Source organism: Ochotona princeps, chromosome 32 (genome assembly GCF_030435755.1).
Source record: "Ochotona princeps isolate mOchPri1 chromosome 32, mOchPri1.hap1, whole genome shotgun sequence".
Classification (NCBI taxonomy): domain Eukaryota; kingdom Metazoa; phylum Chordata; class Mammalia; order Lagomorpha; family Ochotonidae; genus Ochotona; species Ochotona princeps.
The window spans coordinates 15,450,807-15,522,895 of NC_080863.1; positions in this window are offsets into that span (position 1 = coordinate 15,450,807).

Consider the following 72,089-nt stretch of genomic DNA (forward strand, 5'->3'; position numbering starts at 1 on the left):
TGGTATAAAAGTAACATCTAATTCACTGTTAAAATTTTTTCAGGTATGGGATGCACCATGTACCTTTATCTGCTATTTAGATAAAGAATAAATTCAAGTATACAAATGTGTTCTTGATGAAAAAGGTTGTAGAGGAAAGTTCTTGGATAAAAGAAAAAGGGCATGGCTTGTAAAATATTCTGTCCTATAGGAAAATGGCTATGTTAGACTGCAGCACTGAAGAGGACAAAATATTGACAGGTTAAATTTTGTTGAAGAAAGGATGAGAAAGCCATGGAGTATGTGCAAGGAATACAACCTTTATGATTTATATGCAATATAATTAATTATATTCTTTACATATTGTTTGCAGCTTTTTCTAAAATGTTCATCCTTAATGCATGGAATCTGATCATCTGTTATAGCAACAAAGTTTTAAAATCACATGGTATTATAATATCTTCTCTTAAATATTTTTATCTACCTAATGATTACATTTTTCTAGTTAGCTCCAGTGAATTCCAGACCTGACTTTGCTGAAGTGTCTCAGAATATGATGAGATTATATATCGAGGTATCAAGGTGATATTTGTATTTTCTGCCTTACAGTATGTTCATATTGCTTAAGATTGATAAAAGTTATGTATTTATTTTATAGGTACTTAAGTGATCACTTAATGCCAATAATTAAACCTAATCTATATTGTGTTATATAAAGAGATCTTATTTTAACTAGATATTATAAGCCCTGGCATCTGAATAATTCAGAAATTTCATTTCATAGATACAATAACTGAGTAGGCTTTTGGATTGTATTAAAGATGCTGTCAGATGCCAAGTAGAGCAAAATTTTATCATATCAAAATGTTATTACAGAAAAAAAAATTTTCACAGAAGTTTAATTCAAATTTCTGTATTTCCAAAAGTTCTAGGACAGGGAATGCTTCACAACAATGTAAAGCAGGCCAAAAAGCAAGAAAAGGGTAAATGTTTATAGTTTTGTAAATATATCCAGGTTGTTAACTGCATATCTTTTAAGCTAATTTATAATGCTAGAATAATTGAATTAGGATTTTCAGTAATGACCAAATTTTTCTTGCAAGGTTTCTATTCAGACTGAATTATCGTTGTAGAGTTTTTACTTACTAAATATTAATGAGTATTGCTATCACCAAGCTTGGTTTGGAAAGACTCCTTATAAATCTTAAATTTATCTGATATGATCTCTCATGCACGTTATAACATTTTGGAGGCCTCAGAGGATAGTGGCCATCCTGAGTTCTGGAGCCTGGCTCGGTAGTCTGGGGAGGCCACTGTGATGATTAACATGGCCCCACTGCCAGTCCTGGCTTCCTGGCTCACAGGATCTACACTGACCTCTGTCAATAAACAGGTATCTCATCATCCAAATTTGCTTGTTTTGAGTACTCATCTGGGACTCAAGAGTGTTGGATATAACATGACTTCTTGAGTCAGGGTCCATACAAGACATCGTTATGGCCCATTAGATTTTTAAAATTGAGTGAGTGTGGTGGCCACCTATGTCTGTCTTTCTGTATGTCTTTTGTCAAAATTGTTTGAAATTTTACTTATAGTCCTCTATAGTATGTAAAAAAATGTGTGTGTGTGTGTGTGTTTGCTGTTTGGCTTCAATATTCCTTGATATCACATGAAATATAGATATACAGTAGATCTTAGTTTTATGCTGGTTTTTTTTGCAGCTAGAGTTTTTATAAAAAAAATTTTTAGTTGTTACCATATTGTTTGTGTTTACCGGTTAGGAAATGCTATACTTTTATTTGATTTTTGAAGTTTTTGTTATAGAAATATTATTTGAAAAAGCAGATGTACATGACTGAGATATTCCCTTGCCATCTTGGTAAGATCTTAATCATAATCCATTTTGTATTCTCCTCTATCTATACTTGTAAACCATCTGAACAACCATGGCAAACTCATGTTGCTACAAAAACAGTCATCTTCCAACATTTGAGCTCCATGATTCGAGCCACTCGCAGAGAACTGCGCATCCTTCAACTCAGTAATATAAAAAGGGGAGATGCTGGGGCCCATGCAGTAGGTGTGGATGACACAAAGGTGTGAAGAAAACAGCTCCCCTGTGTGACAAGGCCCGGTGAAAATCTCTCTCACCACCTTAGAAGAGGGCCTCCTTAATGTGCCACAGTGGGAACACTTGGGAGAAGACTTAAAGAGAGCCAATAACCAACGGCCTCTTCCCCTGGGGACAGGATAGTTCAATTGCTGATCTTACCCCGCTGCCATAATTTATTTCCAGTTTAAAGCCTTCAGAATGTCCCGCTTGGTTTTTGATCATGGTAACGAAAGCACAATGGAGCTTTATCTTTTTTGTTAGCAATGTTGGTTAGGTAGGGATTCACTTAACTTGTGGAACAGATTGCTCTTTTTCAGAAAATTGGAATACAACTGAGCACCCGCTGGCTGTAGTGATGTGCGTGCACACCTATTTTTCCAGACCAGCGGCGGTTAAAGAAGACCTGTCAGTCCTCCTGTGACCAGAGCACACCTTCGGGGTTACCACTGCCACTGTGACAGCAATAGCTACAGCTGCCGCTGCTGACGCCATGGCCATTGCGGCCCTAGTGACTGCTGTATTGGCGACTATGACTAAACAGACCTCTGTGGTTCTTCAGACACAGGAGCAGTTTAACCAACATGTTTGGACTGGCTTGCTAATTATGAACTTATGAGTAAACTTGATCGAAGAACAGGTGGACATATTATCTGAGGACCTCTCAGTTTCCAACTTGCAGCTAATTTATGGAGAAGCTTTTTGGTTTATTTGTATGGAACTTGGAATGTTCCGTTTGATAACTTATACACTGACTGCTTGGTTTGATAATTTATACACTGACTGCTTGAGAAAGATTGTAACCATCTATGCCACCCGGGTGTACAATCTGCGGTCCGCTGGGGCAGACATTAACTTGGGTTTCTATCCCTTGGAGGGTTATTGTGCCTCGTGATCTTCCTACATGTCTGGTTTATGTGCCTGAGACATCGGCAAGATAATGCCATTATGCGACAGGTCCTGATGGCACTGGGAGCAGGGGCTTCACCCCAGGATTGGTTAAGCATGCTAGACTAGTAGTCAAAGACGGGTAAGTATCCGATAAGGCTTTACCAACCTAAGACAGGGGCCTCGTTCACAGCTACGCGATTAGCCCATGACGGGTAAGGAGAGCCCTAACTCGGAACACCTAAGACAGGCACGGTCTCTTGCTTATTAAAGCAAAAAGGGGGAGATGTTGGGAGCACTGCACGAGTGCCCTGCTCTAAAATAATGACTGGTTCAAGGCCAGGAGGCAGCAGGAAGACAGGAGGTCACAGGTGAGGCGGATCTGCCTCCTTTCCAGGGCCTGGCCAGTCAGGTAGCACCCAGTGGACCCATGGGAATGCAAGTGATGGGAGTGAGAGCTGAAATTGCTATGGCAATAAGTATAGTTATTGTTATTTTACAGGCTAGCCTGTTTTTGCAATTTTTTGGAGCACAGAAAATGTAGCTGTTTTAGCCGCTTTTATAATTTTTAGCTAGAGGAATTAAGGATGCTTTTATTAAAGAAAAATGTTTTTGATTATTGTTTTATTTATGGGGTTGCAGGGTCTATAGTTGTAGAGGGATTTAATATTGGTAATTTTTGTTTTTAGAATTATATTTTTTCCCTTGTAAACTATTTTCCCATTGAATAATGGGCAAGTTGTAGAAATAGAAATGTGGTAGGAATGTACTACTGATTAGCAGGTAATCGCATGTGCCTTGGCCTTGGAGTCCTGGCTGCCGCTCCATGGCTACTGTTGAAGAATGAATAATGGCTTGCTTTGAAGAATATGAATACAGTGTTTTAAGGAATTATCTCTGGGGACACCTGCTTAGCCCTGAAGTGCATACGCAATGACCGAATGTCTGTACATGCCCCCTTAGTCATGAAGTAAAAAAATAGAACAATTAGTTGCTTGTGCAGAAGCTTGTGAGGTTTTGAGTAAATAAAAAGGACAGCTTTTTCTTGGGCTATGGTGAGAACGCACCAAGTGTCAGTGTCTGTGTCTTTCTTTATCGCAGACTCCACGCACCTTTCCCGAGCTCCGAACTCTCGGCTAGAGCTGGACTCCAGCACTTACCCTGCTTGATTCCATCACATTGGGCTCAATTGGGCATTGGACTGGAAGTGACCAAACAGGGATTCCTAGAACGCTGCTAGCACAGCTGATGGTATGTGAAGTTCATGAGGCAGGTGGAGTTGTTTTGGCACTGGAAGAGCTGTGCTGCTGCTTCGGGCAGTTGCCATTGACCACGGCCCTGAGTTCCCTAGGTGTCATATCCACTTTCAGACATATGTGGTGCCAGAGCACTTGGTTTCCATGGCAGTGGCAAAGGGCTTGTTCCTAAACTTGTGTTTGGCTGTGGAGTTTTGAGCGCTTTGAGAGAGGAGCTCCATGTCAGTTTAGTATGGATGCTCAACCTGCTTGATTCCATCACAATGGGCTCAATGGGCATTGGAACGGAAGTGACCAAACAGGGTTTTCTAGAACGCTGCTAGCACAGCTGATGTTATGTGAAGTTCATGAGGCAGGTGGAGTTGTTTTGGCACTGGAAGAGCTGTGCTGCTGCTTCGGGCAGTTGCCATTCAGCACCGCACTGAGTTCCCTATATGTCATATCCACTTTCAGACATATGTGCTGCCAGAACACTTGGTTTCCATGGCAGCGGGAAAGGGCTTGTTCGCAGAACTTCTGTTTGGTTGTGGAGTTTTGAGTGCCTTCATTGAGGAGCTCCATGTTAGTTTAGTGTGGGAGCTCACCCTGCTTGATTCCATCACACGGGGCTCAATGGGCATTGGACCGGAAGTGACCAAACAGGGTTTCCTAGAACGCTGCTAGCACAGCTGATGGTATGTGAAGTTCATGAGGTAGATGGAGTTGTTTTTTCACTGGAAGAGCTGTGCTGCTGCTTCTGGCAGTTGCCATTGACCACCGCCCTGAGTTTCCTACGTCTCATGTCCACTTTCAGACATACGTGTGATGCCAGAGCACTTGGTTCCCATGGCAGTGGGAAAAGGCTTGGACGCTGAATTTGTGTTTGGCTGTGGAGTGTTGAGCGACTTGAGTGAGGAGCTCCATGTTAGTTTAGTGTGGGTGCTCAACTTACTTGTTGACATCACTCTGGGCTCAATGGGCATTGGACCTGAAGTGACCAAACAGGGTTTCCTAGATAGCTGCTAGCACAGCTGATGGTATGTGAAGTTCATGAGGCAGGTGGAGTTGTTTTGGCACTGGAAGAGCTGTGATGCTGCTTCGGGCAGTTGCCATTGACCACCGCCCTGAGTTCCCTAGGTGTTCTATCCACTTTCAGACATATGTGGTGCCAGAGCACTTGGTTTCCATGGCAGCGGAAAATGGCTTGGGCACTGAACTTGTGTTTGGCTGTGGAGGTTTGAGCGGCTTGAGTGAGGAGCTCCATGTTAGTTTAGTGTGGCTGCTCAACCTGCTTGATTCCATCACACTGGGCTCAATGGGCATTGGACCAGAAGTGACCAAACGGGGATCCCTAGAACGGTACTAGCACAGCTGATGGTATGTGAAGTTCATGAGGCAGGTGGAGTTGTTTTGGCACTGGAAGAGCTGTGCTGCTGCTTCGGCAGTTGCCATTGACCACGGCCCTGAGTTCCCTAGGTGTCATATCCAGTTTCAGACATATGTGGTGCCAGAGCACTTGGTTTCCATGGCAGTGGGAAATGGCTTGGGCGTTGAACTTGTGTTTGGCTGTGGAGTTTTGAGTGCCTTGAGTGAGGAGCTCCATGTTAGTTTAATGTGGGGGATTACCGTGCTTGATTCCATCACAATGGGCTCAATGGGCATTGGACTGGAAGTGACCAAACAGGGATTCCTAGATAGCTGCTAGCACACTTGATGGTATGTGAAGTTCATGAGGCAGGTGGAGTTGTTTTGGCACTGGAAGAGCTGTGCTGCTGCTTCTGACAGTTGCCATTGAGCAGCGCCCTGTGTTCCCCACATATCATGTCCACTTTCAGACATATGTGGTGCCAGAGCACTTGGTTTCCATGGCAGCGGGAAAGGGTTTGTTCGCTGAACTTGTGCTTGGCTGTGTCGTTTTGAGTGGCTTGAGTGAGGAAATTCATGTTAGTTTAGTGTGGGTGCTCAAGCTGCTTGATTCCATCACACTGGGCTCAATGGGCATTGGACCAGAAGTTAACAAACATGGTTTCCTAGAACGCTGCTAGCACAGCTGATATTATGTGAAGTTCATGAGGCAGGTTGAGTTGTTTTTGCACTGGAAGAGCTGTGCTGCTGTTTCGGGCAGTTGCCATTCACCACCGCCCTGAGTTCCCTACATATCATGTCCACTTTCAGACATATGTGGTGCCAGAGCACTTGGTTTCCATGGCAGCGGGAAATGGCTTGGGCGCTGAACTTGTGTTTGGCTGTGGAGTGTTGAGCGGCTTGAGTGAGGAACTCGATGTTAGTTTAATGTGCATGCTTATCCTGCTTGATTCCATCACACTGGGCTCAATGGGCATTGGAGCGGAAGTGACCAAACAGGGATTCCTAGAACGCTGCTAGCACAGCTAATGGTATGTGAAGTTCATGAGGCAGGTGGAGTTGTTTTGGCACTGGAAGAGCTGTGCTGCTGCTTCGGGCAGTTGCCATTCAGCACCGCCCTGAGTTCCCTAGGTGTTCTATCCACTTTCAGACATATGTGGTGCCAGAGCACTTGGTTTCCATGGCAGCAGAAAATGGCTTGTTCGCTGAACTTGTGTTTGGCTGTGGCGTTTTGAGCGGCTTGAGTGAGGAGCTCCATGTTAGTTTAGTGTGGGTGCTCAACCTGGTGGATTCCATCACACTGGGCTCAAAGGGCATTGAACTGGAAGTGACCAAACAGGGACTGCTAGATAGCTGCTAGCACAGCTGATGGTATGTGAAGTTCATGAGGCAGGTGGAGTTGTTTTGGCACTGGAAGAGCTGTGCTGCTGCTTCGGGTAGTTGCCGTTCACCACCGCCCTGAGTTCCCGACATATCATGTCTACTTTCAGACATATGTGCTGCCAGAGCCATTGGTTTCCATGGCAGCGGGAAATGGCTTTTTCGCTGAACTTGTGCTTTTCTGTGGAGTTTTGAGTGGCTTGAGGGAGGAGTTCCATGTTAGTTTAGTATGGGTGCTCACCCTGCTTGATTCCATCACACTAGGCTCAATGGGCATTGGACCGGAAGTGACCAAACAGGGTTTCTAGATAGCTGCTAGCACAGCTGATGGTATGTGAAGTTCATGAGGCAGGTGGAGTTGTTTTGGCACTGGAAGAGCTGTGCTGCTGCTTCGGGCAGTTGCCATTCACCACCGACCTGAGTTCGTTAGGTGTCATATCCACTTTCAGACATATGTGGTGCCAGAGCACTTGGTTTCCATGGCAGCGGGAAATGGCTTGTTCGCTGAACTTGTGTTTGGCTGTGGAGTTTTGAGTGCCTTGAATGAGGAGCTCGATGTTAGTTTAGTGTGGGTGCTCAAACTGCATGATTCCTTCACACTGGGCTTAATGGGCATTGGACCAGAACTGACCAAACAGGATTTCCTAGAACGCTGCTATCACAGCTGATGGTATGTGAAGTTCATGAGGCAGGTGGAGTTGTTTTGGCACTGGAAGAGCTGTGCTGCTGCTTCGGGCAGTTGAAATACACTACCGCCCTGAGTTCGATATGTGTCATAGCCACTTTCAGACATATGTGGTGCCAGAGCACTTGGTTTCCATGTCAGTGGGAAATGGCTTGTTCACTGAACTTGTGTTTGGCTGTGGCGTTTTGAGTGCCTTGAGTGAGGAGCTAAATGTTAGTTTAGTGTGGGTGCTCACCCTGCATGATTCCATCACACTGGGCTCAATGGGCATTGGACCAAACAGGGATTCCTAGATAGCTGCTAGCACAGCTGATGGTATGTGAAGTTCATGAGGCAGGTGGAGTTGTTTTGGCACTGGAAGAGCTATGCTGCTGCTGCTTCGGGCAGTTGCCATTCACCACCTCACTGAGTTCCCTACATATCATGTCCACTTTCAGACATATGTGGTGCCAGAGCACTTGGTTTCCATGGCAGCGGGAAATGGCTTGGGCGCTGAACTTGTGTTTGGCTGTGGAGTTTTAGTGTGCCTTGAGTGAGGAGCTCCATGTTAGTTTAGCTTGGGTGCTTATCCTGCTTGATTCCATCACACTGGGCTCAATGGGCATTGGACCGGAAATGACCAAACAGGGTTTCATAGATACTTGCTAGCACAGCTGATGGTATGTGAAGTTCATGATTCAGGTGGAGTTGTTTTGGCACTGGAAGAGCTGTGCTGCTGCTTCGGGTAGTTGCCATTCACCACCGCCCTGAGTTCCATAGGTGTCATATCCACTTTCAGACATATGTGCTGCCAAAGCACTTGGTTTTCATGGCAGCAGGAAAAGGCTTGTTCGCTGAACTTGTGTTTGGCTGTGGAGTTTAGAGTGGCTTGAGTGAGGAGCTCCATGTTAGTTTAGTGTGGGTGCTCACCCTGGTGGATTCCATCACACTGGGCTCAATGGGCATTGGACCTGAAGTGACCAAACAGGGTTTCCTAGAACGCTGCTAGCACAACTGATGGTATGTGAAGTTCATGAGGCAGGTGGAGTTGTTTTGGCACTCCAAGAGCTGTGCTGCTGCTTCGGGCAGTTGCCATTCAGCACCGTCCTGAGTTCCCTACATATCATGTCCACTTTCAGACATATGTGGTGCCAGAGCACTTGGTTTCCACGGCAGTGGGAAATGGCTTGTTCGCTGAACTTGTGTTTGGCTGTGGAGTTTTGAGTGCCTTGAGTGAGGAGCTCCATGTTAGTTTAATGTGGGGGATTACCCTGCTTGATTCCATCACAATGGGCTCAATGGGCATTGGACCAGAAGTGACCAAACAGGGTTTCCTAGAACGCTGCTAGCACAGCTGATGGTATATGAAGTTCATGAGGCAGGTGGAGTTGTTTTGGCACTGGAAGAGCTGTGCTGCTGCTTCGGGCAGTTGCCATTCAGCACCGCCCTGAGTTCCCTAGGTGTCATATCAACTTTCAGACATATGTGGTGTCAGAGCACTTGGTTTCCATGGCAGTGGGAAATGGCTTGTTCGCTGAACTTGTGTTTGGCTGTGGAGTTTTGAGTGCCTTGAGTGAGGAACTCCATCTTAGTTTAGTGTGGGTGCTTACCCTGCTGTGTTCCATCACACTGGGCTCAATGGGCATTGGACTGGATGTGACCAAACAGGGATTCATAGATAGCTTTTAGCAGAGCTGATGGTATGTGAAGTTCATGAGGCAGGTGGAGTTGTTTTGGCACTGGAAGAGCTGTGCTGCTGCTTCGGGCAGTTGCCATTCACCACCGCCACGAGTTCGTTAGGTCTCATATCCACTTTCAGACATATGTGGTGCCAGAGCAGTTGGTTTCCATGGCAGCGGGAAATGGCTTGTGCGCTGATCTTGTGTTTTTCTGTGGAGTTTTGAGCGGCTTGAGTGAGGAGCTCCATGTTAGTTTAGTGTGGGTGCTGAAACTGCATGATTCCATCACACTGGGCTCAATGGGCATTGGAGCGGAAGTGACCAACAGGGATTCCTAGATACTGCTAGCACAGCTGATGGTATGTGAAGTTCGTGAGGCAGGTGGAGTTGTTTTGGCACTGGAAGAGTTGTGCTGCTGCTTGGGGTATTTGCCATTCACCACCGCCATGAGTTCCCTAGGTGTATATCCACTTTCAGACATATGTGGTGCCAAAGCACTTGGTTTCCATGGCAGCGGGAAAAGGCTTGTTCGCTGAACTTGTGTTTGGCTGTGGAGTTTTGAGTGGCTTGAGTGAGGAGCTCCATGTTAGTTTAGTGTGGGTGCTCAACCTGCTTGATTCCATCACACTGGGCTCAAAGGGCATTGGACCAGAAGTGACCAAACAGGGTTTCCTAGAACGCTGCTAGCACAGCTGATGGTATGTGAAGTTCATGAGGCAGGTGGAGTTGTTTTGGCACTGGAAGAGCTGTGCTGCTGCTTCGGGCAGTTGCCATTCAGCACCGAGCTGAGTTCCCTAGGTGTCATATCCACTTTCAGACATATGTGCTGCCAGAGCACTTGGTTTCCATGGCAGCAGGAAATGGCTTGTTCGCTGAACTTGTGTTTGACTGTGGAGTTTTGTGTACCTTGAGTGAGGAGCTCCATGTTTGTTTAGTGTGGGTGCTCACCCTGGTGGATTCCATCACACTGGGCTCAATGGGCATTGAACTGGAAGTGACCAAACAGGGTTTCCTAGAACGTAGCAAGAACAGCTGATGGTATGTGAAGTTCATGAGGCAGGTGGAGTTGTTTTGGCACTGGAAGAGCTGTGCTGCTGCTTCAGATAGTTGCCGTTAGCCACCGACCTGTGTCCCTAGGTGTCATATCCACTTTCAGACATATGTGCTGCCAGAGCACTTGGTTTCCATGTCAGTGGGAAATGGCTTTTTCGCGGAACTTGTGTTTGGGTGTGAAGTTTTGAGTGCCTTGAGTGAGGAGCTCCATGTTAGTTTAGGGTGGGTGCTTACCCTGCTGTGTTCCATCACACTGGGCTCAATGGGCATTGGACTGGAAGTGACCAAACAGGGATTCATAGATAGGTGCTAGCACAGCTGATGGTATGTGAAGTTCATGAGGCCGGTGGAGTTGTTTTGGCACTGGAAGAGCTGTGCTGCTGCTTCTGGCAGTTGCCATTGACCACCGCCCTGAGTTCGTTAGGTCTCATATCCACTTTCAGACATATGTTGTGCCAGAGCACTTCGTTTCCATGGCAGCGGGAAATGGCTTGGGCGCTGAACTTGTGTTTGGCTGTGGAGTTTTGAGCGGCTTGAGTGAGGAGCTCCATGTTAGTTTAGTGTGGGTGCTCACCCTGGTGGATGGATTCCATCACACTGGACTCAATGGGCATTGGACCGGAAGTGACCAAACAGGGATTCCTAGAACGCTGCTATCACAGCTGATGGTATGTGAAGTTCATGAGGCAGGTGGAGTTGTTTTGGCACTGGAAGAGCTGTGCTGCTGCTTCGGGCATTTGCCATTCACCACCGTCCTGAGTTCCCTATGTGTCATATCCACTTTCAGACATATGTGCTGCCACAGCACTTGGTTTCCATGGCAGCGGGAAATGGCTTGGGCGCTGAACTTGTGTTTGGCTGTGGAGTGTTGAGCGGCTTGCGTGAGGAGCTCCATGTTAGTTTAGTGTGGGTCCTGAAATTGCATAATTCCATCACACTGGGCTCAATGGGCTTTGGAACAGAACTGACCAAACAGGATTTCCTAGATAGCTCGTAACACAACTGATGGTATGTGAAGTTCATGAGGCAGGTGGAGTTGTTTTGGCACTGGAAGAGCTGTGCTGCTGCTTCGGGCAGTTGCCATTCACCACAGCCCTGTGTTTCCTAGGTGTCTTATCCACTTTCAGACATATGTGGTGCCAGAGCACTTGGTTTCCATGGCAGCGGGAAATGGCTTGATCGGTGAACTTGTGTTTGGCTGTGGCATTTTGAGTGCCTTGAGTGAGAAGCTCCATGTTAGTTTAGTGTGGGTGCTCACCATGCTGGATTCCATCACACTGGGCTCAATGGGCATTGGACGGGAAGTGACCAAACAGGATTTCCTAGATAGCTGCTAGCACAGCTGATGGTATGTGAAGTTCATGAGGCAGGTGGAGTTGTTTTGGCACTGGAAGAGCTGTGCTGCTGCTTCGGGCAGTTGCCATTCAGCACCGACCTGAGTTCCCTACATATCATGTCCACTTTCAGACATATGTGCTACCAGAGCACTTGGTTTCCATGGCAGTGGGAAATGGCTTGTTCGCTGAACTTGTGTTTGGCTGTGGAGTTTTGTGTGCCTTGAGAGAGAAGCTCCATGTTAGTTTAGTGTGGGTGCTTACCCTGCTTGATTCCATCACACTGGGCTCAATATCCATTGGACAGGAAGTGACCAAAGAGGGATTCATAAATAGCTGCTAGCACAGCTGATGGTATGTGAAGTTCATGAGGCAGGTGGAGTTGTTTTGGCCCAGGAAGAGCTGTGCTGCTGCTTCTGGCAGTTGCCATTGAGCAGCGCCCTGTGTTCCCCACATATCATGTCCACTTTCAGACATATGTGGTGCCAGAGCACTTGGTTTCCATGGCAGCGGGAAAGGGTTTGTTCGCTGAACTTGTGCTTGGCTGTGTCGTTTTGAGTGGCTTGAGTGAGGAAATTCATGTTAGTTTAGTGTGGGTGCTCAAGCTGCTTGATTCCATCACACTGGGCTCAATGGGCATTGGACCAGAAGTTAACAAACATGGTTTCCTAGAACGCTGCTAGCACAGCTGATATTATGTGAAGTTCATGAGGCAGGTTGAGTTGTTTTTGCACTGGAAGAGCTGTGCTGCTGTTTCGGGCAGTTGCCATTCACCACCGCCCTGAGTTCCCTACATATGATGTCCACTTTCAGACATATGTGGTGCCAGAGCACTTGGTTTCCATGGCAGCGGGAAATGGCTTGGGCGCTGAACTTGTGTTTGGCTGTGGAGTGTTGAGCGGCTTGAGTGAGGAGCTCCATGTTAGTTTAATGTGCATGCTTATCCTGCTTGATTCCATCACACTGGGCTCAATGGGCATTGGAGCGGAAGTGACCAAACAGGGATTCCTAGAACGCTGCTAGCACAGCTAATGGTATGTGAAGTTCATGAGGCAGGTGGAGTTGTTTTGGCACTGGAAGAGCTGTGCTGCTGCTTCGGGCAGTTGCCATTCAGCACCGCCCTGAGTTCCCTAGGTGTTCTATCCACTTTCAGACATATGTGGTGCCAGAGCACTTGGTTTCCATGGCAGCAGAAAATGGCTTGTTCGCTGAACTTGTGTTTGGCTGTGGCGTTTTGAGCGGCTTGAGTGAGGAGCTCCATGTTAGTTTAGTGTGGGTGCTCAACCTGGTGGATTCCATCACACTGGGCTCAAAGGGCATTGGACCAGAAGTGACCAAACAGGGTTTCCTAGAACGCTGCTAGCACAGCTGATGGTATGTGAAGTTCATGAGGCAGGTGGAGTTGTTTTGGCACTGGAAGAGCTGTGCTGCTGCTTCGGGCAGTTGCCATTCAGCACCGAGCTGAGTTCCCTAGGTGTCATATCCACTTTCAGACATATTTGCTGCCAGAGCACTTGGTTTCCATGGCAGCAGTAAATGGCTTGTTCGCTGAACTTGTGTTTGACTGTGGAGTTTTGTGTACCTTGAGTGAGGAGCTCCATGTTTGTTTAGTGTGGGTGCCCACCCTGGTGGATTCCATCACACTGGGCTCAATGGGCATTGAACTGGAAGTGACCAAACAGGGTTTCCTAGAACGTAGCAAGAACAGCTGATGGTATGTGAAGTTCATGAGGCCGGTGGAGTTGTTTTGGCACTGGAAGAGCTGTGCTGCTGCTTCTGGCAGTTGCCATTGACCTCCGCCCTGAGTTCGTTAGGTCTCATATCCACTTTCAGACATATGTTGTGCCAGAGCACTTCGTTTCCATGGCAGCGGGAAATGGCTTGGGCGCTGAACTTGTGTTTGGCTGTGGAGTTTTGAGCGGCTTGAGTGAGGAGCTCCATGTTAGTTTAGTGTGGGTGCTCACCCTGGTGGATGGATTCCATCACACTGGACTCAATGGGCATTGGACCGGAAGTGACCAAACAGGGATTCCTAGAACGCTGCTATCACAGCTGATGGTATGTGAAGTTCATGAGGCAGGTGGAGTTGTTTTGGCACTGGAAGAGCTGTGCTGCTGCTTCGGGCATTTGCCATTCACCACCGTCCTGAGTTCCCTAGGTGTCATATCCACTTTCAGACATATGTGCTGCCACAGCACTTGGTTTCCATGGCAGCGGGAAATGGCTTGGGCGCTGAACTTGTGTTTGGCTGTGGAGTGTTGAGCGGCTTGCGTGAGGAGCTCCATGTTAGTTTAGTGTGGGTCCTGAAATTGCATAATTCCATCACACTGGGCTCAATGGGCTTTGGAACAGAACTGACCAAACAGGATTTCCTAGATAGCTCGTAACACAGCTGATGGTATGTGAAGTTCATGAGGCAGGTGGAGTTGTTTTGGCACTGGAAGAGCTGTGCTGCTGCTTCGGGCAGTTGCCATTCACCACAGCCCTGTGTTTCCTAGGTGTCTTATCCACTTTCAGACATATGTGGTGCCAGAGCACTTGGTTTCCATGGCAGCGGGAAATGGCTTGATCGGTGAACTTGTGTTTGGCTGTGGCATTTTGAGTGCCTTGAGTGAGAAGCTCCATGTTAGTTTAGTGTGGGTGCTCACCATGCTGGATTCCATCACACTGGGCTCAATGGGCATTGGACGGGAAGTGACCAAACAGGGTTTCCTAGAACGCTGCTAGCACAGCTGATGGTATATGAAGTTCATGAGGCAGGTGGAGTTGTTTTGGCACTGGAAGAGCTGTGCTGCTGCTTCGGGCAGTTGCCATTCAGCACCGACCTGAGTTCCCTACATATCATGTCCACTTTCAGACATATGTGCTACCAGAGCACTTGGTTTCCATGGCAGTGGGAAATGGCTTGTTCGCTGAACTTGTGTTTGGCTGTGGAGTTTTGTGTGCCTTGAGAGAGGAGCTCCATGTTAGTTTAGTGTGGGTGCTTACCCTGCTTGATTCCATCACACTGGGCTCAATATCCATTGGACAGGAAGTGACCAAAGAGGGATTCATAAATAGCTGCTAGCACAGCTGATGGTATGTGAAGTTCATGAGGCAGGTGGAGTTGTTTTGGCACTGGAAGAGCTGTGCTGCTGCTTCGGGCAGTTGCCATTCAGCACCGCCCTGAGTTCCCTAGGTGTTCTATCCACTTTCAGACATATGTGGTGCCAGAGCACTTGGTTTCCATGGCAGCAGAAAATGGCTTGTTCGCTGAACTTGTGCTTGGCTGTGTCGTTTTGAGTGGCTTGAGTGAGGAAATTCATGTTAGTTTAGTGTGGGTGCTCAAGCTGCTTGATTCCATCACACTGGGCTCAATGGGCATTGGACCAGAAGTTAACAAACATGGTTTCCTAGAACGCTGCTAGCACAGCTGATATTATGTGAAGTTCATGAGGCAGGTTGAGTTGTTTTTGCACTGGAAGAGCTGTGCTGCTGTTTCGGGCAGTTGCCATTCACCACCGCCCTGAGTTCCCTACATATGATGTCCACTTTCAGACATATGTGGTGCCAGAGCACTTGGTTTCCATGGCAGCGGGAAATGGCTTGGGCGCTGAACTTGTGTTTGGCTGTGGAGTGTTGAGCGGCTTGAGTGAGGAGCTCCATGTTAGTTTAATGTGCATGCTTATCCTGCTTGATTCCATCACACTGGGCTCAATGGGCATTGGAGCGGAAGTGACCAAACAGGGATTCCTAGAACGCTGCTAGCACAGCTAATGGTATGTGAAGTTCATGAGGCAGGTGGAGTTGTTTTGGCACTGGAAGAGCTGTGCTGCTGCTTCGGGCAGTTGCCATTCAGCACCGCCCTGAGTTCCCTAGGTGTTCTATCCACTTTCAGACATATGTGGTGCCAGAGCACTTGGTTTCCATGGCAGCAGAAAATGGCTTGTTCGCTGAACTTGTGTTTGGCTGTGGAGTTTTGAGTGCCTTGAATGAGGAGCTCGATGTTAGTTTAGTGTGGGTGCTCAAACTGCATGATTCCTTCACACTGGGCTTAATGGGCATTGGACCAGGACTGACCAAACAGGATTTCCTAGAACACTGCTATCACAGCTGATGGTATGTGAAGTTCATGAGGCAGGTGGAGTTGTTTTGGCACTGGAAGAGCTGTGCTGCTGCTTCGGGCAGTTGAAATACACTACCGCCCTGAGTTCGATATGTGTCATAGCCACTTTCAGACATATGTGGTGCCAGAGCACTTGGTTTCCATGGCAGCGGGAAATGGCTTGTTCGCTGAACTTGTGTTTGGCTGTGGCGTTTTGAGTGCCTTGAGTGAGGAGCTAAATGTTAGTTTAGTGTGGGTGCTCTCCCTGGTGGATTCCATCACACTGGGCTCAAAGGGCATTGGACCAAACAGGGATTCCTAGATAGCTGCTAGCACAGCTGATGGTATGTGAATTTCATGAGGCAGGTGGAGTTGTTTTGGCACTGGAAGAGCTATGCTGCTGCTGCTTCGGGCAGTTGCCATTGACCACCTCACTGAGTTCCCTACATATCATGTCCACTTTCAGACATATGTGGTGCCAGAGCACTTGGTTTCCATGGTAGCGGGAAATGGCTTTTTCGCTGAACTTGTGTTTGGCTGTGGAGTTTTAGTGTGCCTTGAGTGAGGAGCTCCATGTTAGTTTAGCTTGGGTGCTTATCCTGCTTGATTCCATCACACTGGGCTCAATGGGCATTGGACCGGAAATGACCAAACAGGGTTTCATAGATACTTGCTAGCACAGCTGATGGTATGTGAAGTTCATGATTCAGGTGGAGTTGTTTTGGCACTGGAAGAGCTGTGCTGCCTGCTTCGGGTAGCTGCCATTCACCACCGCCCTGAGTTCCATAGGTGTCATATCCACTTTCAGACATATGTGCTGCCAAAGCACTTGGTTTTCATGGCAGCAGGAAAAGGCTTGATCGGTGAACTTGTGTTTGGCTGTGGAGTTTTGAGTGCCTTGAGTGAGGAGCTCCATGTTAGTTTAGTGTGGGTGCTCACCCTGGTGGATTCCATCACACTGGGCTCAATGGGCATTGGACCTGAAGTGACCAAACAGGGTTTCCTAGAATGCTGCTAGCACAACTGATGGTATGTGAAGTTCATGAGGCAGGTGGAGTTGTTTTGGCACTGGAAGAGCTGTGCTGCTGCTTCGGGCAGTTGCCATTCAGCACCGCCCTGAGTTCCCTAGGTGTCATATCCACTTTCAGACATATGTGGTGCCAGAGCTCTTGGTTTCCATGGCAGTGGGAAATGGCTTGTTCGCTGAACTTGTGTTTGGCTGTGGAGTTTTGAGTGCCTTGAGTGAGGAGCTCCATGTTAGTTTAATTTGGGGGATTACCCTGCTTGATTCCATCACAATGGGCTCAATGGGTATTGGACCAGAAGTGACCAAACAGGGTTTCCTAGAACGCTGCTAGCACAACTGATGGTATATGAAGTTCATGAGGCAGGTGGAGTTGTTTTGGCACTGGAAGAGCTGTGCTGCTGCTTCGGGCAGTTGCCATTCAGCACCGCCCTGAGTTCCCTAGGTGTCATATCCACTTTCAGACATATGTGGTGTCAGAGCACTTGGTTTCCATGGCAGTGGGAAATGGCTTGTTCGCTGAACTTGTGTTTGGCTGTGGAGTTTTGAGTGCCTTGAGTGAGGAGCTCCATGTTAGTTTAGTGTGGGTGCTCACCCTGGTGGATTCCATCACACTGGGCTCAATGGGCATTGGACCTGAAGTGACCAAACAGGGTTTCCTAGAATGCTGCTAGCACAACTGATGGTATGTGAAGTTCATGAGGCAGGTGGAGTTGTTTTGGCACTGGAAGAGCTGTGCTGCTGCTTCGGGCAGTTGCCATTCAGCACCGCCCTGAGTTCCCTAGGTGTCATATCCACTTTCAGACATATGTGGTGTCAGAGCACTTGGTTTCCATGGCAGTGGGAAATGGCTTGTTCGCTGAACTTGTGTTTGGCTGTGGAGTTTTGAGTTGCTTGAGTGAGGAGCTCCATGTTAGTTTAGTGTGGGTGCTCACCCTGGTGGATTCCATCACACTGGGCTCAATGGGCATTGGACCTGAAGTGACCAAACAGGGTTTCCTAGAATGCTGCTAGCACAACTGATGGTATGTGAAGTTCATGAGGCAGGTGGAGTTGTTTTGGCACTGGAAGAGCTGTGCTGCTGCTTCGGGCAGTTGCCATTCAGCACCGCCCTGAGTTCCCTAGGTGTCATATCCACTTTCAGACATATGTGGTGCCAGAGCTCTTGGTTTCCATGGCAGTGGGAAATGGCTTGTTCGCTGAACTTGTGTTTGGCTGTGGAGTTTTGAGTGCCTTGAGTGAGGAGCTCCATGTTAGTTTAATTTGGGGGATTACCCTGCTTGATTCCATCACAATGGGCTCAATGGGTATTGGACCAGAAGTGACCAAACAGGGTTTCCTAGAACGCTGCTAGCACAACTGATGGTATATGAAGTTCATGAGGCAGGTGGAGTTGTTTTGGCACTGGAAGAGCTGTGCTGCTGCTTCGGGCAGTTGCCATTCAGCACCGCCCTGAGTTCCCTAGGTGTCATATCCACTTTCAGACATATGTGGTGTCAGAGCACTTGGTTTCCATGGCAGTGGGAAATGGCTTGTTCGCTGAACTTGTGTTTGGCTGTGGAGTTTTGAGTGCCTTGAGTGAGGAGCTCCATGTTAGTTTAGTGTGGGTGCTTACCCTGCTGTGTTCCATCACACTGGGCTCAATGGGCATTGGACTGGATGTGACCAAACAGGGATTCATAGATAGCTTTTATCAGAGCTGATGGTATGTGAAGTTCATGAGGCAGGTGGAGTTGTTTTGGCACTGGAAGAGCTGTGCTGCTGCTTCGGGCAGTTGCCATTCACCACCGCCATGAGTTCGTTAGGTCTCATATCCACTTTCAGACATATGTGGTGCCAGAGCAGTTGGTTTCCATGGCAGCTGGAAATGGCTTGGGCGCTGAACTTGTGTTTGGCTGTGGAGTTTTGTGTGCCTTGAGTGAGGAGCTCCATGTTAGTTTAGTGTGGGTGCTGAAACTGCTTGATTCCATCACACTGGGCTCATTGGGCATTGGCCCAGAAGTGACCAAACAGGGTTTCCTAGAACGTTGCTAGCACAGCTGATGGTATGTGAAGTTCATGAGGCAGGTGGAGTTGTTTTGGCACTGGAAGAGCTGTGCTGCTGCTTCGGGCAGTTGCCATTCACCACCGCCCTGAGTTCGATTTGTGTCATAGCCACATTCAGACATATGTGGTGCCAGAGCACTTGGTTTCCATGGCAGCGGGAAATGGCTTGTGCGCTGAACTTGTGTTTTTCTGTGGAGTTTTGAGCGGCTTGAGTGAGGAGCTCCATGTTAGTTTAGTGTGGGTGCTGAAACTGCATGATTCCATCACACTGGGCTCAATGGGCATTGGACCAGAAGTGACCAAACAGGGATTCCTGGATACTGCTAGCACAGCTGATGGTATGTGAAGTTCATGAGGCAGGTGGAGTTGTTTTGGCACTGGAAGAGCTGTGCTGCTGCTTCGGGTAGTTGCCATTCACCACCGCCATGAGTTCCCTAGGTGTATATCCACTTTCAGACATATGTGGTGCCAAAGCACTTGGTTTCCATGGCAGCGGGAAAAGGCTTGTTCGCTGAACTTGTGTTTGGCTGTGGAGTTTTGAGTGGCTTGAGTGAGGAGCTCCATGTTAGTTTAGTGTGGGTGCTCACCCTGCTTGATTCCATCATACTGGGCTCAATGGGCATTGGACTGGAAGTGACCAAAGAGGGATTACTAGATAGCTGTTAGCACAGCTGATGGTATTTGAAGTTCATGATGCAGGTGGAGTTGTTTTGGCACTGGAAAAGCTGTGCTGCTGCTTCGACTGTTGCCATTGACCACCGCCCTGAGTTCCCTATATCTCATGTCCTCTTTCAGACGTATGTGGTGCCAGAACACTTGGTTTCCATGGCAGCGGGAAATGACTTGTTCGCTGAACTTGTGTTTGTCTGTGGAGTTTTGAGCAGCTTGAGTGAGGAGCTCCATGTTAGTTTAGTGTGGGTGCTCACCCTGCTTGATTCCATCACATTGGGCTCAATGGACATTGGACCGGAAGTGACCAAACAGGGTTTCATAGAACGTTGCTAGCAGAGCTGATGGTATGTGAAGTTCATGAGGCAGGTGGAGTTGTTTTGGCACTGAAAGAGCTGTGCTGCTGCTTCGGGCAGTTGCCATTGATCAACACACTTAGTTCCCTAGGTGTCATATCCACTTTCAGAGATATGTGCTGCCAGAGCACTTGGTTTCCATGGCAGCGGAAAATGGCTTGTTAGCTGAACTTGTGTTTGGCTGTGAAGTTTTTAGTGCCTTGAGTGAGGAGCTCCATATTAGTTTAGTATCCGTGCTCATCCTGCTTGGTTCCATCACCCTGGGCTCAATGGGCATTGAACCGGAAGTGACCAAACAGGGTTTCCTAGATAGCTGCTAGCACAGCTGATGGTATGTGAGTGAATGAGGCAGGTGGAGTTGTTTTGGCACTGGAAGAGCTATGCTGCTGCTTCGGGCAGTTGCCATTCACCACCGCCCTGAGTTCCCTAGGTGTCATAGCAACTTTCAGACATATGTGGTGCCAGAGCACTTGGTTTCCATCGCAGTGGGAAATGGCTTGGGTGCTGAAGTTGTGTTTGGCTGTGGAGTTTTGAGCAGCTTGAGTGAGGAGCTGCATGTCAGTTTAATGTGGGTGCTCACCCTGCTGGATTCTATCCCACTGAGCTCAATGGGCTTTGGACCTGAAGTGACGAAACAGGGTTTCCTAGAACGCTGCTAGCACAGCTGATGGTACGTGAAGTTCATGAGGCAGGTGGAGTTGTTTTGGCACTGGAAGAACTGTGCTGCTGCTTCGGGCAGTTGCCATTGACCATGACCCTGAGTTCCCTAGGTGTCATATCCACTTTCAGACATATGTGGTGCCAGAGCACTTGGTTTCCACTAAACCTAACCCTAATCATAACTCTAATATTAACCCAAAAGTACATGGAACCCTAACCCCAACCGTATTCCAAATGATTACACAAACCCTTACCCTAACCATAACCCTAGAGCTAATTCTTAGACCTACCCTAACCCTAACCCTAACGCTAACCATAACACAAACACTAACTCTAACCCCAACCCTAACATTTATGCTAAACCTACCTGGAACCCTAACCCCAAGTGTAATCCTAATGATTACATCAACCCTAACCTTAACTCTTACCCTACCAAAATCCCTAACTATAACCCTAACCCTAACCCTAATGCTTACACCAACCCTAATCCTAACCCTAACCAGAACATTACACAAACCCTAACCCGAACCCTAATCGTAACACAAACCCTAACACCATCCTACCCTAATGCTTACACCAACCCTAACCCTAACCCTCACCCTCACCCTACCCCTAAACCTAAACCTATCACAAGCACTAGCTCTAACCCTAACCCTAAGCCTAACACTCTCTAACTCTGACACTAACTCTAACCCTATCCCGAACACTAACAAAAACCCAAAACCTAACCCTAACACCAAACGTAACCCAAATGCTTACACCAACCCTAACCATAACCTTAACCCTCACCCGAACCCTAAACCTAACGCTAACCCTAACCATAACACAAACCCTAACTCTAACACTAACCCAACCCTAAACCGAACACTAACACAAACCCTAAGCCTAACCAAAGCCCCAACCGTAACCCAAATGGTTACACCAACACTAAGCCTAACCCTAAAACTCTCTAACCCTAACCCTAACCCTAAACCTAACACAAAGCAGAACCCTCTCCCTAACCTTAACACAAACCCTAAATGTAACCCTAAAGCTAATACAGCAACCCTAACCCTCACCATAAACCTCACCCTCACCCTAACCCTAACCGTAACCCTAACCCTAACACAAACCCTAACCCTATCCCTAAGCCCACCTTAAAACCTAGCCCCAACCGTAAGTCAAATGCTTACACAAAGAATAACCCTAACATTAGCACTGTCTTTTCCTAAGCCTAACCCTAAACCTAACACAATCCCTAACCCTAACCCTAAACCAAATGGTTACACCAACCCTAGCCCTAACTCTTCCTCTAACACTAAACCCTAATACTAACCCTAACCCTAATACTAATACTAACACCAACCCTAACCCTAGCCCCACCCTAACCCTAACACAAACCCTAACCCTAACGCTAACCAAAACACTAACCATAACCCTAAAATTACCGGAACCCTAACCCCAGCCATAACACAAATGCTTATACTAACCCTAACCCTTACCCAACCACTCCCTAACTCTAACACTAACCCTAACCCTAACACAAACCCTAACCCTAACACTAACCCTAACACTAACCCTAAACCTAACGCTCACCCAAACCCTAAACCTAACCATAATCTAAAACAAACACTAACCCTATTCCTAATCCTAACCCTAACAATAAACCCACCTGGAAACCTGACCTCAACCGTAACCCAAATGGTTACACAAGAAAAACCCAAACACTAACAGTCTCTAACCCTAAGCCTAACCCTAACTCTAAACAAACCCTAACCCTAACACTAAATCAAATGCTTACACCAACCCTAACACTAACCGTAACACTAACTCACACTCATCCTAAACATTACCTTAAACCTAACCATAACCCTAACCATTACACTAACACTGATGCTAGCACCAACCATAAGCTGAACCCTAATCCTCTCCCTCACCCTAACACAAACCCTAAACCTTACCCTAAACCAAATATTTACACTAACCGTAAAAATAACCCTAAACCTCACCAACAACCTAAGCCTAACCCTAACCCTAACAAAAAACCTAACCTTATTCCTAATCCTAACACAAACCCTAACATAAATGGTAAACCTAACCCTAATGATTACACGAACCCTAACCCTCACACTAGCCCTAATCCTAACACTAACCCTAAACCTACCTGGAATTCTAACCCCAAAGTAATCCAAATGATTACAACAACCCTATGCAAACCTTAACCCTAACACTCTCTAACCCTAAGTCTAACCCTAACCCTAACACTCTCGAACCCTAAGCCAAACCCTAACCCAGGACAAACCCTAACCCTAACCCTAAAATCTAATGCTTACACCAACCCTAAACCTAAACCTAAACCTCACCCTCACGCTAGCCCTAACCCTAACAGAAACCCTAACACTTACCATAACCCTAACCCTAATGGTTACACCAACCCTAACCCCAACCTAACCATAACCGTAACACAAACCCTAACTCTAACCATAACCCTAACCATCATGCTAACACCAACCACAACCCTAACCCACCTTAACCCTAATACACACCCTAACTCTAACCCTAACCCTAACCCAAATCCTAACCCTAACCCTAAACCTAATACTTACACCAACCGTAATCCTAAACCCTAACACTACACTAACACTAACCCTAATGCTTACACAAATCCTAACCATAACCATAACCCTAACCCTAAGCCTAACACAAACCCTAACCCTAACATAAAACCTAAACCTAATCCTACCTGGAACACTAACGCCAACTGTAACAAAAATGCTTACACCAAGCATAACCCTAACCGTAACACTCTCTAAACATAAGCCTATCCCTAACCCTAACACAAACCCTAACCCTAACCCTAAACCTAATGCTTACATCAACCCTAACCCCAACCCTAACCCTAATCCTAACATTAACCCTAAATCTAGCTGGAAACCTAACCCGACCGTAAACCAAATGACTACAGCAACCCTAACCCTAACCCTATCACTTTCTAACCCTATGCCCAACCCTAACTCTAACACTTTCTAAACCTAAGCCTAACCCTAACCCTAACACAAACCCTAAACCTAACCCTAAAAGAAATGCTTACACCAACCCTAATCCTAATGCTTATACCAACCCTAACCCAAACCATAACCCTAACCCTAACATTAACACTAAACCTATCTGGAAACCTAACCCCAAACGTAATCCAAATGATTACACCAACCCTAACACTCTCTAACCCTAAGCCTAAACCCTAACCTGGACACTCTAACCCTACCCCTAACCCTAACACTAACACAAACCCTAACTCTAACCATAAATCTAACGCTTACACCAACCCTAAAACTAACCCTAAACCTCACCCTCACCCTAACCCTAAACCTAACACAAACCCTAACCCTAACCATAACGCTAAACATAATGGTTACACCAACCCTAACCCTAAACTCACCCTAACCCTAACCCTACCAGAAACCCTAACCATAACGCTAACACTAATGCTAACAGCAACCATAACTATAACCTCAACCTAACGCTACCCTAACCCTAACACTATCCCTAAACATAATCCTAACCCAAACCGTAGTTCTAATCCAAAACCTACCTGTACCCTAACAAGAACCTTAACACAAATGCTTACACAAACCCTAACCCTAATCCAAACACTCCTTAAGTGTAACACAAACACTAACCCTAACCTTAAACCTCACCATCACCTTAAAGCTAACCCTAACCCTAACCCTAATCATAACAAAAACCCTAACTCTAAACCTAACCGTAACCCTAATGCTTACACAAACCCTAACCTTAACACTAACCCTAACACTAACACAAACCCTAACACTAACACTAAGCCTACCTGGAACCATAAACTCAACCGTAACCCAAATGCTTACACCAACTCTAACCCTAACCCTAACACTCTCGAACCCGAAGCCTAACCCTAACCCTAACACTCTCTAACCAAAAGCCTAAGCATAACCTTATACAAACCATAACCCTGACTCTAAACGTAATGCTTAAACCAAACCTAACCCTAATGCTTATACGAACCCTAACCCTCACCAAAACCCTAACCCTAACTTTAACCCTAAGCCTTCCTGGAACCCTAACCCCAAACGTAATCCAAATGATTACACCAACCCTAACACTAACCCTAACCCAAACACTCTCTAACCCTAAGCCTAACCCTAACACTCTAAAACCTTAACCCTAACAAAAACTTTAACCTTGAACCTAATGCTTACACCAACCATAACCCTAACCCTAACCTCACCCTCATTCTAAAACTAACCCTAACACAAACCCTAACACTAACCTTAACACCAACCGTAACCCAAATGCTTACACCAACACTAACGCTAATCCCAACACTCTCTAACCATAAACCACACTCTCTAACCCTAAACCTAACCCTAAACCTAATCCTATCCCTAACCCTAACTCAAACCCTACCCTAACCCTAAGCCTAATGCTTACACTAACCCTAACCCTAACCATAGCACTAACCCTAACACAAAACCGAACCCTAACCCTAACCCTAATGCTTACATCAACCCTTATCCTAAACATAATCCTAAAAGAAACCCTAACCCTCAACCTAATGCTTACCCCAACCCTAACCCTATCTCCAACCTAACCCTAACAGAAACTCTAAAGCTAACTGTAACCCTAAACCTTATGCTAACACCAAACCTAACCCTAACCTCACCTTCACTGTCACCTTATCCCTAGCACTAACACTAACACTAATGCTTAACCAACCCTAAACCTAAACCTTACCCTCACCATAACCCTAACCCTAACACAAAACCTAACCCTTACCGTAACCCTAACCCTAAAATTTACACCAACCGTAACCCCAACCTAACCACAACACTAACACAAACACTGAATCTAACCCTAACTCTAACCCTAACCCTAATGCTAACAGCAACCCTAACCCCACCCTAACCCTAACAAAAACCCAAACCTTAACCCTAACCCTAACCCTAACCCAAACCCTAACCCTAACAATAAACCTACCGGGGACCAAACCCCAACCGTAACAGAAATCCTTACACCAACCCTAACCCTTACCCAAACACTCCCTAACTCTAACACTAACCCTAACCCTAGCCCCAACCCTAACACAAACCCTAACCCTAACACTAACCCTCATACTAAACCTAACCCTCACCCTAACCCTAACACTAACACTAATGGTTACGTCAAACTAAAACCTAATCCTAAGACTAACCCTAACCCTAACCCTAACCATAATGCTTACAACAACCCTAACTCTAACACAAATCTAACCCTAACGCTTACCCTAATATTTACTGTAAACCTACGTGGAACACTAACCCCAACTGTAACCCAAATGCTTACACCAACCCTAAACCTAACCCTAACACTCTCAACACAAAGCATAACCCTAACCTTAACACAAACTATAACCGAAACCATAAATATATGTTTACACCAACCCCAACCCTAACCCTAACGCTAATCCTAACCATAACCCCAACCCTAATGCTAATGCTTACACCAACCCTAACACTAACCCCACCCTAACACTAACAAAAACCCTACCCAGAACGCTAACCGTAACCTAACCCTAAACCTACCGTGAACGCTAACCCCAACCGTAACCCAAATGCTTACACCAACCGTAACCTTTACCCAAACACTCTCTAACACTAACACTTCCCCTACAGCTTACCCCAACCTTAACACAAACCCTCACCCTAACCCTAAACCTAACCGTAACCAAAATGCTTACACCAACACTAACCCTAACACTAACATCTCTAACCATAAGCGTAAACCTAACATTAACACAAACCCTAACCCTAACTGTAACCCAAATGTTTACACCAGCCCATAATCCGAACCCTAACACTAACCCTAACCCTAACCCTAATCGTAACCCTAAAACATATCCTCGTCCTAACCGTAACAATAACACTAATGCTTAGAGCAACCCTAACCCTAAACCTAACCCTAACACAAACCCTAACACTAAGCTTAACATTAATCCTAAACCTACCTGGAACCATAACACGAACCGTAATCCAAATGATTACACCAACCTTAACCTTAACCTTTATCCAAAACTCTCTAACCATAAGCCTAACCCTAACACTAACACAAACCCTAACCCTAACCATCAATCTAATGCTTACATCAACCAAAACCTAACCCTAAACCTCACCCTCACCCCAACACTATCCCTAACACAAACCCTAACACTAACCATAACGCTAAACATAATGGTTACACCAACCCTAACCCAAAACCTACCATAACCCTAACCAAAACACAAACCCTAACCCTAACCTTAACCCTAAACCTAACCCTAATGCTAACAGCAACCCTAACCATAACCGCAACCTAACGTTAACCCTAAGCCTAACACTAAACCTAAACCTAACCATAACCAAAACCTAACCCTAACCAAAAACCTACCTGTACCCTAACCACAATCATAACCCAAATACTTACACCAACCCTAACACATTCCTAAACACTCCCTAACTCTAACACTAACCCTAACACTAACCAAGACCCTAATACAAATCTTAACCCTAACAATAACCCTTACACTAACCCTAACCCGAACACAAACCTTAGACCTAACACTCCCTAACTGTAACACTAACATTAACCCTAACCCGAACCCTAACACTAACACTAACCCAAAACCAAATGCTTACACCAAAACTAAACCTATCCCTAACACTCTCTAACCCTAAGCCTAACCCTAACCCTAACACTCTATAACCCTAAACCTAACCCTAACCCTAACACTCTATAACCCTAAGCCTAACCCTAACCCTAACACAAACCCTAACACTGACCATAAACCTAATGCTTACACCAACCCTAACCCTAATGCTTACACCAACACTAACCCTCACCAAAACCTTAACCCTAACTTTAAACCTAAACCTATTGGAACTCTAACTCCAACCGTTATCCAACCCTAACCCTTACCCTTACCCTAACAATAACCCTAACCCTAACCCTAACACTCTCAAACCCTAAGACTAACCCTAACACTAACACTGTAAAACCCTCAGCCTAACCCTAACCCTAACAAAAACCCTAACCCTGAACCTAAAGCTTACACCAACCATAACCCTAACCCTAACCTCACCCTCACTAAGTCTAATCGTAACACTAACCCTAACCCTAACCCTAGCACTAACCCTAACACAAAACGTAGCACTAACCCTAAACCTAATGCTTACACCAACCCTAACCCTAAACCTAACACAAACTCTAAGCCTAAAAATTATGCTTACACCAACCCTAAAGCTGACTCCACCCTAACCCTAACACAAACCTTAACCCTAACCCTAACTCGAAACCTAATGCTTACACAAACTCTAACCCTAACCCTAACCCTAACCGTAACCCTTACACCAACCCTAAACCTAACCCTAAACCACACCCTCCCCCTAACTAGAACCCTACCACAAACCCTAAACATAACCCTAACCCTAACTCTAAAAAAAACCCTAATACATATCCTAACCCTAACACTAACCCTTACACTAACCGTAACCCAACACAACCCTTAGCCCTAACACTCCCTAACTGTAAAACTAACAATAACGCTAAACTTAACCCTAGCACAAACCCTAACCCTAAGCATAATCCTAACTCAAATGCATACACCAACACTACCCTAACACTAACACTCTCTAACCCTAACCCTAAATCTAACCCAAACCCTGATACAAACCATAACCCTAACACTAACCCTTACACTAACCCTAACACTAAACAAACCCTAATCCTAACACTCCCTAACTCTAACACTAACACTAACCCTAACCCGAACCCTTACACAAACCCTAACCCTAACCCTAACCAAAACCCAAATGCTTACACCAAAACTAACACTAACCCTAACACTCTCTAACCCTAAGCCTAACCCTAAACCTAACACTCTCTAACCCTAAGCCCAACCCTAACCCTAACACTCTCTAATCCTAAGCCTAACGCTAACCTTAACACAAACTCTAATTCTGACCCTAAACCTAATGCTTACACCAAACCTAACCCTAATGCTTACACCAACACTAACCCTCACCAAAACCCTAACCCTAACTTGAACCCTAAACCTACAGGGAACCCTAACTCCAACCGTATTCCAAAGGAATACACCAAACCTTATTCTAACCCTAACACTCTAACCATAAGCCTAACCCTAACAATAACACTCTAACCCTAAGCCTAACCCTAACTCTAACAAAAACCCTAAGCCTAACCCTAACCCTAACAAAAACCCTAACCATGAAACTAATACTTACACCAACCATAATCCTAACTCTAACCTCACCCTCACGGTAACCCTAGCCCAACACAAACCCTAACACTAACATTAACCCTAACCATAACACAAATGCTTACACCAACACTAACCCTAACCCTAACACTCTCTAACCCTAACCCTAACTCTAACTCGCTAACCCTAAACCTAAAAATAAGCCTAAACCTATCCCTCACCCTAACACAAACCATACCCTAACCCTAAACCTAATGCTTACACCAACCCTAACCCTAATACTAACCCTAACCCTAGCACTAACCCTAACACAAAACCTAACCATAACCCTAACCGTAATGCTTACACCAACCCTAACACTAAACCTAAAACAAACTCTAACCACCCCTAACCCTAAACCTAATGCTTACAGCAACCCTAACACTAACTCCACCCTAACCATAACACAAACCATAACACTAACCTTAACTCTAAACCTAATGCTTACACTAACTCTAACCCTAACCCACACCCTAACACTCACCCTAACACTAACTTTAATCCTAACCCTAACCCTATCTCTAACACTAACACAAACCTACCCCTATTCCTAAAAAATCCTAACCATAACCCTAAACCTAATACTTACACCAACTCTAACCCTAACCCTAACCCTACACTAACACTAACCCTAATGCTTACAGAAACCCTAACCCTAACCCTAACACAAACCCTAACCCTAACCCAAAACCTAAACCTAAGGTTACCTGGAACCCTAATCCCAAATGTAACCCAAATGCTTAAAACAAGCCTAACCCTAACCGTAACACTCCCTATCCCTAACCCTAACACAAACCCTAACACTAAACCTTAACCTAATACTTACACCAACCTTAACCATAACCCTAAACCTCACCCTCATCCTAACCATAACCCTAACACAAACCCGAACCGTAACCCTAACCCTAACACACTCTAATCCTAAGCCCAACTCTAACCCTAAACTTAAACCTGTCCCTAACCCTAAGACAAACCATACCATAATCCTAAACCTAATGCTTACACTAACCCTAACCCTAACCCTAGCACTAACCTTAACACAAAACCTAACCCTAATCCTAAATCTAAACCTACTGCTTACACCAACTATAACCCTAACCCTCACCCTAACCCTAAAACTATCTCTAACCCTAACACAAACCCTAACACTAACCCTAAACCTAATACTTACACTAACCCTAACCATAACCCTAAACCTCACCCGCACCCTAACCCTAACCCTAACACACACCCTAACCCTATCCATAACCATAACCCTAAACCTAACTGTAACCCTAACCCTAACCGTAACACGAAACCTTACACCAACCCCAACCCTAACCCAAACACTGCCTAACTCTAACACTAACCCTAAGCCTAACCCTAAACTTAACACAAACCCTAAGCCTAACCCTGACCCTAATGCTTACACCAACACTAACCCTAACACTAACACTAACGCTAACGCTAACCCTAACACAAACACTAACCCTAACCCTAACATTAACCCTAAACCTACCTGGAATCCTAATCTCAATCGTAATCCAAATGATTACACCAAAATTAACCCTAACCTTTACCCAAACACTCTCTAACCCTAACTCTAACACTAACCCAAAAATTAAACCCAACCTTAACACAAACCATAACCCTAACTCTAACCATAAGCATAATGATTGCACCAACACTAATCCTAACACTAACCCTAACCCTAACACAAACCCTGAACAAAGCCGTAACCCTAAGCCTAATCCTTACACCAAACCTAAACCTAACCCTAACCCTCACCCTCACCCTCACACTCACCCTAACCTTAACACTAACACTAATGCTTGCACCAACCCTAAAAATTAGCCTTACCCAAACCCTAAGCCTAACCCTAGCACAAACCCTAACCGTAACCCTAACTCCAACCATAACCGAAATGCTTACACCACCAATGACCCTAACACTCTCTAACCCTAACCCTAAAACGAATTCTAACCATACCCCAAACCCTAACAAATCCTAACCCTAACCCCAAACCTAATACTTACACCAACCCTAACCCTAACACTAACCCTACACTAACACTAACCCTAATGCTTATACAAACCCTAACCCTAACACAACCCCTAACCCTAACCCAAAACCTAAACCTAAGCTTACCTGGAACCCTAAAAAGAACTGTAACCCAAATGTTTACACCAAGCCTAACCCTAACTGTAACACACTCTAACCCTAAGCTTAACCCTAACCCTAACACAAAACCTCACTCTAACCCTAAACCAAATCTTACACAAACCCTAACTCTAACCCTAACCCTAACATTAAACCTAAACCTACCTGGACCACTAACCCCAACCGTAATCCAAATGACTACACCAACCCTAACCCTAACCCTAAACCTAACACTCTCTAACCCTAAGCCCAATCCTAACCCTAACACTTTCTAACCCAAAGCCTAACCCTTACCCTAACACAAACCATAATCCTAACCCTAAACCTAATTCTTACACCAAACCTAGCAATACTGCTTATACCAACCCAATACTCACCCTAACACTAACCCTAACATTAACCCTAAACCAACCTGGAAACGTAACCCCAAACGTAATCCAAATGATTACACCAACCCTAACCATAACCCTAACCCTAACACTCTCTAACCCTAAGCCTAACCCTAACACTAACACAAACCCTAATCCTAACCAAAAGTCTAATGCTAACAACAACCCTAACCCTAACCCTAATCCTCACCCTAACCATAACCCTAACACAAACCCTAACACTAACCATAAACCTAAACCTAAGGTCACACCAACCCTAACCCTAAACCCACCCTAACCCTAACCCTAACACAAACCCTAACCCTTACCCTAACCCTAACCCTAATGCTAACAGCAACTCTAACCATAACCCCAACCTAAGGCTAACCCTAATCCTAACACTAACCCTAAACCTAACCCTAACCAAACCCTAACTCTAACCCAAAACCTAACGGTACCCTAAACCCAACCGTAACCCAAATGCTTACAGCAACCCTAATCCTTACCCAAACGCTCCGTAACTCTAACACTAACCCGAAACCTAACACAAACCCTAATACAAACCCTAACCCTAACAATAACCCTTACACTAACCCTAACCCTAACACAAACCCGAACCCTAACACTCCATAACTCTAACACAAACCCTAACACAAACCCGAACCCTAACAAAAACCATAACCCTAACCCTAACCCTAACCCAAATACTTACACCAACATTAACAGTAACACTAACACTCTCTAACCCTAACCCTAATGCTTACACCAACCCTAAACCTCACCAAAACCATTATCCTAACTTAAACCCTAAACCTACTTGGAACCCTAACCCCAACCGTAATACAAATGATTACACTAACACTAACCCTAACCCTAACCCTAACACACTCTAACCCTAAGCCTAACCCTTACCCTAACACTCTAAAACCCTAAGCATAACCCTAATCCTAATAAAAACACTAACCCTGAACCTAATGCTTACACCAACCCTAACCCTCACCCTAACCCTAACCTCACCCTCATTATAACCCTAACCCTAACACAAATCGTAACACTAACACTAACCCCAACCGTAACCCAAATGCTTACACCAACACTAACCCTAATCCTAAAACTCTCTAACTCTTACCCTAACCATAACCTGAACCAGAATCCTAACACAAATCCTAACCCTAAGCCTAACACCAACCGTAACCCAAATGCTTACAACAAAACTAACCCTAAAACTAACACTCTTTATCTATAACCCTAACCCTAACCCGAACCCGAACCTTAAACCTATCTATTACCCTAACACTAACCCTAAGGCTTACAACAACCCTAACCCTAACCATAACCCTAACACAAATCCTAACACTCACCCTAACACTAACCCTAAGCCTACATGGAACCCTAAACACCACCCGTAACCGAAATGCTTACACCAAGCCTAACCCTAACTCTAAAACTCTCTAACCGTCAGCCTAACCCTAACCCTAAACAAACCCTAACTCTAATCCTAAACCTAAAGCTTACACCAACCCTAACCTTAACCCTAACACAAACCCAAACCCTAACACAAACCCTAACCCTAACGCTTACAAGAACCCTAACCTTCACCCTAACCCTAATCCTAACATTAACCCAAAACCTACCTGGAACCGTAAACCCAACCGTAATCAAAATGATTACACCAACCCTAAACCTAACCCTAAAACTCTCTAACCCTAAGCCTAAACCTAACCCGAACACTCTCTAACCATAACCATAACCATAACCCTAACACAAACCCTAACCCTACCCCTAAACCTAATGCATACACCATCCCTAACCCTCACACTCACACAAACCCTAACTTTAACCCTAAACCTACCTGGAATCCTAACCTCAACCGTAACCCAAATGCTTGCACCAACCCTAACCCTAACCCTAACACTCTCTAACCCTAACAATCTCTAACCCTAACCCTAAGCCTAACCCTAACAATCTAAAGCCATAAGCCTAACAATAACCCTAACACAAACCCTAACCATAACCCTAACCTAATGCTTACACCAACTCTAACCCTAACCCTAAACCTCATCCTCACAATAACCCTAACCCTAACACAAACCCTACACAAAAACCTAACCCCAACCGTAACCCACATGCTTACACCAACACTAACCCTAACCCTAACACTCTCTAACCCTAACCCTAAACCTCATTCTCACAATAACCCTAACCCTAACACAAACCCTACACAAAAACCTAACCCCAACCGTAACCCACATGCTTACACCAACACTAACCCTAATCCTAACACTCTCTAACCCTAACCCTAACTAGCTAACCTTAAATCTAACCCTAAACCCAACCCTAAACCTAAACCTAACACAAACCTTAACTCTAACCCTAAACCTAATGCTTACACCAAGGCTAACCCTAACCTTAATCCTAAAAGTAACACTAACACAAGCCCTAACCCTAATCCTAACCCTAACCTTATTGTTTACACCAAACCTAACTCTAACCCTAACACAAACACAAACCCTAACCCTTATGCTTACACCAACCCTAACAATAACTCTAACACTAACCCTAACACAAACCCTAACCCTGACACTAACCAAAGACCTAATGCTTACACCAAACCTAAACCTATCCCTCACACTAACCCTCACCCTAACCCTAACCTTAAACCTAACGCTAACCCTAACCATAACCCTACCAGGAACCCTAAACCCAACCACAACTCGAAACCTTACACCAACCCTAATCATAACCAAAACACTCTCTAACTCTAACATTAACCCTAAACTTAACCCTAACCAAACACAAACCCGTAAGCCTAACCCTGAACCCAAAGCTTACACCAACCCAAACCCTAAACCTTAACCTAACACTAACCCTAACCCTAACACAAACCCTAACCCTAACACTCTCTAACCCTAACCCTAAACCTAATCCTACCACTGACCCTAACCCTAACACAAACCCTAACCCTAATGCTTACACCAACCCTAACACTAACCCTAACACAAACCCTAACCCTAACCCTAGCCCTAACCCTAACATTAACCATAAACCTACCTCGTAACCTAACACCAACTGTAAGCCTAATGCTTACACCAACCATAAACCCTACCCTAACACTCTCAACCTTAAGCTTAATTAAAACCCTAACGCAAACCGTAACCGAAATCCTAAACCTAATGCTTACACCAACGATAACGCTAACCCTAACCCTAACACAAACCCTAAACCTAACTCTAAACGTACCTGTAACCCTAACCCCAAAGGTAACCCAAATGCTTACACCAATCATAACCCAAACACTCACACAAACCCTAAACCTAACCGTAACACAAACCCTAAACATAATCCTAAATCTAATGCTTACACCAACCCTAACGCTAACGCTAAACCTCACCCTCACCCTCAACCGAACCCTAACCCTAACACTAATCCTAAACCTAAACCTAACCCTAACAGAAACCCTACCCCTAACCCTAAACCTAATGCTTACACCATCACTAACGCTAAACCTAAACCTCACCCTCACCCTAACCCTAACCATAATCCTAAACCTAAACCTAACCCTAACACAAACCCTAACCCTAACCCTAACCCTAACCCTAATGTTTACACGAACCCTCACCCTCACCCTAACCATAACATTCACATTAACTCTAAACCTACTTGGAACCCAACCGCAACCGTAATCCAAATGATTACACCAACCCTAAAACTAACCCTAACGCTAACACTCTCTAACCCTAAGCCTAACCCTAAGCCTAACATACTCTAAACCTAATCCTAACCCTTACCCTAACACAAACCCTAACCCTAACACTAAACCTAATGCTTACACCAAACCTATCCCTATTGCTTACACCAACCCTAACCCTCACCCTAACACTAACCCTAACTTTAACCCTAAACCTTCCTGGATCCCTAACCACAAACATAATTCAAATGATTACATCAACCCTAACACTAACCCTAACACTAACACTCTCTAACCCTAAGCCTAACCCTAACCCTAACACAAACCCTAGCCGTTACCCTAAACCTAATGCTTACACCAACACTAGCCCTAACTCTAAACCTCACCCGAAAGCTAACCCTAACCCGAACCCTAACACAAACCCTAAAGCTAACCCTAACCCCAACCGTAACCCAAATGCTTACACCAACACTAATCCTAACTCTAACACTCTCTAACACTAACCCTAAACCTAACCCTAAACCTAACCCTATCCCTAAACCTAACTCAAACCCTAACCCTAACGCTAAGCCTAATGCTTACACCAACCCTAACCCTAACCAAACCCTAATCCTAGTGTTTACACCAAACGTAACCCTAACCAAAACACAAACCCTAACCATAAGCCTAAACCTAATGCTTACACCAAACCTAAACCTAACTCTCAACCTAACCCTAACCTTAAACATAACCCTAACCCTAACTCTAATACTTACACAAATGCTAAACCTAACCCTTACCCTAACACTAACCCTAACCCTAACCCTAAACCTACCTGGAATCCTGAACGCAACTGTAAACCAAATGTTTACACCAATCCTAACCCTACCCTAAACACTCCCTAAATCTAACATTCCCCCTAATCCTAACCCCAACCATAAACCTACCCTAACCCTAACAATAACCCTAACACTAACCATAACCCTAACCATAACCCTAACACAATCCCTAACCCTAATACAAACATAACCCTAACACTCACTAACAGTAACCTTAACCCTAAACTTAACCCTAACACAAACCCTAACACTAACCCTAACCCCAAGCGTAACCCAAATGCTTACACCAACCCTAACCCTGACCATAACACTCTCTAACCCTAAACCTAACCCTAACACTAACACAAACGCTAAACCTAACCCTTAACCTAATGCTTAAACCAACTTTAACCCTAATCCTAAACCTCACCCTCACCATAACCCTAACCCTAAGACTAACTGGAATCATATCACCAACAGTAACCCAAATGCTTACACCAACACTAACCCTAACCCTAACACTCTCTAACCCTAACCACAACCCTAACCCTAACGCTAGACGCAACCCTACCCTAACCATAAACCTAATGCTTACACCAACCTTAACCCTAACACTCTCTAACCATAAGCCTAAACCTAAAACTAACCCTAACCCTATCCCTAACCCTAAACCTAACACTAACCCAAACACAATCCCTAACACTTACCCAAAATGTTACACCAACCCTAACACAAACACTAACACTAACCCTAACCTGACACAAACCCTAATACTAACCCTAACACTAACCCTAAACCTACCTGGAACCCTAACCCCAAACGTAACCCAAAGCTTACACAAACCCTAACCCTAACGCAAACCCTAACATGAACCCTAAACTTATCCAAAACACTAATGCTTACACCAACCAAAACCTCAACCATAACTGAAACACTAACCCTAACCCTAATACTCTCTAACTCTAACACTAAACCTAACCCTAATCCTAAATCTAATCCTAACGCTAACCCTAACCCTCACCCTAAACCTAACCCCAAACGTAACCCTAATGCTTACACCAACACTAACCCTAACACTAACACTCTCTAACACTACACCTATCGCTAACCCTAACAAAAACCCTAACCCTAACCCTAACCATCACCCTAATGCTTACACCAACCCTAACACTAACACTAACCCTAACTCTAAGCCTACCTGGAATCCTAACCCAAACCATAACCCAAATGCCTACACCAAGATTAACCCTTACATACATACATTAACCCTAAGCCAAACACTAACCCTAACACAAACCCTAACCCTAACCCTAAACATTCCTGGAACCCTAAACAAAACCGTAAACCAAATGCATACACCAACACTCACCCTACCCCAAATATTCCCTAACTCTACCAAAACCCTAACACTAACACCAACCGCAACACAAACCCTAACCCTAACCATAACCTTAATGCTTACACCAACCCAAGCCCTAACCCTAACTATAGCCATAAAACTAACCCCAACCATAACACAAACCCTAACACTAACATTCCCTAATTCTAACACTAACCCTAACCATAAACTGAAGTCTAAAACAAAACCTAACCCTAACCATAACCCAAACAGTAACCCAAATGCTTACACCAACACTAACCGTAACCCTAACACACTTTAACCCGAACCCTAACCGAAACCCTAACACTAACCCTAAGCTGAACCCTAACTCTATCCCTATCCCTTACCCGAACACAAACCCTAACCCTAACCCTAAACCTAATACTAACACCAAACCTAATCATAACCCTAAACCTCACCCTCATTATAACCCTCATCCTAACAAAAACCCTGACACTAACTCTAACCCTAACCCTCACCCTAAACCTACCTGGAACCCTAACCCAACAGCAACACGAAAACTTACAACAACCCTAACCCTAACCCAAAGAACCCTAACTATAACACTAACCCTAAACCTAACCCTAACCCTAACCTAACCCTAACATGAACCCTAAGCCTAACCCTGACCACAATACTCACACCAACCCAATGCCTAACCCTAACCCTAACACTAATCCTAACTCTAACACAAACCCTAACCTTAACCCTAACATTCTCTAACCCTAACCCTAACCCTAACCCTAAAACAAAAACTAACCCTAAACTTAACCCTACCTGGAACGAAACACCAACCATAAGCCAAATGCTTACACCAAGGCTAACACTAACCCAAACACTCCCTAACTCTAACACTAACCCAAACACTAACCCCAAACATAACAATAACCCCAACGCTAACCATAACCCTAATGCTTACAACAACCCAACCTTAACCCTAACCATAACCCTAACACAAACCCTAACCCTAACACAAACACTAGCCCTAACACTCACTAACTCTAACACAAAACCTAACCCTAAACCGAACCCTAAATAAAACCCTAACACTAACACTAACCCTAACCCCAACCGTAACCCAAATGCTTACACCAACACTAACCCTAATCCTAATACTCTCTAACTTTAACCCCAACACTAACCATAGCACAAACCTTAACCTAACCCTAAACCTAATGCTTAAACCAACCCTAACCATAACACTAACCATAACCGTAACACAAACCCTAAAACTAAACGTACCTGTAACCCTAACCGCATTTGTAAACCACATGATTACACCAACACTAACCCTAACCCTAACACTCTCTAACCCTAAGACTAGCTCTAACGCTAACAGAAACACTAACCAACCCTAACCCTAATGCTTACACCTACCCTAACCCTAACCCTAAACCTCACCCTCACCCTAACCCTAAACCTAAGCCTAACTGGAACCATATCACCAACCGTAACCCAAATGCTTACACCAAAACTAACCGTAACCGTAACACTCTCTAACCCTAACCCTAACCCTAACCCTAACCCTAGCACCAACCCTAACCTAAAACCTAATGCTTACACCAACCCTAACCCTAATCCTAACACTCTCCAACCCTAAGGCTAACCGTATAACTAACCTTAACACTATCCCTAACCCTAAACCTAACCCTTCCCCAAAACAATCCCTAAACCTAACCCTAAATCTTACACCAACACTAACACAAAGAGTAACCTTAACCCTAAACCTAACACAAACCTTAACCTTAACCCTAACACTAACCCTAAACCTACTTGGAACCCGAACAACAACCGTAACCCAAATGCTCACACCAACCCTAACGCTAACCCAAACACTCCCTAACTCTAACACTAACCCTAACCATAACCCTCGCACAAAACCTAAACCGTCCCTAACCCTCTTATTTACACCAACCCTAACCCTAACACTAACCCTAACCCTAACACTTCCTAACTCTAACACTAACCCTAACCCTAATCCTAACCCTAACCCTAACCCTCACCCTAAACATAACCACAACCGTAACCCAAATGTTTACAAAAACAGTAACCCTAACCTTAACACACTCTAACCCTATCCCTAACCCAAACACTAGCCTATACCTAACACTTACACAAACACTAACCCTAACTGTAACCCTAACCTTAACACTAACACTTACACAAACCCTAATCCTAACCCTAAACCTAACCCTAACAATAATGCTTACACCAACCCTATCACTAACCCTAACCCTCAACCTAACCCTAACCCTCAACCTAACCCTAAACCTAACCCTAACACTAATGCTTACGCCAAACCTAATCCTAACCCTAAAAGTAACACAAACCCGAACATTAAACGCACATGTAACCCTAACCGCATTTGTAACCAAAATGCTTGCACCAACCCTAACCCTAACCCTAACACATTCTAAACCTAAGCCTAACCCTAACCCTAACAAAAATCCTAACCAAAACCCTAAACCAAATGCTTAAACCAATCCTAACCCTAAACCTAAACCTCACCCTTACCCTAAACCTACCCTAACACAAACCCTAAACCTAACCCTAATCTGAAGCTTACACCAACCCTAACCCTAACCCCAACCCTAACACTAATACTAACCCTAACCCAACCCCAAACCTAAGCCTTCCTGGAAACCTATCCCCAACCGTAACTCAAATGCTTACACCAACCCTAACCCTAACCCTAACATTCTCTAAACCTAACCCTACCCTAGCACAAACCCTAACCCTAATCCTAAACCTTATGCTTACACCAACCCTAACACTAACACTCTCTAACCCTAAGCATAACCCTAAGCGTAAGAATCCCTAATTTTAACCTTAAATCTAACCCTAAAGCAAAGACAATTCCTAACCCTAACCATAAATCTTACACCTACCCTTACCCTAACCACAACCCTAACCCTAACACAAACTCTAACCCTGACCCTAACCCTAAGTCTACCTGGAACCCTATACCCAACAGTAACCCAAATGATTACACCAAACCTATCCATCACCCTAACACAAACCCTAACCCTAGTGCTTACACCAACCCTAACCATAACCCTAACCCTAACTTTGAAACTAACCATAAAAGAAACCCTAACCCTAAACCTAAACCTAAAACTATCCCTTACCCATACCCAAACCCTAACAATAACCATAAACCTAATCCTAACACTAATGCTTACACCAACCATAAACCATACCCTAACACTCTCAACCTTAAGCTTAATTCAAACCCTAACGCAAACGCTAACCGAAACCCTAAACCTAATGCTTACACCAACGATAACGCTAACCCTAACCCTAACACAAACCCTAAACCAAACTCTAAAATTACCTGTAACCCTAACCCCAAAGGTAACCCAAATGCTTACACCAATCATAACCCAAACACTCACACAAACCCTAAACCTAACCGTAACACTAACCCTAACACAAACCCTATCACTAACCCTAAACCAAATGCTTACACCAAACCTAAGCCTAACCCTAACCCTAAGCCGAAACCAATCTGGAACGCTATCACCAACAGTAACTCAAATGCTTACACCAACCGTAACAATAACCCTAAAACTTTCTAACCCTAAGCCTAACACTAACACTAACAGAAAACGTAACCCTAACCCTAAACCTAAAGCTTACAACAACCCTAACGCTAACCCTAAACCTACCTTGAACCATAACCCCAACCGTAACCCAAATGCTTAAACCAACCCTAACCCTAACCCAAACACTCCCTAACTCTAACACTAACCCTAATCCTAACCCCAACCCTTACAAAAACCCTAACCCTAACCCTAACACTAATGCTCACACCAACTCAAACCATAACCCTAACTATAACACTAACACTAACCCTAACACTAACACTCCCTAACTCTAACACTAATCCTACCCCTAACCCTAACACTATTAAAAACCCTATCCCAAACCCTAAGCCTAACATTAACCCAAAACCTACCATGAAGCTTAACACTAACCCTAACCCAATGCTTACACCAACCCTAACCCGAAACCTAACACTCTCTATCACTAATCTTAACCCTAACCCTAACCATAAACCTAACAGAGACCCAAAACCTAACTCTAAACCTAATGCTTACACCAACCCTAACCCTAACCCTAACCCTAGCCCTAACACAAACCCTAACTTTAAACATAACCGAAACCTTAACCCTAACCTTCACCCTAAGCCTACAATGTAGCCTAAACCCAACCGTGACCCAAATGTTTACTCCAACACTAACAATTACTATAACACTCTCCAACCCTAACCTTAACCTTAACCCTAACCCTAAACCTAACACAAACACAAACCCTAACCCTAACCCTAAACTTAATGCTTACACCAACCGTAAACTCACCCTCACCATAACCCTAACGAGAACCTTAACACAAACCCTAACCCGAGCCCTAACCCTAAATAGTACACCAGCCCTAACTCAAACCACCAACTCTAAACCAAAAACAAAACCTAACCCTAACCCTAACACTAAGCCTACCTGGAAACCAAACCACAATCGTAACCCATATGTTTACACCAACCCTAACCCTAACCCTAACACTCTATAACTATAACGCTAACCATAACCCTATCAAAAACCCTAACCCTTACCCTAAACTTAATGCTTACACCAACCCTAACACTAACCCTAACCTCACACTCACCCTAACCCTAATCCTAACCCTAGCCCTAACCCTAACACTCTCTTACACTAAGCCTAATGCTAACCCTAACAGAAACCCTAACCCTAACCCTAAAACTAATGCTTACATCAACCCTAACCCTAAATGTAATCCTCTGACTCAACCTAACCCTAACCCTAATCCTAACCCTAAAACTAACCCTAATCCTAACCCTAATCCTAATGCTTACACAAACAATAACCCAAACTCGAACCCTAACCCTAACTCTAACCCTAACACTAACACTAACCCTGACCTTAACCTTAATCCTAACTCACTAATCAAGACCTTAACATAATCCCTAACAATAACCCTAAATCTTACACCAACCCTAACACTCACACCAACCATACCGCTAATACAAACCCTAACCCTAACCCTAAGCCTAAGCCTAACATTTAATGTAACTGTAACGCTGTACCTAATGCTTACCTTAAGCCTAATCATAACCCTAAACCTAACCGTTACCCTAACCCTAACCCTAAATCTGACCGTAAACCTAAACCTAACCCTAACCCTAACCTTAACCCTAACCTTAATGTTTAGAGCAACACTAGCCCTAAAATTAAACCTAACACTAAACCTAACCCTAACACAAACCCTAACCCTAGCCCTAACCCTAACCCTAACCCTGAAGCTACCTGGAACACTAAACCCAAACGTAACCCAAATGCTTACACCAAGCCTAAACCTAAGCCTGACACTCTCTAACACTAAGCCTAATCCTAACCCTAACACAAACCCTAACGCTAACCCAAACTGAATGCTTACACCAACCCTAAGCCTAAGCCTAAGCCTAAACCAATCCATAAACCTCTCGCCAACAGTAACTCAAATGCTTACACCAACCCTAACAATAACCCTAACACTCTCTAACCCTAACCCTAAACCTAACCCTAACCCTTAAGCTAATGGTTACAACAACCCTAACCCTAACCCTAACACTTTCTAACCATAACCCTAACCCTAACCCTAACAGAAAACCTAACCCTAACCCTAAACCTAATGCTTACACCAACCCTAACCCTAACCCTAACCCTAACCCTAACCCTAACACTCTCTAATCCTAAGCCTAACAATAACCCTAACAAAAACACTAACCCTACCACTAAACCTAATGCTTACACTAACTGTAACCCTAAAACTCACCCTCACACTAACCCTAAAATTAACCCTAACCCTAACCCTAATGCTTACACCAACCCTAACCCTAACCCCACCCTAACCCTAGCACAAACCCTAAACCTAACTCTAAGCCTAGCTGGAACCCTAACCCCAACCGTAACTCAAATGCTTACATCAACCTTAACCCGAACCCTAATACTCTCTAACCCTCACCCTACCCTAACCCTAACGCTAACACAAATACTACCCTAACCCTAAACCTAATGTTTACACGAACCCTAACCCTAACCTCACGCTAAACCTCAACCTAACCTTAACCCTAAACCTAACCCAATCCCTACCCTTAACACTAACACTAACACTAATGCTTACACAAACCCTAAACCTAACCCTTACACAAACCATAACCCTAACCCATTACACCTAACCCGAACCCTAACACTCTCTAATCCTAACCCTAACCTTAATCCTAACGCTAACCCTAACACAAATACTAACTCTAACCCTAAACCTAACGCTTACACCAACCCTAACCCTAATCCTCACTCTCAACCTCAACCTAACCTTAACCCTAAAACTAACCCTATCCCTACCCCTAACACTAACACTAATGCTTACACCAACCCTAAACGTAACCCTTACCCAAACCATAACCCTAACCAATAACACCTAACTGTAACCCTAACTCTAACACTAATTCTTCACCAACATTAAAATTAACCCTAACCCTCACCCTAACCCTGACCCTCTAGCCCTAAACCAAAGTCTAAACCTAACCCTCATCGTAACACTAAGCATAACATTGGACGTAACTGTAACTCTATGCCTAATCCTTAGCATAAGCCTAATCATAACCCTAACCCTAACTTTAACACTAACCATAACCTGAACCCTATCCCTAACCCTAATGCTTACACCAAACCTAATACAAACCCTAACCCTAAAACAAACACTAACCCCAAAAGCAAGCCAAATGCTTACACCAACCCTAACCTTTACCCAAACACTCCCTAACTCTAACACTAACCCTAAACCTAACTGCAAAAGTAACTCAAATATTTTAACCAACCATAACACTAACCCTAACACTCTCTAAACCTAACCTTAACCTAGCAAAAACCCTCAACTTAACCCTAAACCTAATGCTTACACCAACCCTAACCCTAACCCTAAACCTCACCCTCATCCTAACCCTAACCCAAACACAAACCCTAAACCTCACCAGACCCTAATGATAAAAGTACCTGGAACCCTAAACCAAACAGTAACTTAAATGTTTACACCAACCCTAACACTAACCCAAACACTCCCTAACTCTAACCCAACCCAAACCCTAACCCTAACCCTAACCTTAACCCAAACCTTAACCTTAACATTAACCCTAAACCTACCTGAAACCCTAGCCCCAACCCTAACCCTAATGCTTACACCAACCCTAACCCTAACCCTAACACTCTCTAATCCTAAGCCTAACAAAAAACCTAACCCTAACCCTGAACCTAATGCTTACTCTAACAGTAACCCTAAACCTCACCCTCACACTAACCCTAAAACTAACCCTAACCCTAACCCTAATGCTTACACCAACCCTAACCCTAACCCCACCCTAACCCTAACACAAACCCTAACCCTAACCCTAAGCCTAGCTGGAACCCTAACCCCAACTGTAAACCAAATGCTTACACCAACCCTAACGCGAACAATAACACTTTCTAACCCTAACCCTACCCTAAACCTAACGCTAACCCTAACACAAATACTAACCCAAACCCTAAACCTAATGCTTACACCAACCCTAACCCTAATCCTCACGCTAAACCTCAACCTAACCTTAACCCTAAACCTAACCCTATCCCTACCCCTAACACTAACACTAATGCTTACACAAACCCTAAACCTAACCCTTACCCAAACCATAACCCTAACCCATAACACCTAACCCTAACCCTAACTCTAACACTAATTACTTCACCAACATTAAAACTAACCCTAACCATCACCCTAACCCTAATCCTGATCCTATTCCTAACTCTAGCCCTAAACCAAAGCCTAAAACTAACCCTAACCCTAACAATAAGCCTAACATTGAACGTAACTGTAACTCTATGCGTAATCCTTAGCTTAAGCCTAATCATAACCCTAACCCTAACTATAACTCTAACCCTAACCCGAACCCTATCTCTAACCCTAACGCTTACACCAAACCTAATACAAACCCTAACCCTAAAACAAACACTAACCCCAAAATCAATCCAAATGCTTACAACAACCCTAACCCTTACATAAACAGTCCCTAACTCTAACACTAACCTAACCCTAACCCTAACACAAAACCTAACCCCAAAAGCAAGACGAATGCTTACCCCAACCAACCCTTACCCAAACACTCCCTAACTCTAACCCTAACTCTAACACTAACCCTCACCCTCACCCTAAACCTAACTGCAACAGTAACCCATTACTTACACCAACCCTAGCACTAACCCTAACACTCTCTAACCCTAACCCTAACCCTAACCCTAACCCTAGCAGAAACCTTCAACCTAACCCTAAACCTAATGCTTACACAAACCCTAACCGTAACCCTAACCCTAACACTCTCTAACCCTAAGCCTAACCCTAACCCTAACACAAACACTAACCCTAACCCTACACCTAACCCTAACACAAACAAAATCCCTAAACTTAACCCTAAATCTTACACCAACCCTAACCCTAACCACAACGCTAAGCTTAACAAAAATCCTAACCCCAAACCTAACCCAAAGCCTACCTGGAAACCTAACACCAACCGTAATCCAAATGCTTACACCCACCCTAACCATAACCCTAACACTTTCTAACTCAAACCCTAACCCTAACACAAATCCTAACCCTAACCCTAATGCTTACACCAACCCTAACCCTAACCCTAACCTCACCCTAACCCTAACCCTAACCTTAACACTAACACTAACAATAACACTAATGCTTACACCAACTCTAAACCTAAGCTTTAAAAAACAATAGCCCTACTCCATAACACCTAATCGTAAATCTAACCCTAACCCTAACGCTTACACCAAACCTAACACTAACCCTAACCCTCACCCAAACCCTAATCCTGACCGAAACACTAACTCTAACACTAAACCAAACAATAAACCTAACTCTCACCCTAACGCTAAGCCTAACATTAAACGTAACATTAACCCTATACCTAATCGTTACCTTAAGCCTAATCATAACCATAAACCTAACTGTAACTCTAACCATCACCCGAAACCTAACCCTGACCATAACCCTAAACCTAACACTAAAGCTAACCCTAACCCTAATGCTTACACCAACCCTAACACAAACACTAACCCTAACCCTAACCCTAACACAAACCATAACCCTAACCCTAACACTAACCCTAAACCTTCTTGGAATCCTAACCGAAACCATAACAAAACGCAAACACAAACCCTAACCCTAACAAAAACACTCCCTAACTCTAACACTAATCCTAACCCTAACCGTAACCCTAACACAAACACTAAGACCAACACGAACCCTAATGCTTACACCAACCCAAAACCTAACCATAACTCTAACCGTAACCCTAACACTAACACTCCCAAACTCTAACACTAACCATAACACTAATCCTAACCAGAACCCGAACCCTCACCCTAACCCTAACAACAAATATAACCCAAATACTTACACCAACACTAACCCTAACACTAACATTCTCTAACCCTAACCCTAACCCTAACCCTATCCCTAACCCTAAGCCTACCTGGAACCCTAACCCACACCGTAAACCAAATGCCTACACCAAGCCTAACCCTAACCCTCTTTAACCCTAAGCCTAACCTTAATCCTAACACAAACCCTAACTCTAACCCTACAACTAATGCTTACACAACCCTAACCCTAACACTAACTCTAATCCTAAACCTAATACAAACACTAACCCTAACCCTAACCTTAATGCTTACAGCAACCCTATCCCTAACCATAACCCTCGCCCTACCCCTAACACTAACCCTAACCTTAACACTAACACTAATGCTTACTTCAACCATAACCGTAACCCTAACCCTAATCGTAACACTAACCCTAACCATAAACGCACTTATAACCCTAACACCAAATGTAACCCAAATGCTTACACCAACCCTAACCCTAAGCTTAATACTCTCTACCATTAAGCCTAACCCGAAACCCTAACAAAAACCCTAACCCTAACCCTAAACCTAATGCTTACACCTCCCTAACCCTAACGCTAAACCTCACCTTCACCCTAACCTTAATCCAACCCTAACCCTAGCACTCTCTTACCCTAAGCCTAACCCTAAACCTAACAGAACCCTAACACTAACCCTAAAACTAATGCATACACCAAACCTAACCCAAAACCTAATTCTCAGCCTAAACCTAACCCTAACACTAACCCTAATCCTAAACCAAACACAAACCTAATCCTAATCCTAATCATAACCCTAATCCTAATGCCTACACCAACACTAACCCAAAACTCAACCATAACCCTAACCCTAACCAGAACCCTAACCCTAACCCTTAACCCTAACCCTAACACTAACACTAACCTTGATCCTAACTCTCTAACCCTAACCCTAACACAATCCCTAAGAATAACCCTAAATCTTACACCAACCCTAAAACTAACCCCAACCCTACCGCTAATACAAACCATAACTCTAACCCTAATCCTAAGCCTAACATTTAACGTAACTGTAACGCTGTACCTAATGCTTACCTTAAACCTAATCATGACCCTAAACCTAAACGTCACACTAACCCTAACCCTAAACCTGACCATAACCCTAACCCTAACACTAATCCTAACACTAACCCTAACACTAATGCTTACAGCAACCCTAACCCTAACCCTAATCCTAACACTAAACCTAATCCTAACACAAACCCTAACCCTAACCCTAACCCTGAGCCTGCCTGGAACCCTAAAACCAAACGTAACCCAAATGCTTACACCAAGCCTAAGCCTAAGCCTGACACTCTCTAACACTAAGCCTAACCCTAACCCCATTACAAATCCTAATGCTAACCTTAAACAAAATGCTTACCACAACCCTAAAACTAACCCTAAGCCTAAGCCTAAACCAATCTGGAACCCTATTGCCAACAGTATCTCAAATGCTTACACCAACCAACAATAACCCTAAAACTCTCTAACCCTAACCCTAACCCTAACCCTAACTCTGGCACAAAACTTAATCCTAACAATAAACCTAATGCTTACACCAACCCTAACCCTAACATTAACAGAAAACATAACCCTAACTCTAAACCTAATGCTTACACAATAGCTAACCCTAACCCTAAACCTCACCCTCATTCTAACTCTAACCCTAACACAAACCCTAAACCTCACCAGACCCTAACCCTTAACCTACCTGGAACCCTAAACCCAACAGTAACCCAAATGCTTACACCAACCGTACAACTAACTCAAACACTACCTAACCCCAACCCTAACGCAAACTATAACCCTAACACTATCCCTAACACTAACACTAACCCTAACCCACATTAACATTAACATTAACATTAACATTAACATTAACATTAACATTAACCCTAAACCTAACTGGAACCCTAACCCCAACCGTAACCCAAATGATTTCACGAACCCTAATCCTAACCCTAACACTTTCTAACCCTAATACTACCAATAACCCTAAGAAAAAACCTAACCCTAACCCTAATCCTAATGTTTACACTAACTGTAACACTAAACCTCACCCTCACACTAACCCTAAAACTAACCCTAACCCTAATTGTAACCCTAATGCTTACACCAACACTAACCCTAAACCCAACCTAAACCTAACAAAAACCCTAACCCTAACCCTAACCCTAACCCTAACCCTAACCCTAACCCTAAGCCTAACCCTAACCCTAAGCCTAACCCTAAGCCTAGCTGGAACCCTAACCCCAAACGTAACCCAAATGCTTACACGAACCCTAACCATAACCCTAACCCTAACACAAATACTAACCCTAACCCTAAATCTAATGCATACACCTACCCTAACCCTAATCCCCACGCTCAACCTCAACCTAACCTAAACCCTAAACCTAACCCTATCCCTAACACCAGCACTAATGCTTACACCAACCCTAAACCTAACCCTTACCCAAACCATAACCCTAACCCATAACACCTAACCATAACCCAAACCCTAACCCTAATTTCTTCACCAACACTAAAATTAACCCTAACCATAACCCTAACCCTAATCCTGACCCTAATCCTAACTCTAGCCCTAAACAATAACCTAAACCTACCCTCACTCTGACACTAAGCCTAACATTGAATGTAAGTGTAACTCTATGCCAAATCCTTAGCTTAAGCCTAATAATAACCCTAACCCTAACTTTAACTCTAACCCTAAAACGAAACCCTATCCCTAACCCCAATGCTTACACCAAACATAATACAAACCCTAACTCTAACCCTAACCCTAACACAAACCCTAAACCTAACTCTAACACTCCCTAACTCTAATACTAACCCTATCCCTAACCCTTACCCTAACCCTAACCCCAAAAGCAAGCCAAATGCTTACACCAACCCTAACCCTTACATAAACAGTCCCTAACTCTAACACTAACCCTCACCCTAAACCTAACTGAAACAGTAAGCCATTACTTACACCAACCCTAGCACTAACCCTAACACTCTCTAACGCTAACTCTAACCCTAGCACAAACCCTCAACCTAACCCTAAACCTAATGCTTACACCAACCCTAACCGTAACCCTAACCCTAACACTCTCTAACCCTAAGCCTAACCCTAACCCTAACACAAACACTAACCCTAACCCTACACCTAACCCTAACACAAACAAAATCCCTAAACCTAACCCTAAATCTTACACCAACCCTAACCCTAACCACAACGCTAAGCTTAACAATAATCCTAACCCCAAACCTAACCCAAAGCCTATCTGGAAACCTAACACCAACCATAATCCAAATGCTTACACCCACACTAACCATAACCCTAACACTTTCTAACCCTAAACCTAACCATAACACAAATACTAACCCTAACCCTAACCCTAATGCTTACACCAACCCTAACCCTAACCCTAACCTCACCCTAACCCTAACCCTAACATTAACACTAACACTAATACTAACACTAATGCTTGCACCAACCCTAAACCTAAGCTTTAAAAAAAACCATAGCCCTAACCCATAACACCTAACCGTAAACCTAACCCTAACCCTAATGCTTACACCAAACCAAACACTAACAATAACCCTCACCCTAACACTAATCCTGACCGAAACACTAACTGTAACACTAAATCAAAGAATAAACCTAACCATCACCCTAACCATAAGTCTAACATTAAACGCAACATTAACTCTATATCTAATCATTACCTTAAGCCTAATCATATCCCTAAACCTAACTGTAACTCTAACCCTCACCCGAAACCTAACCCTGACCATAACCCTAAACCTAACACTAAAGCTAACCCTAACCCTAATGCTTACACCAACCCTAACACAAACACTAACCCTAACCCTAACCCTAACACAAACCCTAACCCTAAACCTAACACTAACCCTAAACCTACTTGGAACCCTAACCACAACCCTAAGAAAATGCTTACACAAAACCTAACCCTAACCAAAACACTACCTAACTCTAACACAGATCCTAACCCTAACCCTAAACCTAAAACAAACACTAAGACCAACACTAACCCTAATGCTTACACCGACCCAAACCCTAACCATAACTCTAACCCTAACCCTAAAACTAACACTCCCTAACTCTAACGCTAACCCTACCACTAATCCTAACCCGAACCCGAACCCTCACCCAAACCCTAACAACAATTATAACCCAAATGCTTACAAAAACACTAACCCTAACACTAACACACTGTAACTCTAACCCTAACCCTAACGCTATCCCTAACCTAAGCCTACCTGGAACCCTAACCCAAACCGCAAACCAAATGCCAACACCAAGCCTAACCCAACCCTAACCCTCTTTAACCCTAAACCTAACCTGAATCCTAACACAAACACTAATCCTAACCCTAAAAATAATGCCTACACCAGACCTAACCCTAACCCTCACCTTAACTCTAACCCTAACCCTAAAACAAACCTTAACCATAACCCTATCCCTAAACCTAACCCTAACGCTTACAAAAACCCTAACCCTAACACTAAACCTAATCCTAACACTAATGCTTACAGCAACCCTATCCCTAAACATAACCCTCACCCTAACTCTAACCCTAACACTAACACTAATACTAATGCTTACTCCAAACCTAACCCTAACACAAACCCTAATCATATCACTAACCCTAACCATAAACGCACTTATAACGCTAACACAAATGTAACCCAAATGCTTACACCAACCCTAACCCTAATCCTAACCAAATAACTCTCTAACCCTAAGCCTAACCCAAACCCTAACAAAAACTCTAACCCTAACACTAAACCAAATGCTTACACCTCTCTAACCGTAACGCTAAACCTCACCCTAATCCTAACCAAAACACTAATACAAACCCTAACCCTAACCTTAATGCTTACACCAACCCAAATCCTAACACCAACGCCAACCCTAACACAAACCCTAAACCTAACCCTAACCCTAACCCTACCTAGAACCGTATCGCCAACCATAACTCAAATGCTTACACCAACCCTAACTCTAACCCTAACACTCTCTCACCCTAACCCTAACCCTAACACAAACCCTAACCCTAACCCTAAACCTAATGCTTACACCAACCCTAGCCCTAACCCTAAATCTCACATTCAACCTAACCCTAACCTTAACACAAAACCTACCCAAAAACTAACACTAAATCTTACACCAACCCTAACTCTAACCCCAACCCTAACCATAACACAAACCCTCACCCTAACCCTAACCGTAAGCCTACCTGGAAAGCTAACCCGAATCGTAATCCAAAGGCTTACACCAACCCTAACACTAACCCTAACCCTAACCATAACACAAACCCTAACCCTAACCCTAACCATAACCCTAATCTTAACCCTAACACAAACACTAACAATAACCCTAATCCTAATGCTTACACCAACACTCACACTAACCCTAACCTAAACCTAAAACAAACCCTAACCCTAACCGTAACCCTAAGCCTACCTGAAACCCTAATCCCACCCGTAACCCAAATGCTTACACCAACACTAACTCTACCCCTCACACTCATCCTAACTCTAACCCTAAACCTAACACTAGCCCAAACCCTAACCCTAACACATAACACCTAACCATAACCCTAACCCTAACCCTAATGCTTACACCAACTCTAACAATAACCCTAATCCTAACTCGCTAACCCCAACCCTAACCCTAACCCTTACACAAAACGTAACCATATCTCTAAATCTTACACCAACCGCAACCATAACCCAAACCCTAACCCTAAAACAATCCCTAACATTAACCCTAACCCTAAGGCTACCTGGAACCCTAACCCCAACGGTAACTCAAATGGTTACACCAACCCTAACCCTAACCCTAACATTCTCTAACCATAACCCTAACCCTAACCCTAACACAAACACTAACCCAAACCCTAAACCTAATCATTACACCAACCCTAACCCTCACCCTCATGCTCAACCTTACCCTAACCTTAACCCTAAAACTAACCCTAACCCTAAACCTAACACTAACAGTAATGCTTACAGAAACCCTAAACCTAACCCTTACCCAAACCCTAAAACTAACCCATAACACCTAACCGTAACCCTCACCCTAACCCTAATGCCTACACCATATCTAAACCTCAAATTAACCCTCACGCTAACCCTAATCCTGACCCTATTAATAAATCTAGCCCTAAACCAAAGCCTAAACCTAACCTTCACCCTAACCCTAAGCCTAACATTGAATGTAACTGTATCCTTATACCTAATCCTTAGCTTAAGCCTAATCATAACCCTAACCCTAACTGTAACTCTAACCCTAACCAGAACCCTAATGCTTACACAAAAACTAACACCAACCCTAACCCTAACTCAAACCCCAGCACTAACCCTAACCCTAACCCTAACACAAAACCTCACACTAACCCTAACCCCAAAAGCAACCCAAATTCTTACACAAACCCTAACCCTAACCCAAACACTCCCTAACTCTAACACTAACCCTAACCCTAACCATAACCCTAACAAAAACCATAACACTAAGCATAACACTAATGCTTACACCAACGCAAACCCTAACTCTAACCCTAACACTCCCTAACTTTAACACTAACCCAAACCCTAACCATGAACCTAACCCTCACTCTAAAACTAACCGCAACCGTAACCCAAATGCTTACACGAATAAAAGCCCTAACCCTTACACTCTCTAATCCTAAACCTAACCCTAACCCTAACACTAACGCTAACTGTAAAATTAACCCTAATCATTAACCTAAACCTAACCATAACACTAAACATAACTCTAACCCTAAACCTACCTGGAAACCTAACCACAACCGTAACCCAATGCTGAGACCAACCCTTACCATAACACTCACGCTCACCTTCAACCTAACATTAACACAAACATAACCCTCAGCCTAACCCTAACACTAAAACTAATGCTTACAAACCCTAAACCTAACCCTTACCCAAACCCTAACCCTAACCCATAACACCAAACTGTAACGCTAACAATAACCATAATGCTTACACCAACCCTAACACTAACCCTCACGCTCAACCTTACCCTAACCTTAAACCTCACCCTAACCCTAATCCTGAAAGAAACCCTAAATCTAACCCTAAACCAAAGCCTAAACCTAACCCTCACTGTAATCCTAAGCCTAACATTAAACGTAATTGTAACCCTATGCCTAATCCTTATGTTAAGCCTAATTATAAGCTTAACCCTAACTGTAACTCTAACCCTAACCCGAACCATGACCAGGACCATAACCCTAACCCTAACTCTATCCCTAACCCTAACCCTAAATCTAATGCTTACACCAACCATAACACAAAACCTAAAACTAACCCTAACACAAACCCTAACACTAACCCTAACATTTAACCTACCAGGAACCATAACCCCAACCATAACTCAAATTCTTACACCAGCCCTAACCCTAAGGCTAATATCTCAACCATAAGCCTAAACCTACCCCTAACACAACCCCTAACCCTAAGCCTAAATATAATGCTTACACAAATAATAACCCTAACCATAAACCCCACCCTCTCTCTAACCATAACCCTAACCCTAACACAAACCCTAACGTAACCCCAACCCTAACCCTAATGCTAACACCAACCTTAACAGTAACCCCACCTTAACCCTAACACAAACCATAAACCTAACTCTAAGCCTACACCAACCCAAACCATAACCCAAACACTCTCTAACCCTAACCCTAACCCTAACACTAACACCCCTTAACCCTGACACTGAAGCTAATGCTTACACCAACCCAAAGCCTAATCCTTACCTTCACCCTAATCATAACCTTAACCATAACACTAATGCTTACACAGACCCTAACAATAACCCTAACTCTAACCCTAACCCTAACACAATACCTAACCCTAACCCTAACACTGATTCTCAACCTAAACCTAACCCTAACCCCAACCGTAAACCAAATGCTTACAATAACGCTAACCTTAAACCTAACACTCTCTAACCCTAAGCTAATCCTAACCCTAACCCTAACCCTAACACTAATGCTTACACCAACCCTAACCCTAACCCATATCTCCAAACCGTAAACCTACCTGGAACCCTAACCCCAACCGTAACCCAAATGCTTACACCAACCCTAAACCTAACCCTAACACTCTCTAACCCTAACAATAAAACTAACCCAAATGCTTACACCAACTCTAACACTAATTCTAAACCTCACCCTAACCAAAACCCTAATTGTATCCCTAACTCTAACCCTGAACCAAACCCTAACCCTATACCTAACGCTAATGGTAACATTAACCATAATCATTACCATAACCCTAACCAAAATACTAAACCTAACTCTAACCCTTAACCTAACTGGAACCCTAACCACAACCGTAAACCAAACGCTTACACCAACCCTAACCATAAAAATAAATCTAACCCTAAACCCAATATTTACACCAACCCTAACCCTAAAGCTAACCCTAACCCGGACCGTAACCCTAACCATAACACTAACACTAATGCTTACACCAAACCTAACACAAACCCTAAACCTAACCCTAACCCTAACCCTAACACAAAGCCTAACGTTAACACCAAGCCTAACCCTAAACCTAGTGCTTACACTAACCCTAACCCTAACCCTAATGCTTACACCAATCCTAAATCTAACCCAACCGCTAAACCTAACAATAACAATAACCATGACCCTAACCATAATCCTAACACTATCCCTAACCCTAACCCTAACACAAACCCTAACCCTAAACCTAATGCCTACATCAACCCTAACCCTAACCCTTACCCTCACCCTTACCCTAACCCTAATCCTAACCCTAACCCTAAACATAATGCATACACAATCTCTAATCCTAACTCTAACACTAAGTATAATGCTTACACCACCCGTAAACCTAACCCTTATCCAAACCCTTACACTAACCCATAACACCTAACCGTAACCCTATCCCAAACCCTAATGCTTTCACCAACGTTACCACTAAACCTAACCCTCACCCTAACCCTAAGCCTAAAATCAATCCTCACTGTAACCCTATACCTTATCCTTACCTTAAGCCTAATCATAAACTAACCCTAACCATAACACTAACCCGAATCCTAACCCTGACCGTAACTCTAACCCTAATGCTTACACCAACCCTATCCCTAAACCTAATCCTAACCCTAAACATAACCCTAACCCTAACCCTAACACAAAACCTAACCCTAACACTAATGCTTACACCAATCCTAACCCTAACCTTAACCTTAACATTAACCCTAAACCTACCTGGTACCATAACCACAACCATAATCCAAATGATTACACCAACCCTAACCCTAACCCTAACCCTAACAGTGTCTAAACCTAAGCCTAACCCTCACTCTAACCCTAAACCTAATGCTAACCCAAACCCTAACCCTATCCGTAACCCTAACCCTAATGCTTACACCAACCCTAACACTCACCCAAACCCTAACCCTACCACAAACCCTAACTGTAACCAAAACTAAAACCTAACCCTAACATTAACCCTATACCTACCCTGAACCCTAACCGCAACCGTAATCCAAATGATTACACCAACACTAACCCTAACCCTGACTGTCTCTAACCCTAAGCCTAACCCTAACCCTTACACAAACCCTAAACCTAATGATAAACCTAATGCTTACACCAACCCTAGCCCTAACCCTAAACCTCACCTCATATTAACACTAACCTTAACAGAAACCCTAGCCCTAACCCTAAACCTCACCTCATATTAACACTAACCTTAACAGAAACCCTAACCCTAACCCCAAACTAACCCTAACACTAACTATAACCGTAACCAATATGAAATAACGGTCACCCTAAACCTAAGCATAAGGTTTGCATCAACTCTAACATTAGCCCTAACACTAACACTAACCCTAACTCTAACCCTAACCCTAATCCTAACCCTAACACTAACCCTAACCAGAAACCTAACCCTCAATAAGACTAACCCTAACACTAATCCTAACCCTAACAATAACACAAACCCTAACCCTAACCCTAACACAAACCCTAACCCTGACACTAACACTAACCCAAATGCTTACACAAACCGAAAAGTAACCCTAACCCTAACCCTAACATGAACCCTAACACTAACAGTAAAATAAACCCTCACCCTTATGCTTACACAACCCTAACCCTAACTCTAACACAAACATTAACCCTAAACCAAAACCTACCTAAAACCTTAATCCTAAACCAAACACAAATGCTTACACCAACACTAACACTAACCCTAACAATCTCCAAAACTAACCCTAACACTAACCCAAACACAAACACTAACCCTAAACCTAAACCTAATGCCGACAAAAACCCTAACCCAAACCCTAACCCTCACCCACACCCTATACCTAACCCTAACCCTAACACTAACCCTAACACAAACCCTAGCCCTAACCCTAAACAAAATTCCAGCTCAAACCCTAATCCTAACACTAACACTGTAATGCTTACACCAACCCTAAACCTAAACCTAATCCAAACCCTAACCCTAACCCATAACACTTGACCATAACCATATCCTTAACCCTAATGCTTATACCAACCCTAACACTAAACCTAACCCTACCGCTAACCCTAACCCTAACACAAACCCTAACACTAACCCTATCCCTAATGCTTACATCAGCCCTAACTCTAACCCAAGCGCTAAACCTAAAACAAACCCTAGCACAAACCCTAACCCTAACAATAACACGAACCCTAATGCTTACACCAACCCTAACCCTAAACCTAAACCTAACCCTAAACATAACCCTAACCCTAATGCTTACACAAAACCTAACCCTAACCCTAACCCTACTACAAACCAGAACCCTAATCCTAATCCTAACATTAACCCTAAACCTATCTGGAACCCTAACCCCAAATGTAGTCCAAATGATTACACCAACACTAACCCTAAATCCAATCCTAATCCTAAACCCTATACCTACACCAACCCTAACCAAAACCTAACCCTAAACCGGACCGTAACCCGAACCCTAACACTAATCCAAACACAAACACTAAACCTCATGCTCACACCAACCCTAACACAATCTCTAACCCTAACCCTCACCCTAACACAAAAACCTAACGTTAACACTAACCCTAAACTTAAACCTAATGCTTACACTAACTCCAACCCTAATCCTAAAACTAAACCTAAACCTAATGTTTTACTAACCTTAACCCTAACCCTAACACAATCCCTAACCCTCACACTAGCCCTAACCCTAACATTAACCCTAAACCTGCCTGGAATCCTAACCCCTACCGTAATCCAAATGATTACACCAACGCTAACCATAACTGTAACCCAAAAACGCTCTAACCCTAAGCCAAACCCTCATCCTAACACAAACTCTAAAACTAACCGTAACCCTAATGCTTACACCAACACTAACCCTAATCAAACCATAAACCTAACAGAAACCCTAACCCTAACCCTAAACCTAGGATTACACCAACCATAACCCTAACCCTAAAACTGACCCTCATCCTAACCCTAACCCTAACAGAAACACACACATAACCCTAACCCTAACTCTAAAGCTTACACCAACCCTAAACCTAATCCGAACCTAACCCTAACACAAACCCTAATCCTAACCCTAAACCTAATCCTTACACCAACCATAACCCTAACCATCACTCTCACCCTCACCCTAATCCTAACCCTAACCCTAACCCTAACACTAACACAAATTCTAACCCTAACCCTAAACCTAATACTTACACCAACCCTAACCCTAACCCTAACCCTAACACAAACTCTAACCCCAACATTAACCCTAAACCTACCTGGAACCCTAACCCCAATCGTAATCCAAATGATTACAAAATCCTAACCCTAACCCTAACCATAAACCCAACCATAACCCAAATGCTTACACCAACACGAACCCTAACCCAAACACTCTCTAACCCTAACCCTAATCCTAACCCGAACCCTAACCCTATCCCTAATCCTAACACAAACTGTAACCATAACAATAAACCTAATATTTACACCAAACCTAACCCTAACCATAACCCTAACATTAACCCTAAAACAATCCCTAACCTTAATATTAACCCTAAACCTACCTGGAACCCTAACCCCAACCTAATCCAAATGATTACAAAAACCGCAACCATAACCCTAACCTTACACTCTCTAACCATAAGCCTAACCCTAACCCTAACAAAAAACCCTAACCCCAACCCTAAAACTGATGTTTACACCAACACTAACCCTAACCCTAACACTAACCTTAACACTATTGCAAACCCTAACCCTAATTCTAATACTAACCCTAACCCTAAATCGAACCTTAACACAAACCCTAACCCTAACCCTAACCCTACAACAAACACTAATCCTAAAGGTAAACCTAACCCTAATGCTTATACCAATCCTAACCCTAACCCTAACCCTGACATTAACCCTGAACCTACCTGGATTCCTAACCCCAAACGTAATCCAAAGGATTACACCAACCCTAACCATTACCCTTACCTTAACCCAAAGCATAACCCTCACCATAACTCTAACCCTAAAACTAACACAAACCCTAACCGTAACCCTAACATAATCCCTATCCCTAACCGTAACCCTAAACCCGAAGAATTACACCAACAGTAACCCTAACCCCACCCTAACACTAACACAAACCCTAAACCTAACCCTAACCCTAAACCTAACCTTAACCCTAACCCTAACACTACCTCTAATGCTTACACCAACCCTAAACCAAAACACTTACCCAAAACCTAACCCTCACACAAAACCTAACCCTAACCCTAACACTCCCTAACTCTAACACAAACCCCAACCATAACTCGAACCATAACACAAACCGTAACACTAACACTAACACCAAACGTAACAAAAATGCTTACACCAACACTACCCTAACCAAAACACTCTTAATCCTAACCCTAACACTAACCCGATCCCTCACCTTATCTCTAATCCTAACACAAACTCTAACATTAACCGCATCCCTAATACTTACACTAACCCTAACCCTAACCGTATCCCTAATCCTAACCCTAACCCTAACAACAACACTAACCGTAACACAAACCCTAACCGTAATATTAACCCTAAACCTACCTGGAACCCTAAAACCAACCTAATCCAAATGATTACACAAACCCCAACCCTAACCCTAACCCTTACACTCTCTAACCCTAAGCCTAACCCTAACCCTAACACAAAACCTAACCCTAACCCTAATATTTACACCAACCCTAATCAAAACCATAACTCTAACCCTAACCAAAACCCTAACTCTAACAAAAACCCTAATCCTAACCGTAACCCTCACCCTAATGCTTACACCAACCCTAACCCTAACCCCACCCTAAACCTAACACAAACCCTAACCCTAACCACAACCTAAACCTAATGCTTACAACAATCCTAACCCTAAAACTAACCCTCTCCCTCACACTAACCCTACCCTAAACTTGACTCTAACCCTAAAACTAACACTAATGCTTACATCAACCCTAAACATAAAATTTACCAAAAAGCTAGCACTAACCCTAACACAAAACCTAACCCTAACACTAACAGTCCCTAACTCTAACACAAACCCAAAATCTAACCTGAACCCTAACACAAACACTAACCCTAACACTAAACCTAACCACACACAAATGCTTACACCAACCCTAACCCTAACGATAACACTCTCTAACACTAACCTTAACCTTAATCATAACAAAAAAAACCCCTAACCCTCCCCTAAACCTAACACCAACCCTAACCCTAACCCTAAACCTAATACTTACACGAATCCTAACCCTAACACTAACCCTAACAATAACCCTAAACAAACCCTAACGTTAAAACTAACCCTAACCCTAAACCTAATGCTTGCAATAACCCTAACTCTACCACTAACCCTAAACCTAATGCTTTACTTACCCTAACCCTAACCCTAACACAAATTCTAACTCTAACCATAACCCTTACCCTAATGCTTACACCAACCCTAACCCTCACTCTAACCCTAACCCTAACACAAATCCTAATCCTAACCCTAGCCCTAACACTAACAATAATCCTAACCCTACCTGGAACCCTAACCCCAACCGTAATCCTAATGATTACACCAACCCTAACCCTAACCCTAACCCAAAGACACTCTAACCCTAAGCCTAACCCTAACACAAACACTAACCCTAACCATAAACCTAACCCTAGGCTTACACCAACACTAACCCTTACTCTAACCCTAACCCTAAAACTAACACTAACCATAAAACTAACCCTAACCCTAACATTAAGACTAAACCCACCTGGAACACTAACCCCAACTGTAATCCAAATGATTACATCAACCCTAACCCTAACACTTACCCTAACACTCTCTAACCCTAAGCCTAACCCTAACCCTAACACAAACCCTAACCCTAAAACTAATGCTTACACCAACCCTAACCCTAAAATGAAAACTCACCCTCACCCTAAACCTAACCCTAACCCTAATGCTTACACCAACCCTAACCCTAACACCAACCCTAACCTTAACACAAACCCAAACCCTAAACCTAAACCTAATGCTTATTCCAACTCTAACCCTAACCCTAAACCTCACCCTCACGCTAAACCTAACCCTAACACAAACCCTAATCCTAATCATAACCCTAAACCTAATGCCTACACCAACCATAACCCTAACCCTCACTCTCTCCCCCACCCTAAAACATACCATAAACCTAATCCTAACCATAACACTAACCCTAACTCTAACCTGAAATCTAACACAAAACCTAACCCTAAACCTAACACTCCCTAACTCCAGCTCAAATCATAACCCTAACCCGAACCTTAACACAAACCCTAACACTAACCCTAACGCAAACCATAACCCAAATATTTACACCAATACTGACCCTTTCCATAACACTTTCTAACCCTAACCTTCTTGGAACCAAACACCAACCATAACCCAAATGCTTACACCACCCTTAACCCTATCCCAAACTCTCCATACTCTTACACAAACCCTAATCCTAACCCTATCCCTAACCCTAACACAAAAACTAACCCTAACCCTAAACATAATACTTACACCAGCCTAACCCTAACTCTAATCCTGACCCTAACAATAACACTAACCCTAAACCTAACCCTAACACAAACCCTAATACTTACACCAACCCTAACCCTGACACAAACCCTAACCCTAACCGTAACCCTAACCCTAATGCTTACACCAACACTAACCCTAAAACTAACCCTAACCTTAACCCTAACACAAACCAGAATTCTGATCCTAACCCTAGTATTAACCCTAAACAAACTTGGAACCCTAACCCCAACCGTAACCCACATGATTACAACAACATTGACCCTAAAACGAAACCTAACCCTAACCCAATACTTACACCAACTTTTACCCTAAAGCTAACCCTAACCCGGACCTAACACCAACCTTAACAGAAACCCTAACCCTAACCCCAACACTAATGCTTACACCAACACTAACACAAACCCTAACCCTAACCCTAACACAAAACCTAACGTTAACACTAACCATAACCCTAAACCTAATGCTTACACTAAACCTAACCCTAACCCTATCCCTAAATCTAATGCCTTACTAAACCTAACCCTAACCCTAACACAAACCCTAACTCTAACCGTAACCCTAACCCTGAGGCTTACACCAACCCTTACCCTCACTCTAACCCTAACCCTAACACAAATCCCAACCCTAACCCTAGCCCTAACCCTAACATTAACCCTAAATCAACCTGAAACCCTAACCCCAACAGTAATCCAAATGATTACAGCAACCCTAAACCTAACCCTAACCCAAAAACTCTCTGACGCTAAGCCTAACCCAAACCCTAATACAAACAATAACCATAACTCTAAACCTAATGCTTACACCAACCATAACCATAAACGTAAACCTCACCTTCACCCTAACCCTAACCCTAACAGAAATGCTAACCATAACCCTAACCCTGACCCTAATGCTAACACCAACACTAACCCTAACACAAACCTAACCCGAACACAAACCCTAATCCTAACCCTAAACCTAATGCTTAACCAACAATAACCCTAAGCCTAAACCTCACTTTCACCCTAAACCTAACAGAAACCCTAACCCAAACCATAACCACAACCCTAATATTTACCTCAACCCTTAACCTATCCCCACCCTAACCCTAACACAAACCCTAACCCTAACCCTAAACCCACAGCTGTCACCAACCGTAACGCTAACCCTCACTCTCACCCTCACCATAACCCTAAACCTAACCAAAACCCTAACACTAACACTAACACTAATGCTTGCACCAACCCTAACATTAACCCTTACCCAAACCCTAACCCAGCTCTAACACAAACCCTGACCCTAACTCTAACCCTAACCCTAACACTAACACTAAACCTACATGGAACCAAACCTCAACCGTAACTCAAATGCTTGCACCAACCCTAACCCTAACCCAAACACTCCGTAACTCTAACACTAACCCTAACCCTAACACTCTCTAACACTAACCCTACACCTAACCCGAACCCAAACCCTATCCTTAACCTAACACAAACTCTAACCCTAACCCTAAACCTAATACTTACACCAACGCTAACCCTAACCCTAACCCTAAAGCTAACCTTAACACTACCCTAACACATCCCTAACCCCAACATTAACACTAAACCTAACTGGAACCTAAATCCAAACTTAATTCAATAGATTACACCAACCCCAACCCTAACCCTAACCCTAAACCTAAACCTAATACTTACACCAAACCTAACCCTAAAACTAACATCAACCGTAACCCTAAACCTAACACTTACCCTAACCCTAACACTAACCCTAATGCTTACACCAACCCTAACCCTCACACTAGCTCTAACCCTAACACAAACCCTAACCCTAATCCTAACCCGAACATTAACCCTAAACCTACATGGAATCCTAACCCGAACAGTATTCCAAATGATTACACCAAACCTAACCCTAATCCTTACCCTAACACTCTCTAACCCAAAGCCTAAACCTCACTCTAACCCTAAAGCTAACACTAACAGACACCCTAACCCTAACCCTAACCCTAATACTTACACCAACACTAAACCTAACCCTCCCACTAAACCTAGCAATAACCCTAACCATCACTCTAACCATAACCCTAACACTAAACATAACACTAACCCTAACAGAAACCATAAACCTAACTATAAACCTAATGCCTACAAAAACTCTAACCCTAACCCTAAACCTAACCCTCACCCTCACCCTAACCCCAACCCTTACACTATCCCTAACACAAACCCTAACCCTAACCCTAAACAAAATTCCAACGCAAACGGTAATCCTAATCCTAATGCTTAGTATAATGCTTACACCAACCCTAAATCTAACCTTATCCAAACCCTATCCATAACCCATAACACCTAACCGTAACAATATCCCTAAGCCTAATGCTTACAATAACCCTAACACTAAACCAAACCCTCACCCTAACGCTAACCCTAACTCTAACCCTAAACCCAAGCCTAAACCTAACCCTCACCCTAACCCTAAGCCTAACACTAAACCTAACTGTAACCCTATATTTAATTCTCTCCTCAAGGCTAATCATAACCCTAACCCTAACTGTAACACTAACCCTAAACCTAACCCTGACCGTAACCCTAACCCTAACCCTAACCTTAACCTTAATGCTTACACCAACCCTAACCCTAAGCGTAACTCGAACACTAAACCTAACCTTTACATTAACCCTAACCCTAACACAAACCCTAAGCCTAACCGTAACACTACCCCTAAAGCTTAAATCAACCCTAACACTCACCCTAACCCTAATCCTAACACAAACCGTAACACTAACCGTAACACAAACCCAACACTAACATTAACCCTAAACCTATCTGGAACCATAACACTAGGCGTAATCCAAATGAATACACCAACCATAACCCTAACCCTAACATTCTTTAACCTAAGCCCAAACCAAACCATAACACAAACAATAACCCTAACCTTAAACCTAATGCTTACACCTCCATAAACCTAACCCTAAACTGCACCCTCACCCTCACGCTAACCATAACAGAAACCTTAACCCTAACCATAACCATAAAACTAACCCTAATGCTTACACCAACCCTAAACCTAAAAACACCCTAACCCTAATGCAAACCCTAACCCTAACCCTAATCCAAATGTTTACACCAACCCTAACCATAACGCTAACCCTAAAACTAAACTTAACCCTAACACTAAACCTAACACTAACACTAACGCTTACACCAACCTTAACCTAACCCTTACCTAACGCTAACATTAACACAAACCGTAACCTAACCCTAACCCTACCTGGAACCGAAATCCCAACCGTAACCCAATTACTTACACCACCCCTAACCCTAACCCAAACAGTCCCTAACTCTAACACTAACCCTAACATTAACCCCAACACTAACACAAACCCTAACCTTAACACTAACCCTAACCCTAATGCTTGCACCCAACCAAACCCTATCCCTAAAACTAACCCTTAAACTAACACAAACCCTAACCCTAACCCTAACCCTAACCCCAACCATAAGCCAAATGCTTACACCAACACTAAACCTTACCCTAACCCAACCCCGAACCAGAACCCTAACTCTAATTCTTACCGTAACCCTAACTCTAACCCTAAACCCAAGCCTAAACCTAACCCTCAACCTAACCCTCAACCTAACATTAAACCTAACACTAACCATATAACTAATCCTCACCTTAAGCCTAATCATAACCCTAACCCTAACTGTAACACTAAACCTAACACTAACCCTGACCGTAGCCCTAACACTAATGCTTACATCAACTCTAACCCTAACCATGATCATAACACTAATTGTAACCCTAACACAAACACTAACACTAAACCTAAACCAAACCCTAACACAAACACTAACCCTAACCCTAACACTCTCTAACCCGAACCCTAACGTTAACCCTAATACTAACACAATCCCTAACCCTAAACCTAACCCTAACACCTTGCTTACCCCAACCCTAACCCTAAACCTAAACCTCACTATAACCCTAACCCATACCCTAACCCCAAAACTAATGCTTACACCAACACTAAGCCTAACCCTACCGCTAACAGTAACCCTAACACAAACCCTAACCCTAACCCTATCCCTAAGGCATACACCAACCTTAACCCTAACCCTAACCCTAACCCTAACCCTAACACACGCAGAAACCCTGACCCTAACAAAAACCCTAACATTAACTGTAAACCTACCTGGAACCCTAACATCCAGCGTAACCCAAATGCTTACACCAACCAAAATCCTAACCCTAACACTCTCAAACCTAAGCCTAACCCTAACCCTAACACAAACCCTAACGCTAACACTAACCTTAATGCTTACACCAACCCAAACCGTAACCCTAACCATAACCCTAACCCTAACATTAACATTAACCCAAACACAAGCCCGAAACCTCACGATAACCCCAACCATAACCCAAATGCTTACACCAACACTAACCCTATCCCTAACACTCTCTAACCCTAACCCTAACCCTAGCCCTCACCCTCACCCTAACCCTAACCCTAACCCTAACCCTAACACTAACCGTAGCTCACACCATAGCCCTAACCCTAAACATAATTCCAACTCAAACCCTAATCCTAACCCTAACACTTACTGTAAAGCTTACACCAACCCTAAACCCAAACCTTATCCAAACACTAACCCTAACCCATAACACTTAACCATAACCACATCCCTAACCAGAATGCTTATACCAACCCTAACACTAGACCTAACCCTACCGCTAACCCTAACCCTAACACAAACCCTAACCCTAAGCATAACACAAACCCTAACCCTAACACAAACCCTAACCCTAACACTAACCCTAAACCTAACCGTAACCCTAACCCTATCCCTAATCCTAACACAAACTCTAACCCTAAAACTAACCCTAACCCTAACCCTAACACAAACCCTAACGTTAACACTAACCCTAACCCTAAACATATGCTTACCCTGACACTAATCCTAACCCTAAAGCTCACCCTCACCCTCACCCTAACCCTAAGAGAAACCCTAACCCTAACCCTAACCCTAACCCATACGGTAATGCTTACACCAACACTAACCCTAACCCAACCCTAACCCTAACACAAACCCTAGCCCTACCATAAGCTTAATGCTTACATCAACCATAACCCTAACACTAAATGTCACCCTCACCCTAACGCTAACCCTAACAGAAAACCTAACCCTAAACCTAACACAAAGCCTAACCCTAATACTTACACCAATCCTAAACCTAACCCCACCCTAACCCTAACACAAACTCTAACCCTGACCTAACCATAAACCTAATGCTTACACCAAACCTAACCCTCACTCTCACCCTCACCCTAACTCAAACCCTAACCCTAACCCTAACCCTAACACTGACACTAATGCTTACACCAATCTAAATCTAACCCTTACGCAAACCCTTCCTAACCCTGACACAAACCCTAACCCTAACCATAAACCTAACCTTAATACTTACAGGAACCCTAACCCTAAACCCAACCCTAACCCTAACAATATTCCAAACCCTAACCTTAACCCTAACCCTAACATTAACACTAAACCTACCTGGAATCATAACCCCAACCATAATCCAAATGATTGCACAAACCCTAACCCTAATCCCTTACCCTAACACTCTCTAACCCTAAGCCTAACCATCACAGTAACCCTAATCGTAACACTAAAACAAACCCGAACCCTAACCCTAACCCTAATGCTTACAAAAACCCTAACTAAAATCCTAACTCTAACCCTAACCCAAACCCTAACCCTAACAAAAACCTTAACCCTAACCGTAATGCTAATCCTAATGCTTGCACCAACCATAACATTAACCCCACGCTAAATCTAACACAAACCCTAACACCAACCCTAACCCTAAACCGAATGCTTACAACAATCCTAACACTAAACATCACCCTCTCCCTCACCCTAACCCTAACTCTAACCCTAACACTAACCCTAACCCTAACACTGACACTAATGCTTACAACAACCCTAAACCTAACACTTACCGAAAACCTAAGCTGAATCCTAACAGAAAACCTAACCCTAACCCTAACACTACCTAACTATATCACAAACCCCAACCCTAACCTGAAACCTAACACAAACACTAACCCTAACACTAACCCCAACCGTAACACAAAGGCTTACACCAACCCTATACCTAACCCTAACTTTCTCTAACCCTAACCCTCTCCCTAACCTTAACCATAACCCAAAACATAACCCTATCCTTAAACCTAACACAAACCCTAAACCTAACCCTAAACCTAATACTTACACAAACCCTAACCCTAACACTAACGCTAAGACAAGCCCTAATGCTAACACTAACCCTAACCCAAAACCTAATGCTTACACTAACCCTAACCCTAATCCTAACCCTAAAACTAAGGATAACACTAACCCTAACCCTAACCCTAACCCTAACACAAACAATAATGCTTACACCAACCCTAACCCTAACCCTAACCGTAACCCTAACCCTAATGCTTACAGCAACCCTAACGCAAAACTAACCCTAACGCTAACCCTAACACAAACCAGAACCCTAATCCTAACACTAACATTAACCGTAAACCTACCTGGAACCCTCACCCAAACCGTAAACCAAATGATTACACCAACATTAACCCTAAAACATACCCTAACACTAAACCAAATACTTACACCAAAAATAACCCTAAAGCTAACCCTAATCTGGACCGTAACACTAACCCTAACAGTAACCCTAACCCCAACACTAACACTAATGCTTACACCAACCCTTACGCAAACCCTAACCCTAACCCTCATCCTAACCCAAACCCTAACTCTAACACAAACCCTAATGTTAACACTAACATTAACGCTAAACCTAATACTTAAACTAACCCTAAACCTAACCCTAAACCTATAGCTTTACTAAACCTAACCCTAACGCTAACACAAACCCTAACTCTAACCGTAAGCCTTACCCTAATGCTTACACCAACCCTAACCCTCACTCTAACCCTAACCCTAACACAAATCCTAACCCTAGCCATAACCCTAACTTTAACCCTAAACCTACCTGGAACTCTAACTCCAACCGTAATCCAAACGATTACACCAACACTAACCCTAATCCTAACCCTGACCGTAACTCTAACCCTAATGCTTATACCAACCCTAACTCTAACCCTAGTCCTAACCCTAACCATAACACTAACACTAACCCTAACCTAACACAAACCCTAACCCTTACCCTAACACTAATGCTTATACCAACCCTAACCCTAACATTAACCCTAACATTAACCCTAAACCTACCTGGTACCATAACCCCAACCGTAATCCAAATGATTACACCAACCTTAACCCTAACACTTACCCTAACACTCTCTAACCCTAAACCTAACCTTCACACTAACCCTAACCCTAACCCTAACACAAACACTAACCCTAATCATAACCAAGTAAATGCTTACACCAACCCTAACACTCACCCTAACCCTAACCCTAAGCCCAACACTAAACCCTAACCATATCATTAACCCTATACCTACCCTGAACCCTAACCCAAACCGTAATCCAAATGATTACACTAACCCTAACCCTAACCCTAACACTAACATTCTCTAACCCTTCCTAACCCTAACCATAACACAAACCGTAACCCTAACCATAAATCTAATGCTTACACCAACCCTAACCCTAACCCTAAACATCACCCTCATATTAACACTAACCTTAATAGAAACCCTAACTGTAACCCTAACCCTAAACCTAACCCTATTGCTTACAACAACTCTAACCCTAACGCAAAACTAACCCTAAGACAAACTGTAATCATAACCCATATGAAATAATGGTCACCCTAAACCTAAGCTTTGCATCAACTCTAATCCTAACACTAACACTAACACTAACGATAACTCTAACTCTAACCCTCAACCTAACCCTAAGCGTAACCTTAACCCTAACAATAAACTAACACTAATGCTTACACCAACCTAAAACTAACCCTTAGGCAAACCCTAACCAAAATCCTGACACAAACACTAACCCTAAACAGAAACCTAACCTTAATGCTTACACTAACCCAAAACCTAACCCTAACCCTAACAATACTACAAACCCTAACCTTAACCCTAACATTAACCCTAAACCTACCTGGAATCCTAACCCCAAACGTAATCCAAATGATTACACAAACCCTAACCCTAACATTTACCCTAAGACTCTCTTACCGTAAGACTAACCATAACCCTAACCCTAACCCTAACACAAACCCTAACGCTAATAGTAACCCTAACCCTAATGCTTACACCATGTCTAACCCTAACCCCACCCTAAACCTAACACAAACCGTAACCCTAGCCTTAACCCTAAACCTAATGCTTACAACAACCCTAACCCTTAACCTCACCCTCTCCCTCACCCTAACCCTAACCCTAAACCTAACACTAACCCTAACCCTACCACTGACACTAATGCTTACACCAACTCTAAACCTAACACTTACCCCAAACATATCCCTAAACCTAACACAAACTCTAACCCTAACCCTAAACTTAATACTTACACCAACCCTAACCCTAACACAAACCATAACACAAACATTAACCTTAACACTAACCCTAACCCTAAACCTAATGCTTACAGTAACCCTAACCTTAACCGTAACCCTAAACCTAAACCTAATGATAACACTAACCCTAACCCTAACCCTAACACAAACCCTAATGCTTACACCAACCCTAACCATAAAACTAACCCTAACCCTAACCCTAACACAAACCAGCACCTTAATCCTAACCCAAACATTAACCCTAAACCTACCTGGAACACTAACCCCAACCGTAATCCAAATGGTTACACCAACATTAACCCTAAACCTAATCCTAACCCTAAACCCAATACTTGCAGCAACCCTAACCCAAAAGCTAACCCTAACGCGGACCTTAACCCTAACCCTAACACTAACCCTAACCCTAACCCTAACAGTAATGTTTACACCAACTCTAAAAAAAATCCTAACCCTAACCCTAACCCTAACACAAACCCTAATGTTAACACTAACCCTAACCCTAAAGCAAATGCTTACACTAACCCTAACCCTAACCTTAATCCTAAACCTATTGCTTTACACCAACTCTACCCTAACCCTAAACTCACCCTCATGCTAAACCTAACCTTGACAGAAACCCTAAACCTAATCCTAACCCTAACACTAAAGCTTACACCAACCCTAAGCCTAACCCCACCATTACATTAACACAAACCCTAACACTAATCCTAACCCTAAACCTAATGCCTACACCAACCCTAACCCTAACCCTCACCCTCTCCCTCATCCTAATCCTAACCCCAAAACTAACAAACCAAAACCTTAACCCTAACTCTAACCCGAATTCTAACGCAAGACCTAACCCTATCACTAACACTCCCTAACTCCAACTCAAACCCTAACCATAACTCGAACCTTAACACAAACCCTAACACTAACCATAAACCAACAGTAACCCAAATGCTTACACCAATACTAACCCTAACCATAACACTCTCTAACCCTAACCTACTTGGAACCAAACACCAACAGTAACCCAAAAGCTAACACCAACCCTAACCCTATCCCAAATACTCCCTACCTCTAACACAAACCCTAATCCTAACAGCCCTAACCCGAACCCGAAACCTAAACATATCCCTAACACTAACACAAACACTAACCTTAACCCTAACCCTAAAAATGACACCAACCGTAACCCTAAGCCTAATCCTAACCTTAACCCTAACACTAAACCTAAACCTAACCCTAACCCTAACACAAACCCTAATGGTTACACCAACCTTAACCCTAAACCTAACCCTAACCCTAACACAAACCAGAAGCCTATTCCTAAATCTAAACCTACCTGGAACCCTAACCACAACTGTAATCCAAATGATTGCACCAATATTAACCCTAAAACTAATCCTAACCCTAAACCCAATACTTACAACAACACTAACACTAAAGCTAAACCTAATTGCTACACCAACACTAACCTCAACCCTAAACCAAATCCTAACCCTAAACCTAACCCTAACACAAAAGCTAACCCTAACATTAACCCTAAACCTAACTGGAACCCTAACTCCAACTTTAATGCAATAGATTACACCAACCCGAACCCTAACCCTAACCCTAAACGTAAACCTGATACTTACACCAACCCTAACCCTAAACCAAACACTAACCCGTACCGTAACCCTAACCCTAACACTACACCTAACCCTAACTCTAATGCTTACACCAACCCTAACACAAACAATAACCTTAACCCTAATGCTTACAGCAACCCTATCCCT